This window comes from Camelus bactrianus, chromosome 14 (assembly GCF_048773025.1).
Source record: "Camelus bactrianus isolate YW-2024 breed Bactrian camel chromosome 14, ASM4877302v1, whole genome shotgun sequence".
Classification (NCBI taxonomy): domain Eukaryota; kingdom Metazoa; phylum Chordata; class Mammalia; order Artiodactyla; family Camelidae; genus Camelus; species Camelus bactrianus.
In genome coordinates this window covers 18,729,939-18,802,027 of record NC_133552.1, presented here as the reverse complement: position 1 = coordinate 18,802,027, position 72,089 = coordinate 18,729,939, and the positions used below count along the sequence as shown (strand labels likewise).

The 72,089-nt window shown below is 44.7% G+C and overlaps 1 protein-coding gene across 4 annotated transcripts; it reads left to right on the top strand.

Annotated features, from left to right (window-relative positions):
- The first annotated feature begins 48,490 nt into the window (after positions 1-48,490).
- On the top strand, positions 48,491-71,230 carry SERP2 (stress associated endoplasmic reticulum protein family member 2). 4 transcript variants are annotated; one of them, XR_012511713.1, is made up of 5 exons: positions 48,528-48,804; positions 53,524-53,596; positions 64,101-64,156; positions 64,267-64,420; positions 70,809-71,230. XR_012511713.1 is itself a non-coding variant. In XM_074378206.1 (4 exons), the coding sequence occupies exons 1-4, from the start codon at positions 48,721-48,723 to the stop codon at positions 70,903-70,905; spliced, it is 408 nt and encodes a 135-aa protein (XP_074234307.1). In that variant the 5' UTR covers positions 48,553-48,720; the 3' UTR covers positions 70,906-71,230. The 4 variants fall into 4 exon arrangements, 2 of the variants coding, with proteins under 2 accessions (XP_074234309.1, XP_074234307.1); XR_012511714.1 differs by lacking the exons at positions 64,267-64,420; positions 70,809-71,230 and adding an exon at positions 54,758-54,923 and having other exon boundaries at positions 48,491-48,804; positions 64,101-64,154; XM_074378206.1 differs by lacking the exon at positions 64,101-64,156 and having other exon boundaries at positions 48,553-48,804.
- The last annotated feature ends 859 nt before the right edge of the window (positions 71,231-72,089 follow it).

Sequence of the window (72,089 nt, the reverse complement as noted above, 5' to 3'; positions counted from 1 at the left end):
CCTAGCCTCAGTGCTATAAACAATCTTTCTTCTCCCAGTGGAGGAAACCCTGACTTCAGGATGTTAATCCTGCTTTAAGAAGGCTCTAGAATTGGGCTCCTGTCACTGGCATTTCTCCATGAGCATGGCCATGGAAACCTCCCGCTCTCTCCCTTTTCTTGTCCTCATTCTCCTGCTATTTTGATCCTACCTCGAACTTGGGCCAAGGCTGGAGTTTGCAGCCCGGGCTGGCCTGGCTCCAGAACCCCAGGGAGTTCACCGAAGGGCCCTGCGTGGGAGCAGCAGTCACTACGGGCATCAGGAGTGGTTCTCCTGTGACTGGCTAGCTGTGATGACCATTCCCAGGCTCTGAGCCAATGACACCATCGTCCCCTCTGCACCAGCTGCCTCATCCCATGGGGGACCCCAGTGGCTCCTCTGCCCTTCCTTGGCACCTCCCCGTGAGGCTCTGGACAATTCCAAATCGGTCCTTTGGAGTCCAAGTCAGTATAATGTTAACACTGGTCCCGTCTCCATGCACCCAGGATTTATCTATGCCACCAGACAGAGTGTACATGGTTACTGGTGATGAAAACTGAAGGAAAGGCGAACTAAAGTGCATGAGTGTGTGTGTACGTGTGTGCGAAACAGATGCAAACAGAAGGGTGAGCAGTTGCTGTCATTGATTCAACAATCACTTACTTCCTGAACTCCTTCTAGATGCCAAGGACTGCCTTGGGTTATAGAAACAAAAAGCAAACACCCCAGGAGGAGCCAGGCTTCCGTGGGTTTATAGGACATGCTCTCCAGGGCCAATTCCCACCCAACGGTCTCTAAATAGTTTCTTAGTGGCAAGAGGGCTTCCTTATAGCTCCTGAGCTAATGAATTCAGCCCCTACTAAAACAAAAGAATCATGTTTTGTTTGCTTGTTTGTTTATGTTTGGGCTCCCAGACTGAACCACTTGGCGCTTGCAGTGGGGGCGTCCGAAACGGGCACAGAGCCTCACCGCAACCCCTGGGGAGAGGCGAGTGGGGCAACGTCTACCACACTCGTAAACACTCATTAGGCACCTGTCTGCTCTGGGCAGGCTATGCTCTAAGTCAAAGAGGCACAGCCCCGCTGCCCACCCAGAAGCTTCTAGAAACCCTAGAGCTTTCCAAACAAAAAAGAAAAGGCAAACAAAAAACAAAGCAAACTCTAATAGAACGATGCTGTCAGACTGACAAAGGGAAAGCAAACGCAGAACTGGTGGAGGTGGAGATGGAGGGGAGAGGGGCTTACAGGCCACGGAACAGGATGGGGGAGTCACTAGCTGTATCTCACTGGCCCAGGGTCGCCAGGGTCTTTTGAATGATGGGGAAAGGAGATTTGAGAGAACTGAAATGGCGACCCTGTGCAAGGGCCCTGGATGACAGCTCCCCAAGGGCTCCGGGACATTAGTGTAAAGTCACAAAGTTGGGGTAAAACCTCTCCAGCTCTGCACTGTGACAATGACAGCCTCCTTCCACACTCCCTCCTGCACCTCTCCCCCAACCTCTACCATCTTACATAAGAGACTCCTATTGTGCTAATATCAGGGGAAAAAGTGACTAAGGGTGAGTGTGTGACTAAAGGAAAATAAAGCTAGGAAAGGAGTCTCAAATGCTGGCCCCCACCCCCAGGTTATCTTGGCTCATTCCCTGATTCCGTCAGTTCACAGGCTCTGACATAAAAGGCAGGAAGTTACATACACTAAACAAAGCTCCTTAGATGTCAGGAAATTAACCTGGGAAATCAGAGCCAAGAGCGATTAAAGGCGTTTGCACCCTGAGTTCAAAAACCACTATGGCGTTAGATCAAAAGCTGTTTGCTGGGCACCCCAGGCTGGGCTCTGCCAAACTGCACAACCCCGTTGCTGGAAACCCAGCCACAGGGCCTGAGAGCCCGTGTGCTGTGCTTTTTTTCCCCCCTGCCATGTGACTTAATCCTCACTCAGATCTCTAGCTTTTGACTCTTCTGGCCATAGGAGTTGGATGCCCGCCCTTGGCAAGTCAGCCCCCAGATGCACAGCTGGCCTGCCCAGGCTTCCTGATTAGGGAATAAGGTCACACGCCTTACCTCATGAGGGGTGTCCAACAAGTGGCCCCAGAGGACATACAAAAAGTCCTTAAAAGGGGAAGAAGGGGAGGCAAACTGGGGATCCCGACCCCTCCAGCTAAGGAAACAGATGTCTCATGGAGGGTCAGACCAGAACAAGCCATAGAATTGTGAGGGTCCTTATTTATGTTCTCAGCAACAATGACATCTCTTCACGCCTCAGTTTTATGCTCTTTCCAATTAAGGGTCTGCATGAAGTGTTCTTTATGGTACCTTCTAGCAAGGGTTCCCTGGAATTCTCAAACAGCCTTAACATTGTGCATCAGAATGCAGTTGTTAAGAGGTTTGGCACAACGGCTCCTCATTGTATCTCCAGCAATTGGTGTTAACCCCATTTTACAGAGGAGTAAACTGAGGCCCCATGAGGGGAGATGGCTTGCCTAATGTCACACAGCTAAGCCTGTCATAAATCTGCATCCAGCAGCTCCTGGTCCAATGCTCGAGAAGGGCCATGATGGACAATAGCCTTGTCCCCAAAATGAAAAAAGTACATTTGTAGTCACAGGTTCAAAGCGTTGCTATGCCTTTTTTTTTTTTTTTTTTTGTATTGGAAAACAAGAGAGGGTAAGAGGGGTACCATTTAGCATGCCAGCCTTCTCGGAAGTGGAATACTCAGAAATGTCAACCCCCTGATGGCCTCACAATAGTATTAAAAACCTCTTGGGTGTACAGAGGTTAGGGTAGTTGCATTCACTGCAGAGGAAGACTGTAAGAGAAATGTTATGCATTCAAGAATAACACAACCAAGAACCTGCCAGGTCCCTACTCTGAATGGGGTGGTTCCACAGCCCACACACTCCTCATCCAGAGCTGATTGGACCAGGGAGAGTCACCGCCAAGAGTAAGTCAGAAATGCCCTCCCAAAGGACTGGAGTTGACACCTAGAATGGACATTTAAAGCATCTGTGAGCCTGCAGCTGTACCATCACTGTATTAGTCAGGGTTCTCCAGGGAAGCAGAACCAATGGGATGTACACAGATACAGAACAAGATTTATTATAGGGAATTGACTCTACAGAGGCCAACAAGTCCAAGATCTGCAGGGTGAGTAGGCAAACTAGAGACACAAGAGAGTTGATGGTTTAGACCCAGACTGAATCTGGCTGTCTCAAGACCCAGGAAGAGCCAATGTCCCAATCCAAGGGCTGTCAGGCAGGAGGAATTCTCTCTTCCTCAGAGGAAGGTCAGGGTTTTGGTTCCATTCAGGCCTTCAACTGATTAGATGAGGCCCACCCACACTGGGGAAAGGGATCTGTTTTACTCAATCTACCAATTTAAATGTTAATCTCCTCCCAAAACCTCCTAACAAAAACACCTAGAAAAATATTTGACCAAATATCTGGGCTCCAGTCAAGTTGGGCTACAGGGTGCCCAGATATTCGGTCAAACATTATTCATAAAATTAAACCATTTTTTTAAGTCATAGAATTAACCATCACCATCACACAGAGAGGAGCCAGAACCCAGGCAAGACCAAATGATGAAACCAGGGTTGCAAGAGAAGAAAGTGGATGTTCTCAGCAGAATCAAGATGAAGGATGGAGAGGGTACTGCCCGAAGGCCTTCTGGAGCCCATGAGATTCCCCTGCGTCCTCCCAATCTCCCTCCTTCACTGAACTGGCCTGAGCAGGTTTCCCTTTCTGACAACCACCCCTCATTATAACAAACCCATTGTGGATGTTATCAGGTAGCCCCCTTCTCTAACTTTAGATCAGCCATTTGCCACGTGAGAAACCATGTTGGGTATCCAGTATGGCCATGTTACGTACCGTGTACACTTGGTCCTTAGATAATTGACTTTTATGGTTCTGACGGCTTACAAGCAACCGCGTGCAGCTGAAATAAAATATTTTCATGAGATTTGGGTTTGAATAAAGTACTTTGATCTCTAAGGCTTTGGTGCAAAAAAATGAGTTACTTGTTAGTGATCTCTTAAAACTGCCCAGCACCCACATTGTGATGCAGTTTTGCTGGTCTCAGTGCACTGTTCTGCGAATATTTTCAGAGGAAAATCGTATGTTAAGAGGTTTTCTTGAACTGGGGAATTTGTGACAGCCCAGGCTGAATCCCTTACAGATCTCATAAGCCTACTACTATACACTGCTATTAACATGCTTTTTATAAATCTCTGTCCCTTGTGCTATTAGCTCTTTGGAGAATAGGCTCCATGCCATACACAATTTTGTTACTCTTCTATCTAGAACACAGTACCTGGTACCTTGTAAGTGCACATATATTCTTGAGTTAATTCTCACAAGGAGCCCATCAGATAGATCATATTATTCTCAATCATTGATCAGCTTAAGCTAAGTTCTGCTGCAATAACATACAACCTGAAAAATCTCAGTGTTTACTGCGGCACAGATTTAATTCTCACCCATGTCACAATCACACATACACTAGGAGTCAGCTATAGCCCGCCTCCATGTCTTCTTCATTCTAGGCCCCAATGACAGAGAGAAAGATGGATGGCAGACCACACGATGGTCCTTAAGGCATGTCTACACAACAATGACACAATTGCTTATGCTGACTTTTACCCGCCAAAGCAAACCCCATAGCCAAGCCTGACGTCAATAGGGCGTGGATGCATAATCTTCCATAGGATGGATGGGTGCCTAAAATCGCATGGCCACGCCTGGCACCGTGGGACTAGGGTGCAAAATCCTCCGCCAGAGAGGGACAGCAACATTATGAACACTGCTTCTGTGTATCACATCTTTTCACAAAGAAACCGAGCTGAAGCAGTTTTCTGATCGGGTATCTTGTCAGCGGCAGACTCAGTACGTGAAGGAAGTCTTCAGACTCCAGGTGGGGCATGCCATCCACTACACCACAGCTGTTTCTGGGTCTTCTTCTGGGAGAGATGCAGCTCCAGGATCTGATCGGTACATTACACTCCCTAGTAATGTTCACATCAAGCTGTCACACTAAAACGTTTGGCCCTTGACTGTTTTATTCATCGGGATCACAAGTCTAGGGAAGTCCAAGGGAGCCAAGGTAGCAAAATTAACAAGTGCCTATCAAGAAACATAGACAGAACTGACACTTTGAATCTCAAAAATTGAGTCATTTAAAAATGTTCTTAGTTTAGCCAGACTGAAGATAGAAAGGAGTGGTGGCCCCTTAGAAGGACAAGAAGGTGTCACCCTCTGGGGTGCTGTCTGCTTTCATCACTTCCGGGTGGTGTCAGCTGGGCTCCTCTGGCCACTGGTTGATTGCATCCTGCAGTAGCTGGAATGAGAGGTCTGGGAGGCACAGGGCCTGGTGCTTGGGAAGAGCCTGGCCCTGATGATTTAGAATTATTGGCCTTACCCGTGACCTGGTCAGCATTTCCAGAGTTAATTATCCCCATGACCACAAACAGCACCCATCCCAAATGGGCACCCTGGCTGCTTATGGCTAATAATCTCTCTGGCTGGTGAGTAGTTTTGCTCAAACAAAGAATCTGACTGCATGCAGGTCCCCAAGTCTAGAAAACAAATCAGAATTTGCTGGGGTTTTCCCCCCTCTGGATTATTTCATTTCCCTTAAATTGTGTAACATGTTTGGTCTTCGGCTGGTGCAGGTTATAAAAAGTTCAGCGCTACCACACTTGGCAGCAAAGACTCTAGGGAAGACCTGTTTCCCATCTCTGCCAATAACATTTTTAAGGAGATTGGGCTTGATTAAAAAACACATGGTAAGTCATGAATCCAGCCTGCCCAGGATGTATCTGGTTGCACAGTGTTATGAAACACATACCTTCCTGGATGTTCTTCCAAAAGAATGTGCACAGAAAATGCTGCCCTTCTGCTGGAATAAGGACTCCTGTCCAGCCCTCAGTGCTCTCCACCCTCAGTCCAAATGCCCCACTAGCTGAAGCGTGCAGACAGCTGTGACTGGCCTCTGGGCGGCCTTGGGACGCCCCACACCAGCTCTCCTGTGTTCCTCTGCAGTGCGGGTGCAGATCAAACACCCACGGGCTTTGAAGGATGAAGGTGAGAGGGTTCCATGGGGCAACTTCCACAGCATCGCACTACTCGGTTCTGCTGGCAAGCAGTTAGCAGAACTTCCTATAGGGACTTCTCGAAAGAAAATCTGAAGGGAAGCTTAGAATCTTGTAATAGCCTATAATGAAAAAAAAAATATATATATATATATGTGTGTGTGTGTACAACTGAATCACTATGCCATATACCAGAAATTAACACATTGTCAACCAACTATACTTTAATAAAAAGAATTTTTTTAAAAAGATAATCTGAATAGTCCTATATCTATTAAAAAATAGAATTTAAAAAAAAAATTGCAGCCTGGCTTCAAGCCGCAGGTTGGCAGACGTTTGTATTCATAGGCATGTCAAATACAGCTCTTCCACAGTCAGTCCATAGGCCTGACTTGTGTCTGTGAAATTGGATGCTGGGTAGCTCAAAAGATGTCTCTGACAGCATCGCCTAAAGCACCCAAGGTTGCAGTTCCAAAGTTACTATAATCTCATTACTATGCTGGTCACGCTCATGGTGCACAGGCAAAAGGAGATTAAAAAGATTATATTAATGTTCAAGGGAGGAGGTGAGATTATAAAGGACTTCTCAGAAATATGGTCTGATGATAAACCAAAAGCATTTAGCGGCCAACCCAGAAAAAAAAAATTCACAGCCAAAATTCTTTCCCCATTTGGGCAATGGCAGCGTCCCCTGGACACTTGTTTTACACGTATTTGCTGTGAACCCCATGTGTCAGCCACCGTGCTGGTCAGTATAATACCTCAGGACGTGTGATGAGAGAGATTACTCTCCCACATCCAAGGGACCAAGGCTTTGTGGAGGACTGGCGTTAAGCTATGTCTTACAAAGAGGGAAGGATTCAGGTACATGGAGTTGGGGAGGGAGTGAATTCACAGGCTGCAACTGCGGATGTACCAGAGGGGTTGGGGTCTCGCCCAGATCCCCTTGGCGGGTGGGGCCGCTGGGGCTTTGGTTGTCCACGGCTCCCACCTGCTCCCCTTCTCTGAGGTTTGCCTTTGGCCCACCAGAGCATCCCACCAGAGAGCTGGCCACACCCTGCCTCTCAGCCTGGCTGACAGCCAGTGACTGACAGATACAGGGACACAAATGGCCAGCTCTCCTCCTCTCCACCCGCTACCCGCACCTGGACATGGGGGAAATTCTCCCCTCATGCCCCGGAGGGTCAGGCTGAGACTAACCTCTGCTAGGTTCGCTCCTTCTCCTATCTTGCTTCCTTACTCTCTGGGGTATTTTTCCTGAGAACACCTCTTCAGTCAGTCACTGGCATCCAAATCTCTGTCTTGGGCTTTGCTTCTAGGGAACCCCACATGTGAAGTAAGCCTCTGGTTTTCCCTCACGTGGCTGCACAGATGCATCAACAAAGACTGATGCACCAGCAAGGGATTCTAGGGGTCGCCTTCCAGCTCCCCGTGAGCCACTTGTTCCATCCCCCTTCCTTAACTTCCTCTGTTCCATCCACAGCTACCGCGACCTCACCATCTCCACACCGCACGTCTCACTTCTGTTCTTTTCCCTGCTAAGAGAGCTTCCAGCCCACTTCTCCATTTTTCATGACCTAGCTCAAGTTTTTCTTATTCCGCAGGTTCCTAATAGACTCTACCTAAATTCCTTATGTGTGTATTCTTTTTAGCACTTAAAAACCTGTTTGATGTGCCAAAGCAGGTACCTATTTTTTATTTTTTAGACAATTAGATCCAAACTTAATCAACCAAATAGATGTTGTCACTTTCAAAGTACTCATTTTGGGAGATTAATCACTTCCCCCAATACAGCCATCACCCGTCATAATTTGGGGATCCCTTTTTGGGGTTTGCCTTTAGAATGTGTATCATACACTACTGAACACAATAGCCTACAGCAGTTCTCTGTCTTTTGAAGTTTTAGGGACCATTCAGAACCATGACGGCTGACTGATGGCAGCTTAGTGAGAGTACATATACAGTTTGTAATTCCATAATTTACACATGTAAAGCAGTCCCTTGGAAGAAGAAACCCTTTCTCCCACAAGGCTGCTCTAAATTTAACCAATCCCAGTGATGGCAAATATTTGTCCTGTGAAAGTGATTTCCTTTCCTTTTTGAGACATTTGAATCCACACCTGATGAGCAATGGAAAGTATTGATTCATTCATTCAACAAATATTTGTTGAGTGCTTTCCACACGCCAAGTGTTAGACTACAAGTGAGGCTGTAAAATCAAATAAAACTGATTTTTATTCACATGGGGCTTAGAGTCTAATGGAGAAAAATTACAGGTAAATTGGCAACATAGAATAGGTTGATAAATGTTGTAGTGGAGACAGGCAAAGGGGGTCTGTGGGTGGGAGAGGAGGCAAGTTAGACTGGGGGGTCAGAGAAACTTCTGGGGCTGTTTTGAAGGATGATGGGAAATTTGCTAGATGAAGAAGATTGGTGAGGGCACGAGGGGAGGAACTGCTTGTAGGGAGGCATGGGTAGAATTGCAAAACAGGAAGACAAATTCCAGACACTTCCGGTGAAAGAATTGGGAAGAGGAACACAGCAATGAGAGGGACACTCAGGGGACTGCGAACCCCAGGAAGGCTCATGTGGACAGCAATGAGAAGCCACTGTGGACTCAAGCTGGGATAAAAACCAACCAGCAAACCAAAACCGTTATCATGTGACTGAAAATTCACGAAATGATTTTAATGTGTGTGCTCAGTACTTCTTCACATGGTCATCCTCTTAACAACTCTGTGAGAGACACAGTGATGTGCTCACCTTACAGATGAAGAAACAAAGATCAGGGAGGTTTTGTAACTTACCCAAGATCACACAGCTAGTAAGTGACCAGGTTGGAATTGACATTCTCTCTCCACATCTCTTAACTCCAAAGCCCAAAGGGATCCCCAACAAAGGATATGAACAAATATATCACTTAAAAGGAAACTTTGAATTCTAAACATACTTACAATGTTCAACCTGGATGCAAATCAAAGCATCAGAAAGGTAAACAATAATATCAAGCCATTTTGTACCCATTTAACTAGTAGAAAACATTTATTGTCATGCCTAATGCCATCTATTTTGCATCACTTAACAGACATTAGCACATTACAACAAAGAACAAACCTGACTCATACTGAATCTAGTCCTTTAGCTCTAACCCTGTGCTCTGTTTCCTGTGCTTAGTCATGCTAGCTCTGCACCTTTTGTAAAAGAACGTTGCCTATAGCCTGAAATATACAGGAACGTTGCCTATAGTCAATCTTAAGGCTCTGACCTTTATAAATGTATAACACTTTTCCCTTCATATAGAGATAAAAATTGCAGAACAGAGAATAACATTTGTCTCATTGGAGGATTATAGAAACATTGTGACCAGACTTACTTGGACAAATGCAACAAGAAAGGATTCCAGCATCAAGAAGTTTTCAACAACCAGCCACATCCCCTTCCCCTTTTGTATTAAAAAAAGCCTGAATTCTATTTTTTTTTTTGGTGTATATATACACATATATATTATGTATATTAAATATATATATTAAAATATATGTATTTTTAATTGAAGTATAGTCAGTTTACAACGCTGTGTCAATTTCTGGTGTACAGCATAATGCTTCAGTCATACATGAACATACATATATTCATTTGCATATTCTTTTTCACCATAAGCTACTACAAGAGATTGAATATAGTTCCCTGTGCTCTACAGTATGAACTTGTTTATTTTAATATATTAGTTAGTATCTGCAGATCTCGAACTCCCAATTTATCCTTTCCCACCCTCTTCCTCCTCATAACCATAAGTTTATTTTCTATGTCTGTGGGTCTGTTTCTGTTTTGTAAATACATTCGTTTGTCTTTTTTTCAGATTCCACATATAAGTGATATCATATGGTATTTTTCTTTCTCTTTCTGAAAAGCCTGAATTCTAACTTGTGTGAGTTGGTTCTTTGGGACAATAGCCCACCATCTTTCTCGGTCTGCTGGCACTCCCAATAAAGTCACTATTCCTTGCCCCAACAATTCGTCTCTCAATTTACTGGCCAGTTGTACCACGAGCAGTACAAGCTTGGACTCAGTGACACACAGATAATCATATTGTAAGTTTATATAGATCTTTGGGAAACAATGGAATAATTTATCCAAAGAAAATATTTCAAAAATAGAGTCAAAGTTTATCATTGCAACATTATCTTTGACAGTGCGAAACTGAGAACAAACCAAATGTGGATTGACAGGACGATGATTCGGTAAACAGTCATGCAACAAACAACTCAGTGGAATATTGTATAGTCATTTACCGTTATCTTTATGAGGATTACATAACACCATGGGAAATATTTATAGTAAGTACACTGTCACGTGGAAAGGTAGAATACACTACACTATTGACTTTCATGAGGAATAGAGCCTAATTTATTTGCAAATTCCCAGATAAGTGAAAACCACTGTAGCACACAAGTACCCCCTTTAAATGCAGTCATTAAAAACGTTAAGTCACCCCATGAGACTCTTAATGAATCTATGAGCTCAGGATTTGCTTATAAAGCTATAAAAATAAATTCTGCCCATAAAATAAATTCTAGATTGCATTATATCACATTGTTAGTGTACTTACCCAAATTTACCTAAATTGCAAAGAAACAACATCTTTATCTCTTTATGAGGATTCCTTGCAAGCTCCCTAGGCAAGCACAAAACCGTATTGAAATGCTACTCCCAGGAGTGGTGGGCGGACTTGTTCACCGACTGCAGATGCTTTTTGTCTTGTGCACCAGCTTTGAAACCCAGCCATTTCAAAGTCAAACCCTGGCAAAACCACAAATTATTGGAATCTTTGACATCCCAGGCAAATAACTGAAAATGAGAATGTCAAATTCAAGAATGCCAATGGTCTACTATTATTCACAATATATGATTATATCACATATATATAACATATGTATTATATATGATGTTACATGTGCATTATGATTACAACTTCATGAAAATATAAACATATGGCTAACACTACCTAGAAATACAAAATGAAGACAGTAGTGTTTGGGTGGCAGAGTTCTAAGTAATATTTTCCTTCTAAAATATGTATTGAGTGCTGTAACATCCTTTTATGATACACAAAGTTCACACAAATGATTTATGACCCGACAGTCACATTCTTGTAGGTTGAACTCAGTGGCCTTCAGCCCAGCCCACTGATTTTATCATTGCTGATATGTTTGCAGGGCTTTTGGATTGCAATAAATTGGTAAGATCTAGAGGATTAAGCAGAAACTGACTACAGAACTAACCATATCATACTTCTGATGGCGTTCAACTAGAGATGCCAAAATCAGTTTGTCTTTCAATCCACATACACTGTTAAACTATACCAGGACTTGGGCTTCAAAGCGGAGCTGACACTCAGACACTCAAATAGAGAAACATGCCTCTGATTCCTGAAACCCACTGATGGATTTGACAGGAACTGCAAGTTACATCCAGGGACACTCAATCCACGTGACACTGAGACAGAAGGAGGAAGGAAGGGAGGAAGGAAGGACAGAAAAAAGAGAGGAATCATTATGTATTCACGCTAACAAGCCTTGAAAACCAGTTCTCTTTTTTTTGTTTTTTATGACTTCTGTGTTGACCCCCTGGTATCATTCTATCTGTCACATGCATGTCCCCAGAGTTAGGGGAGCAGATAAGGCAGGTGAGAGCAGCTTGGCCTGTGCATTAACATGTGAGACAGTCAGAACGAGGGCCATGGTTCCTCCAGGGGATTCAGGTATCAAGGAACATTTAACCGAGAAAATGGATGCTCTGTTTTTGCAGGAGGGAACCAGGAAGGGAAGAGCCACAAATGTTTTGGTCTATAAATTTTGTAATTTGTAAAACTCACCGTCTTTTTATTTAGTATAAATAAAAACTGAGTAATAACGCAGAGAAAGAAATTCTGTTGTTAAGAGATAAAGTGAAACAGCCTAAGAGAAACATTAATAACAAGGACCAACAGGGGTGGGGAACAGCAGAAAATACAGTTTGGCTTGGATCTTGAAAATTGTGAATTTTGTATGAAATATAATTTCCACTTTTTAAATAACAGAACTTCGTAACATCTTAAAACTCTGGGTTTGTGCATGTTTCTTATCAATCATAGAAATTCAATTAAAAAGTGGGGTGAAGGCTCAGAGCAAGAAGAGAGGAGAAAATTCAGTTATGCAGGACGAGTAAGTTCTGGAGTCCTAATTTACGGCACGTGGTGACAGCTTACAGTACTGTATCGTATACTTGAAATTTGCTAAGAGGATACATTTTAAATTAAGTCTTCTCAACACATGCGTACACACACACACACGCACGCACACAGTTAACTATGTACAGGCGATAGATGTTAACTGTCTTGATTGTAGTGATCACTGTCCATTGTATATGATATATATCAAAACATTGCCTTAAATTTCATGTCAATGATGTCTCAATAAAGCTACTTTAAAAAAAAAAAGGAAAAATGAAAATTTGTTAACGTTTAGGGCTGTTAGCACCTCATTCTTTACCAGACCATCACTCTACCATTGATGGAGTGAAGGATGGTAAAGAGAAAGAATTAAGCTCACTCACCAAGACTCCATCTCCAGGAGCTCAAGCTTATACAACCAGTACAGCCCCCCTCCCTCCCCAAACTAACAAACTCAACTCCAAGTGCCCCATTGACCAGGCATATCCAACCCTCATCCCACTGAATCCTCAGCTCTGCCCTCTTGCAGAGAAATGGACATGCAAACAAGTTAGGTAACCAAGAGAAGAGTGCGATGAATCTCGGGGTTGACTCCGTGACGTCCATGCCACTGCACTAGCCTAAACCAATCAGGCAACACCATTCCCAGCCTGGAGCGAGTTCTGGAATGATCCTGGGGCTCTCTTCAGCTGGAATTCTTCTGAGGAAAGCTTCCCTCTCCTGAGACAGCATCCCAGATAGGGGAGCTCTCTCTTCTTTTTCTGACAAGACTATGATACATCCTTTTCCCAGCAAAGATCACCCCAAGGATGACAGAGGGGCCAGGCGGGAAGACAGCAGGGGTCCTGGATGGCGACACGGAGCTGCCAACCCCACCAACCCCACAGCCAGCGCAACCTCTGGACTCCACGTTACATGAGATAATAAATTTCCTAAGTGTCTTCACCAGCATGAGTCAGCGTCTATCTCCCTTTCATCAAAAGCATCCCTGCGGATGCAAAAAGTGGAATCCAAACTCAGGGCTGTCTGATGATCAAGCATGTACTCATTCCAAGAGTTTTCTAGTCTGAGAGGCTGTCTGGGTGTAGAGTCTGGGAGAGTTTCCACCTCAACAGCTGCAGGGGCCCTGGACTTGGACTTGGGTTAAATCCCAGCTCTGCCACTGAGTGTGATCTCGGGCAAATCACTTCTTTACACCCACCACCTCATCTGAAAAGTGGGAATAGTAACAGCGCTGGCCACAAAGGCTATTTGAGGACTAAAGGGCATTCCTACACGTAAGTGCTCAGTTTCCCTTAGCTCCCACAAGACAGTCACAGGACTTCTAGCTCCTAGATTCTTTTCAGGATTCATATGATGTTTTGAATAAAGTGATCTCATTTTCTCCTGATGTATCAAATCTATGTCAAAACTAAAATATGGTGTTTCTATCATGTTCGTCCTTACCTGAGCTTTTGGCTTCTTAACCGGTCACTGTCCTCACTCTTTTTTGAAAAAAACACAGCATCATTGAACAAACTATTGTAAATGTCACCCTCACTGTCACATTACCTAATTAAACTATTACATGCTGTTATCTCTTGCATGTATTATTTGCATAGCCAAAACTACAGAGAACATTCTACTTTGTCTACTGTTAATTTTTACTTAAATCTTAGCACATTCCTTCGTATTTCTACATGTTCTTTATAATTATTCATTTTAATAGTTTTACAATCTTGATATTGACTAAAAATTCTTGTAGCATTGATACTTTTTACATAAATTTGTCTTTATTTCTTATATTAAACATGATGTAACAGTGAACCTTTTTGCTTATATAGTTTTGGTTTCTGTGCACTATGTCCTTCAAACAATTTCCTAGGTGTAGAATTACTGGTCTAGAAGTTTGCATTATCTTTCTGTCTCCTACTGTACAACTCTTTCCCAAAGGAGTGTTCCCATTTGCAATTGAAAACTTTATCCTAACAAGTCAAGACTGAAATTGAGTTCCTCTAAACAGTTGCTTGGCTTGAAATACCACAAAAATCTTTTACTTTAGGGAAATCAGTATTTTGATTGCTTTGCCATGGGTTTCAAGCTTTATAAAGCCAAGTTTTGCTTTCTTGCTTTGAAAGCTCCCCCTCAGACCAGTCAGTCTTACCTTTCATAGGCTATGGACTTTTAAAAGCCTGTCTGCTTTCATCTCCCTGTCTCTCATCATGAATCTGATGGATTGACGTAGACCCCCAAGGATGTGTAAACGACTCAAGAACACCATTTTAATTGAATGATCAAGCCCAACTTTATACTTCCTGCAAGAGGCACATTTCCAGTCTGGGAGCAAAATGGTACAATCACTCTATCCAGATGAGTAACTCTGGTTTCCCCTGGCAGAAGCTCAAGTCCTTGGAGACCCCCCAACCACTACATGAACACCTGGGACATTAACTGCTAAAGTGACTAAGAAAATGCATCCCATGCAAAGCTTAGCATAGACCCCTGCTTACTCAACCCTATGGCAAAAGTAGCCACCCTCCTTTTCCCTTGGAGCAGGGGAAGCGTGTTGGCTATGCCAGGATGAGTCTGTTGTGGGTAGAGAAATCTTGTGTATTTTACTCTAGTTCGGAGTTTACCTGACTTGTGGGCAGATGCCACTAAGTCACAGACAAAGTGGTTAGCACAGCCCTGGATGTTTTCAAAAAGGACTTTGTCCAGCCTACTGTGAGGTCTTTCCACCTTCTCGTGTTTCTAACAACCATAAACCCAAATCTAAATGCAGGCACTAAAGCACAAGGCACTATGGCCAGGTTCTAGAGAAGCCAGACAGAAGACACAGAGTGTGCTTATGTCCGTTTCTAATTCCAGATTATCATGACATGAAACACGACATTTAAAAGCCCTGGTAGAATTCCGGAAATATGTCTAAGGGATCTTATTGGAGTCACAAAGCCCAGACGAAGAAATACATTGAGTTTAAGGGTCTAGAATCTGTCTTTTGTAAAATGCCAGATAGTAAAGATTTTAGGCTTTGTGGGGCATATGGTCCTTGTCACAACTATTAAACTCTACCAGCACCAAAGCAGCTGTAGACAATTTTTAAACAAATGGGCATGACCATGTTTCAATAAAACTTTATTAGTAAAAAGAAGTACTAGATTTGGCCCAAAGGCCAGAGTTTGCCAACTCCTGATCTAGTGTGTGAATAGTAACATTTTAAGATCTCCTCACTGTCAGCTCTGTACTCTCGCCATCTGCAATTTGTGTTTGCAAGTGCGTATGTTTATTTCATCAGTGTCTGGATTTATAATGTCAATGGGATAAATGTCGTGGAGAGTTGATTCATTCATTCTAACATAGAACATTTTGGGGTGCTTACCGTATGCTGGATACATGATGGGTCTGCCCTTAATTAGCTTTGTCTCTGTTAAATATGACTTATGACTTCATTATTTTGGTGATGTAGGTAGAATTGGTTAAGAAAATAAAAAGCTGGAAAGTAGCAGGCTGTATAAATCAATTTTCAAGAACTTCTTTTGAGTAAGGGGACCAAGCCCCTTCTTTGAGGTCAGACTGCTTTGAATGGCTTTCTTGGGGATCAGTGAAGAGTTGAAGACAGGGGAGCTGTCTGAGCACATTGAGCCTGGAGTTAATTACTGGCTTTGCAATTATTTAGCTCTCCTTGGGCAAGTCATTTAATTTCTCTAAGATTGGGTTTCCCCTTCTATAAAGCAAGAGATTTGGAGGAGATAAATTGGGTTAGATGAGTCCTAAATCTGCTCAGGTTTTGAATGTTTCAAGTTTAGTGTCAACCAATCTATGCTGAAGAGGTTTCCATTATGTCAGAAAGCAAGCGATTTAGAGAGAGTTCTGCTTCTCATTGGAGCTCAACTTGACATCCTCTGAAGGTCCCTCACTTTGGTTTCCGCCTAGGTTAGGCCATTTCATTCCTATTGGGGACCATGATGATTATGAAAATGTACCTGGCTGAAAAGTTTTCCACCCAGTGTGGAAACCAGACATGCAACGGCTAACTGTAACCCAAGGCAGCGTGAGAGCAGAGAGATAAACTGTGCAATCATGGGGAGAGGAGGTGCTAGCTGAGTGGAAGAGGAAGCATCTGAATTGGCCCTGTGAATTGGACAGATTTTAATATACAGTGAAGAGTGTTAGAACAGAGGGTAACTGAAATGGAGAAATACGGTGGGAAAGCAGAGGCCTCATCCCAGAAACACAGTTCAGAGTAACATCACTTTGTGAGTAAATGTTTTCAGTGGATTCTGTTTCCGTTTGTACCTCTCTCCAATGGTTCATCAACATATTACAGCAAATATGCAATGAGGACTTTCTCATTAAATACTGACTCTTTAAACTTTGAGTGTGGCATTTTCGTTTCCACCTTTCAATTGTTTAGTCCTTCACAATCATGGATCCAGGGTTTAAAATAAGGTCAGGTTAAAATGGGAGGATAGTGACTGTGATAAATACAATGACTCAAATACAAATGATTCAAACTAATGAAAAGAATCATGTTGACAAGCCAAGTATGAAAAATATGGATACATGGGTCTACAATTAAGCCCAATATTAGCAGTTTAGTTTCAGCAAATCACCTAACATATGAAACAAATATTATTGACTTGAAAGCTATTAATAGTTTTGTCTTGTTTACATTTAACTAGATTTTTAGTGGTTGTGTAATGTAGAAACACACAGAATATTTGTACATTTTTATGTAGCTCTATAGAAAAATAATTTGTTAACACTTAGAGTCTATGAGATCTTTTTATTTAAAGACATTCATTACATGACAGATGAATGGATAAAGAATATGTGGCATATATATACAATGGAATACTGCTCAGCTGTGAAAAAGAATGAAATAATGCCATTTGCAGCAACATGGATGGACCTGGAGGTTATCATATTTAGTGAAGAAAGTCAGACAGAAAAAGAAAAATACCATATGATATCATTGATATGTGGAATCTAAAAAAAAAAAAGGACACAAATGAACTTATATACAAAACAGAAACAGTCTCACAGACATAGAAAACAAACTTATGGTTACCAGGGGTGAAGAAAAGGTGGAGAGATAAATTGGGATTTCAGGATATGTAGACACTACTGCATATAAAATAAAAAACAAGGTCCTAGTGTACAGCACAGGGAACTATATTTAATACCTTGTAATAGCCTATAATGAAAAAAATATGAAAAGGAATATATATATATATATATATACACACACACACACACACACACGTATAAATAAATCACTATGCCGTACACCAGAAATTAACACAACATTGTAAACAGACTATACTTCAATTTTGAAAAAAGATATTCATTGTGCGATGAAGTTCATTTAAGTTCATTAAATGAACTTGAGGTTTATTTCTTCATTTATCAAACAGAGATGATTATTGTTTATTTTGTAGAGCTATTTAAGAGGGTGAAATGAGATAACAGAGGAGATCTGGAAAGCATAAAATGCTACATGAAATCAAGAAGATAAAACAGTGTTTATTATAAAACAGACACAAGTCAAAAAACAAAACAGCTGCCCAGTATCTACCTCTCAGCCTTCACACTCAGGGCTCTTGGCAGGACTATGTTTACGGGTAAAGAGCAATGAGTCAGAACTGAGATGTGTTCCTTGGGGATTCCAATACATGCAACAGAACCCTACCTGCCTGGCTGCATCATTATCTCTGTAAATATGTGCACACACAAGCTTACTCAGGGCTCCTCTCGGTTCTTTGCACTAAAACTCAGCCCACATCAAACACAGCTGCCAATTCACGAAGCTGAAGCTTCGCAGAACTGTTTGCAAGCAGCTGATGACAGAATGCATCTTGAAATCTAAGCTGGAATGCCTTCAAACTGAGGCAGATGGGCAGGATTTTCTATAGCAAGCTCTTTAGCATCAAGGGATCCAAATAGTCTGCATCTCATAAAACACTCCACCCAGCCTGGGTTGGGGGAGGTGGGTGCATGCAGGCCTCACAAGGCAGTTGTCTGTCCAGCTCAAAGCACGGAGGACAGTGATGAGGAATCAGGGTTTCTGCATGAAGCCTCTTATTAATACCCAAGCATTGGTATTTACCAAAGAGAGGATGGGTCATCTCCACCAATGAAAATTAAATTTGAATAAGCCAAGCGTCGACTAGTCATTGCAGGAGTTAAAAATTTGATCCCTAGCACCAATTTTGCAATTCCTTATTCAAAGTGACTCAATTTATATTTCTTGGGTGTCCAGAAGAGTCCTGGATACTGAAGTTCTTGACTTTCCATTGCATCATTTCAATGACAGTGACATTTTCCTGGCAGATCAAAGTTCTTCTAGCCTCCAAGAATTTTTTTTGAACTTGACAGTAAAGATTGTATTATGATTTCTAACTTGAGATAGATACCTCTGAACTATTATGCTGAGGATTTTTGCTCGAAGTCATTTTGCTTCCTCCATTCTTCTCAAAAGGCTGATAATTGCCCTGGTTGTTGCATTTTCTTCAGCCAATATGAGACAGGAGGGAAGAGGGCAGGGCACAGCCATTCAAGGAATGACAGCAATTAACACCAAAATGGTGGAAGATTCAACCCCTTTGAGGATTAAGATGGTGGGAGGTTTGACTTCTAGTAGACCCTGAGCTTCATTTTATGCTCATTGTAACATATTAGCATGATCAATAACATGCCTGCAGGCACCATGACAGTCCCACTGGCAACACAACACCTGGCTGCCCTTTTTCGCTCCCTCCTCTTCAGAGACAGCCCGCACTCTGTCTTTGGAGTGTGTACCTACTTTTACTTTAACCTGAGCACCCAATTCCCCACCTCTTCCCTTGCCTTTCTCTTGCCTTACACTCTATGCAGTATGCATCTCTCTAAATAAATCTACCTTTACTCAACTGTGGCTCGCACTTGAATTCTTTCCTGTGCGAAGCCAAGGACCCACACCTGGCAGGGCAGCTCCCAGTGGCTCCATTAAGACCTGGGACACGGCCCTCCTCACGCCCCACATCCATTTTCCTGCATCAGATAGACTCCCCCAATTCACCATGGATGAGAGTTTAAGCAGCTGGACCCCCACATTCTGTCAGGAGCTCTCTATACGCCACCTCCCACTAATGATGGAGTCCTCTTTGCCAGACAGATGGCAGGCAATAAAGCTTCAGCATCCCATCTTATTGCCTGCTTTCTTGGACCACTCCTGGCATCAACTGTTGCAGGTTGTAGTGATTCTAGGTTTGCTAGAAGCAGACTCCGAGGTGGAGTTTGGCATACAGGATGCTTATTAGGGATCAGCGACTATGAAGAACAAGGGGAGGGGATAGAATTGGCCCGAGAGAAGCAAGCAAAACCAACACAGGCACAGCAAAACCCTGGCCAATCCCACAAGGAACTCAGGAGTGTATGTGACCCCAAAAAATCCTGTTTAAAAAAAAATCTCTTAAGGCAGCATCCTTCCCCTGACACCCTTCAAATTCCTTTTGAAGTTCCATAGGCATGAGCCCTGGGCACTCGCCTCTAATTGTTTATTCCCTGGCAGCACAGCCCCTTTCTTGCCACCAAGGGGAAGGCAAAAGGAGACCCAGCAGGATATGAAAAGTACAGTTTTCACTCTGAAGAACTGAAGAAACAAAAAGCTACCTACAAAGAGGTAGACACACTCAAAAGAGGCGATAGAGAGGAAGCTCCCTTATCGTAAAGAACATCTCGTTTGTTTTAGCATTAAAATATTATCACATTAGAAAGATGCATGGGAACAGTTCTTTACTGTCTTTTCAATGCTTCCCAGAGCATCATTATCTCACAGAACCCTGTCAAACAGATCTTTGAGGTAGATGTTATTATTTTGCCTGTTTGTCAGAAAAAGAAACCGAAGTTCAGAGTGGTTCCATCACTTTTCCACCACCAGGGTGTAGAGGAAGTCTGAAACAGAAGTCTTAAAATCCTCAGGTGAAAGATAGTGCCTTAAAGGGAAATCTTTTGGAGTCTTCCCCAACATCCTTAACAAGGCTGGGGTCTCATCAGTGGCCTCGTCGAGGGAGGAGATGCCATCGTGCCTCTGTTACCTCCGTCCGTGCCCTCCTCTGGCAACCTCACTGTGTTACTTGAAAACTGGATTCGCCTCTTGGTGGTTGTCCAGCCAAAAGACACAACCAAGCCAAAGACTGAAAGAAGGAAGGATGTATTATTTGCAGCAAGTGAGGAGAATACAGGGGATCTTTCCCAAAGCAGTGTTTCTGCAACAGCAAAACTGGAGAAGTTTTAAGCTAAGGGAATATGCATATTCATGAGGGGGCTTGAGCAGAGAATTCAGCATAGAATTGGGGCCAAAGTCGACAGAGTCCAAGCTTCAGATGAATGAAGTCGCGAGGGTCAGGAAAGGGCAGATCATTCCATCCTCTACCCGGGTGGGGGCCTGCGTTCCTGCAGAACTCCAAGACGAGTGTCAGATTGATTTGGGTTTTTTTATACCTATATTTTCTTTATTGAAGTATAGTCAGTGTACAATGTTGTGTCAATTTCTGGTGTACAGCATAATAGTTCAGTCATACATGAACATACACATATTTGTTTCCATATTCTTTTTCACCATAAGTTACTATACGATATGGAATGCAGTTCCCTGTGCTCTACAGTATGAACTTGTTGTTTATCCATTTTATGTATATCAGTTAGTATCAGATTGATTTGTATATATATCCTTCGAGGAGGGACTAGGACTGTGTCATTGCTGAACTACTGTTTCTTGACTGCATTTCCTCTGGCCCTGCATTCCCTCACTTCCCTTAAGATCACTGATCACTGAGATCTGTTCAAGGGCAAGACTTGTGGCCAGGCTTAGATCACAAAATGGCTTCTCTTATGTTAAGAAAGCCATGCCTGGTTCTCCTTCTCTGAGGACCTCAACCCTGTCAGCTTACAACTGCAGGGGAATGGGTAAACTGAGGCCTTGACTATTGAATCGTTTGTCTAAGGTCTCGCAGCCAGTTAAATGGCTAAGCCAAGACTTGAGGTCAAGTCTGCCTCATTCAAATTCTACAGCATCTCCCCTGCCTCATGCCAGAATTGGGAGATTCGAATTCACCCGATCTGGTAGAAGGGAAAAGCGTTTTTTCAGTGAAGCTCATCCTCTCAAATTCAGAGGCTGTCCCTCACAGCCCCTCCCTCTGTCAGGGGCATTTGCCACCAGGAGACTAGCTGGCACTCAGCACACTGTCCTCTCTGGGGAAAATTCTCCCCACCACGCTGTCCCGGGTGGAGGTAGCAGCAGGGGAGAGATATGCTCAGGTTTCTGGGGGCTTCCTGCAACTCTGCAGAGCTGGACTCCTAGTTCCTCAGTTTTCTCATCCATTAAATGGGATAACATTTTGTCTCTCACAAAGTAGTTTGAAGAAGTGTTAAGGAAGTGTGAACATAAAACAGACGGCCCAGAGCAGGAATTCAACAAACGCTCTCTTCCTTCTTCCTCCTTCCACCCAGGGTTCTGAGTGTCCTGACCCATCACATCTCCAGCCTGGACCCCGGTGAGCCTCTCCACGGGGGTGGGGGTGGGCGTCTTTGTCCGACGACAGGAGGGAGACTGAGCCCACATCAGTGTCTCTGCAGCGGGGGAGGACTGGGAGCTTAGATCTGGGGCCAAATCAGGTGGACTGTGTGACAACCAGACACACACAGCCCAGCGGCCTGCTGGAAACACCGTGCCCCTGGCTGCCTCTGCACCTAAGCTGAAGGGACTTCATCCAAGGTCCATGGCTCTGTAGAGCTGACCGTGGGAAACTGACAGTGCGAAAGCAAAAAACAGAAGCAAGAAATGGCAAGAGACTTTTCCCATTTCAGCATTTCTAACAATTTAAACCAAAACAAACATTTATTTTTGTAATCCAGAAAATGTATTCTCTTCTAAATGCAAAGAAAGCAGGGCATCTTAGGAAGAATAAAAAAGGCATTCCCTTTCACATTTAATTTACAGGTTTAAAGTCTAAACATTAGCAAATACAGCAAATAAAACCTTGAATAAGCCCCTCAAAATCCTTTCCAAGTGGAACAGGGCTGGAGAGAAAATTATGTCCAAGACAATTTTTCTCTACTTGCCTTGTGTTTGAGAACATGGTGGTTGAACCCCAGCACTGGAACTGGACGAAATATTTCTAGCCCTGCAGTTTTTAACAGCCGTCCTGATTTCAAATATTCCATGCAGTTGCCCCACAAACAAATATTTGCCTGGGTTGTAAATTTGAATTTAGAAAATGCGGCCGGGCAGACATAGGTCCTCTGTGTTACAAGGCCCCGTCAGTCCTGGCTTTGACAGTGGGGCCTGAAAAGAGCCTTGTAGAACCTCATAGTGTGTCCTTGAGGCTCTAACAGGAAGCCAACATTTGCCTTTATTAAGGATGGATGTCACTTTCTTTGCAGAGCGCTAAGCCCAGGCCTTTTTAAAAATACACACATGCAGTCCCCAGGAATGCCAGGAGTGACGGGGTCCCTGGAGAAATTTTCCAAAAGAGTTAGTCTCTTGGAACATTTAGTAGCAGTTTCCCCCATGGTTCTGATGTTTCATTTTGTTTTTTTAATTCCCATACCAGCCTGCTGGGACCTGTCATGGGAATAAGAGAGGCAGTGAGGGTATCTTTGAGCCAAGTAGCAGCATGGAAACCCCTCTACACTCTGAGAAACCCAGGTTCAAATGTGCAAATCCCAGCAGGGCTGACAGGGCTCAGCCCCCTCAGTGTGGATGAGGATTAGCTGTTGGGGACATTCGACTGACTAAAGGGCTCCCTTACAAGGTTCAGTTACCTTAACGGCCAGACTGTTGCCCATTTCTTTGAGAAACTGGTCCTTTAGCAAAACTTCATGCACAAGTACCAATTAGTCAATTTTTAAACTCAAAAGTTCACTCAGTTCCCCTTCATTCAGAACCATTGACTTAACTCTTCTATTTTTCCCTTCTATAAATGACGTAGCTTTTTTCTGCAATATCATTTAGAATTTCTTTAAGTATTCGATGAGGATTCTGCCCTCAGGTGTGTTGACCGGCAGTAAGAACAGAAACCAAATAAAGTGAAGAGCAGTCCTCTGACTGGTGCCTAAAGCTCTCGCTTCTTCATCCTGGAAGCGTTCATGTAAAGCACTTTAGCATCCTGGCCGCAAGCGGCTTCTCAGTAAGCTTCCTTATCAGCGATGCAGGTTTTCTCCTGACCTCTCGGTAAGAAGAGAGCACCGTCGGTATCTTCTAGTTCTTCCCTTCCAGGTGTGATGAGAAACAATTTTGTAAAAGGTCACCCACAACAAATACGGCTTCATTTACAAGCAGAGCATCTCATCAACAGGCAACTAGGTTGGAAGATGTGTAATAATTAGTGTTGTGCTTCCAACAGTGGTTCTCAAAGTGCAGAGGTTCAAGCCTCCGCCTATTTCAAAGAGTTGGAGGCTCTTTCTTCTTCCCTAACGCACCAGTGTTGGAGAATCACATCCACTTGCTGTGGAACAACCAGAGCCCACAGGTCTTAGGTGTCCGCCTGCCGGGGCCAATCAAAATCAGATCAATGCCTGACCTTTCACGAGTGTGCTAAGGAGATTTCTCCACTGCTTAATTACAACCGCGAACCCATGCACAGACAGGCTCTTAGAATCTGCATCTGCTCCCGTGTTGGCGTGCTATGCACGCAGACGGGCTCAGAGATGATGTCTGGGTCGTAATCAGCAACCGCGGGGCCGTGAGACATTGAAATCCACTGCAAAACGGGCTGCATGGCATTCCTTCCCTGGAGGCTTGTGGAATTCGGACAGCCCTCTCTCTGGAGTAGTTTAAAGCATGAATTTGGCTGCACCCTATGTGACTTGAAATTCTATGATCTTCAGAGAGAATCAGGCTGCTTCCTGGAACGGCTGAGAATATTTTCTCCATCTAGAGCACTGGATACAACTGAAATGCAACTTCTCCAGACACAAGCATAAAGAAACAGAAAATGTGGAGAAAGACCACGAAGGCAGAAAACACTTGGGACCTCGACAGAATTTCTGCTCCCAGGTTAATCTTCCCCCTACCACCCCCAACACAAAGAGCAAACTGATAAAAAAAAAATTTTTTTTTTTTTGCTTTGAAAAGAAGGTTTACTAAACTACGGTTTTAAATGAAGCCCTTAGAAAACATGGGCCATCCTTCCTGCAGTTGGAAAGACCCGCAGAGCAGAAACTGGCCACAGGGCTCAAGTCCTCCGGAAAAGCATTTCTCAGCCTCACTGACATGTTCACAAAACACAGGAAACAGTTCTATAAACAAGAAAGGATGCTGGAGCTCCTGGCAAATCAGAGAAGACCTGCTCTCGACTTCACTTCCACACTTCCAGAAGCCCGTTGGCCACACACTCATCTTAAAGTCATAGTAAGAACACGGACTCTGGAGGTTTAAATTTTGCACGACAAAAATGAAGCTTTACAGTAAAGTCTAAAAGCGGTTACTTGTGCAAGTAACGCTTTTCTTAGCACTATGTGCTGTTTCACGGTTGAAGAAGAAAGGAAGGCTGCCCATCAAAGTGTGAGAAAGAATTGGCCCTGGGTTCACATGGAGCTGAGTTGGATTCCTGGCTCCACCACCTTCCTGCTGTGTGGCTGCAGGAGAAGTTGCTTCACCTCCCAGACCATAGTTTCCTCCTCTGTGAAAGCAAGAGAGTAAACGTATCTCCCTCACTGGGCGGCTGGGGGATTAAATCCAATGAAATAATGCTTGGAGCACAGCAGCCCAAAAAAGAAAGTGCTCAGGCGGGGTCAGCCGTCATTCTGGATCTGTAAGGAAACAAGATCACTTGACACTTCAAGCAAAATTCTCCAGTCACTGGAAAGTCGGTAAATGGTAGATTCAAGAAAGAAAATGGAGGCGTGGAAGGTGGTGGCGGCACCCTGCCTATTCTCTCTTCTAAAAATAAAATGCAAAGGGAACTTAATCAATTATTTATTGCACTACTTGCCTGGGAAGGTCCCGGGCATTATTGGGGGTATCAGAGGCGGCCCCTGCCCAAGAAGAGGCTACAGTCAAATTGCAGAGACAAACCATGCACTTGTCTAATAGGACAGACAAAGAAAAATTAAGTAGAAAGCCAAATGATAGCTTCAGTGAAGAAATTGAGAGGAATGAGATTAGTGCAACCTTGGGAAAGGCTTCTGGCAGATGGTGGGGTGGGGGGAGGGGTTCGAGTACTAATTAAGATGCCTCGTGTCTCTGTTTACTTCAGTCACCAAGAGGAACCAAGCCTCCCCCGACCGTGCCTGTCCCCTGAACAGCTCTGCCTCCCGCTACGCCAACTGGATCTCACCCTCTCCCTAACCTACCGTATCCTTCCTCGTGTCCTCTGATCTTATGGTGGAAAGAAACACTGAAATCTCCTAAACCTCTTCTCTGAGAGTCCTTGTCACCCTCCGGCCCTCACTACCTGCTCCACTGGAAGAAAGTTGACTCTCTGCCGCCCTCTCCCTCACCTCCCCCTACAGTAGCCCCGAGGCCAGGCTCCTCACTTCCTCCTCCAACCTCTTCTTCCAAACCGCCAGGGACTCTGACGCACATACTCGCAGACCAGAGCTCCTGGCGGGTGTCACCTACACATCCAGGGCCTGTCCCCACTCTTTGAAGATATTAGCGCTTAGATGACTGCTAGTGTCTAACATTTCTCCTGTGATAGACAGACTAGTCTCCCACCACCACCATCTACCCCCACAATCCTATCACATTCCCCTTTATTCACTCTCTCGTTCTCCTGGATGCATGCTTCATACCTGAACACTGGCCTTGAGCCAACACCTCTTACAGGAAGTCCTCCTGATCTCTTCCCTAGCCACCCCCAGGCTGGATGAGGTGATTCTTTTCAGGGCTCTTAAAATATTTTGTGCATGTTATTGCATTTACCATCTAGATCGCAATTATCCATACATCCACTGGATGATGAGATCCTAGAGAGCAGAGGCCGGGTGCTTTTCCATGCCCTACAGTAAGCCCAGTGTCCAGCACAGAGCAGGTACTCAGTACATGCTTGATAAGTGATTGAAGAAATGAATGAATGAACCAACAAATGAAGTGGAAGGAAAAAGCCATAAAAGCCAGATGACTCACAACATTATATGATGGGTTTTTTTTTTTAACCTCTGAATCACTTTTTCCTGAAAGAGTAGGAGCCAGAGTGGCTGAATGACCACCCAAGGTCATTAGAGCGCTGGGCAAACAGCCTGAGACAGCTGTTGGAAAGCGGGCTGGACATATTTGTTTAAATCAGGAGAGATTTCATTTGGAGATGTTCTCAACTGTGGAGTCATGGAATCTTAGAAGAGGATGGGGCTTGTGAGCTCATTTAATTTTCATGCTCTGAGTTCCTCCAGCCCAACCTGAGAAGTGACCTTGGCTTCAGAACAATATTGTTTGCTATTTTGGTGGATCTGTTACTACATTAATGATTATAACCTAAGTTGTTTTGAACATGAAAAAGACACTGGAGAAGAAAAATAGTCCCTTAAAAGAGGCCAATTAAAACTGGCCACCTTCATACATCTTTTTGGACTTGAAAAATTAAGACAGAATAGAGGGAAGGGAGAGATGCCTGAACTGAAGTCAGGAAATCAAGGTCTACAGGCTCCCACATGTACTTGAGTAAACCACCGGAACTTGCTGACTTGTATCGCAGACAACGGAGGTTATTGTATCTCCATTCCCCTCCCCAGACCCGACTGCATTAGGTAATGCCTGTAACCAAATCGTGTTCCTTCCCTGGAGAGCAGGTATGAGCAAAAATCATACTGTTGTAAATATTCCAGCCACAGAAAGAAACTAACGGTCCTTTTCCATAATTTTTTTTAAATCGTAAACCACATGATTTGACCCAGCCAAGTTGTGAGAAAAGTCCCTTATGATTTGACTCAGCCAAGTTGGGAGAAATGCAGCTGATCATCCTTCAACTTACAGGATAACAAATGGAAACTTGAGGATTTGGGCTGCTTTTTACTAGAAAGAAAATAAAAGGCAAAAATACAGCACTCTCGGTTTCTCTGAGCCACACAATTGAGCTTTCCATGGAGACCATATATTTGTTGAAAAAACCATTTATTCAGCACCTGCTATGTGCCAGGTATTTAACTGCCGGTGGGAGACTCGACAGAGTTTTCATCTCATATCTTGGTGATTGTGGAAATATGAGTTGACATTAAGGGCAACTCCAAGCAAACATGTGAAGTCAGCCAGCCAAGAGAGGCCCCCCAAGCCCACAGCAAGCTTTGCATCAACTAAAAATACATTGTCGTTGTTGTTCTAGATTTGTAAGATTTAGGGAGTGATTGTTATCCACCTCTCCTGACAGATTCAGGTGTCTAGTAAGTGCGTTGAGAGGAGTGTGGGAATTTGATGAAATGAAGGAAATATTCACAGTGGAGGTGGCATTTGAGTGAAAGGGTCTGGGCAATGGTATGCAGTCTGGTGTATGTGTACTTGTTTATCTGAAATCAAATTTACTTGTGGGTCCTATATTTTATTTGTCCCAGGCTTTGGAGGGCCTTACGTAACATAATAAAAGCATTTAACACAAACAAAGAAAAACAGTGTGAGTAAAGAAGCACACAGGCATCTCTGCCACTAGTTAAGCAGACGTGGTGTTCATTGGGGGCACAGTGTAACCTGTAACCATAAACATTCTCTCTGATAACTGAACCATTCTCATAGCAAACGCCATTCAGGCCCCAGGGAATCACTTGTCCACTCCTCTTGGTCTCCTCTCCTTGAAACAATAGGCAACTGCATTCAAATGCTGTGAAGGTTTGTGGGTTGGGCCATTGCCAGGGTCAGAGGCAAACACTGCTATAAAGTGCTGGCCATTTTTTGAGTGACAGAAGCATGAAAGTAAAAGACAAATTAATTAACTTGCCAAGACCTTCCTTTCAGATAGCATGGAGGACGTAGACTCTTGCAAAATTAAACATTGCTTCACAGTAGTGCCGGATAACTAATCTGTGGCCCAGTGCATGGTTCTGGAGGTACTTCCTCACAGCCAGGCATCACAACCCGGTGACACAGAAGCATTTTGCAACATTCAATGACTCATATTAATACACGTGACACACAATTATGTTGGCAACTAGAGAGACATTTAATGCTAGAAATACAAACAGATTTATTTTTATAGAATATTTAATGAGATACAAATATTCAAAAAATTAAAAATGCAGCTCTAAATCATTTTGATTTAAAAGCTTTATATTTATTAATTTAACCTGTAATTTGTCTGTTTAAAAGGTAATTTTGACTATTTTAGGAGCAAAATAACTATTTGGAAATGTATATAAAATAATTATAAATATTCACATTTAATTCACTTTATAAATAAAAATACATTTATACTTTGTTACCTTCAAGTAATTACTATGCAATTTTAATCCATGATATCCTTATTATCAAGTCAGCATAAATGATGATGTGGAAATCTTGATTATAACATTACTAGTAATTAAGACAAGAGAAATAAAATGTATGTAATAATTACATAATAATTTATTATTATTCAGGCCTTTATTATTTATTCATTGTCAGCTCATGAAAAGATCATCCAGACATGTACAATGACAATTAAATTTAATCTTCTTTAATATTTTGTCAACTGTTAGTCAAGTAAAAACTATACCCTTACACATATTTTTAAATTTTACTGCTGTTTCGCCTGGTAGACAAACCTAATGTATTTCATCGAGCAGTTTACTAGCCCATTGATGAGTTTCCAGTACACGAGTGTGTGAGCCTGGTTCTCCACCGGAACTCTCGCTCCTGCCTGAGCAGTCCAGATGTCCAAGGGGGCGAGGCGGTGGACATGGTGATGCGGTATTAGCCCTGAAGGAAAGAAAGCAGGACCAGTAGGCTCTTTCCGCAGTTTGTTGCTGGGGAAGCTTGGCTCCCAGCCCCTTAAGGAGACCAAAGACCTCTCCTCTCACGGTCGTGCCGAAGAGGCAGACCAGGCAAGCATCTGATTGGGAGGTCCCAGAATTGCAGGGACAAAGACAGCTGGGTCCTGGGATTCAAGGGGCAGGGCTTAGCTGGAGCCCGGAAACTCTCCGGGAATGAGGCGGAGGGAAACTTGCACACGGCACCCTGGAAATGAGGACCGTGACGTCCAGCACGTGCAGGGATCCTGGCTGAGGACAAGTCCATGGCTGGGCGAGGACAGGTGAGGTGAAGGACAGATGGACGGTGGCAAGAAATCACTTAAAATAGATACTTGACTGTATAAAAGAGCAGACTTCAGGGTGATCAAGGTCCAGAGGAGGTTTGCTCTACACAGTTGGCTGGGTAGACAGTGACTGGCTCCACAGTACCTGATGATGACAAACTGTGACAACCTCTATTGTCCCTTTCCTCTCCCTGCTAACATTTGCCAGTATCTCTTCCGCCAGTGTTGGCCCTTCGCCTCCAGCAGGAAGCCCAAGCCACTGACCGGCAGCGGGGGTCTGACTCTGCCTGGCTCTACACGCCCACCTCCCCAGCTTTCTCTCCCTGCCCCCAACCCTTGTCCAGTGTCCCATGTAACTCTGAGGGACACCAGAGGCCTTGCAGGTGCTATTTCCCTCCTTGTCATCCCCCTCTGTATCTGGGGGACCCCACACACCTTTAAGACCCAGTGTGGTGCTACCTCCCACTCATTGTCATCTCAGAGTGGGACCATGGCCTTCCTCGGGCTCCTGTCGCACAGAACAGACTTGTGCAACTGCGTGGGACAGGTCACTCCTTAAGGGTCTGTCCCTCAAAACTGGGAGCGCTTGAGGCTCAAGGACCCTTTCATCTTTTGTTCCCAGCATCTGGCATAGTGCCTTGCCCATAACTGACACTCAGTAAATGTTTATTGCCTAAGTTGAACATAATCTCACTTAAACTTCACAACACCGAGTAGAAATGGACGTATGATTAGCTCATTTATGTAGATGAAAACACAGGCTTAAAGAAATTTTAAGTTCCCTGACCAGGAATCTCAGTGTTAGATCTTCCAGCCTGTAAGGCCACACACCGGACTTTCTGCTAAATTGTGAATGTTACATTAAATGGCTTTTTTGTTTGTTTGTTTAATTTAAGGAGGTTCCTGTAACTGTGGATTCTGTTTGAAAAACAAGGGAACAAGTGGTTCTCTTCTCTGAGGCTGTGGAGCAATAGACCTTTGGGAAGAGTCCTTGGACAATGAGGATCGTTTTTGAACTTGACTTTACATAAAGTCGAGATGGTATCATTAGTTGGGAAATAATTACAGAGCACTCAGCTCCCAAGAGTATTTGTTTTGGTTTGTTTTGTTTTAATCAACCCTTTACCAGAAGCTGGTTTTCACCCAGGTAATTGCTGCAAAATATTTATCCACTAAAAAGAAACATTCCTCAGCCAATCAGAGGCATCTCTGTTGTGTGACTTCAACTGCTTCATTACCATTTACTACTTGGGCCCAGTAATTACCTTCAGTAAGGCACACATCCGGTTTCCACCAGCTCAAACTGACATTTTCTGACTTTCCAGAGCAGGGCTGGGAAGCCTCAGGCAGACAGGTAAAGAGGAGGCTTGACTTGTCAAGTTATCCCTGCCTCACAGCATGTTGGGGCACAGCCGAACTTAAAGCCTTCTCTGAAGACAGACGCACACCTCACCTGGGAAGGTCCCTTGATGCTGGAGGGAGATGGACGCGGAAGGAGGAGGCGGCTCCAATCAGAGCACAGTAAATAATGCCCCCGGGTTCACACATGAGCACATCCACCCACCTCTCCCCAAGAACAGACCTATAAACCAAAAACAACCACCACAACATTTACGTGGGGAGCCTTAACAGTGATGAGAGCCAAAAATCTCTGATAAACCAATTTTCCATCCTTCGGCGCCGCACAGCGAGCAGAAGTGGGTTAGGCGTTCTCCGGCGCCAGCGTGGCATCCCAGCGCTGCCTTTTTGTAGCGGTGTGACCTGGAGCGAGTTATTCAACTTTGCAAGCTTGCTTCACCATTTGTCATATGTTTTGTAATTTGTATTTGAGGATAATAGTATTTACCTCACAGCTACTGTGAAGATTAAATGATACCGGGGATGTAAAGTCGAGAGCACAAATTTCTGGTGCAGAACTGGCCGGTCACCAAACATTTACCTCCCCTCCTTCCTCCTCTGTCCTTGAAAGCTGTACACAGAGATTATAAGGGCCTGCTGAGAGAGTGATAGCTTAATCATCGTGAAGGAGCTGTGAAAACCGGCAACCACAGAAGCAGGAGCTGCAGATTCAGATTCCTACCAGGGCCAGGCAGAAGACGTAAATACGGACACCCAGTGTGTGGGCCGGGGGCTGTGACAAACAGAAGAAAGCATGCCCACTGGGAGAGCCTCTTGGGATTATCTTAAATATATGGGCACCTGGCTTATATTACCAGAGATTTAATTTTTTTTAAGAGAAGCCAGAAATCAAGATATTTATTTGAGAGTTCCCAGTTTTTGAAAGTTGAGTCAAATTAAAATAAAAAATAATATTTTGCACGTCAGCTAAAATACATTCCCACGGGCCATCAGTCTGCAATCTCTACACAAGGTAAAAATGCAAATGGCACAGTATATCCTGCGGTGCATTGAACCTGGAGACCAATGCATATCCTGGGACTCTCCTATCATGTACTGTGACCTGTAAGCTCAGACCTAAATCAGATAGTTATTACCACAAACAACTGGCATCTAATGAGCCCTTACTGTGTACTGGCGTTACCTCATCCCATCTTAACAATCCTATAGGGTAGGTGTTAAGTTCACCATTTGGCAGATGAGAAAAATGTGGCTTAGAGGTCACTTTCCCAAAATTATCTATTTGTTAAGAGGTAGAGCTGAGATCAGCTCACATGGACTCCAAATCCCAGTTTCCTTAACCCTGCACTAGGTCTAATGCTCAGGTGGACCTGAAGAGTTCAGGGTTAGAGGCCAGGGGAGCATCTTAACCAACAAGTTATTACCATTGTGTCTACTTGGCATAGTTTCTTAAGAAACATTGCTCATCCTGAAGCAGGACATATTCTGCCAGGGGCCTCTGGCCAGAGGCATTTTCTACTCCGCAAGCTCATCAGCTCTTAATGTCCCCAACCAATAAACAGAGAGAAACCTACACTTAAGAAAATTGGGGTCAATATTTATTATTGACTTGCAGTCCCGCAGACTAACAGGAAGTGGGAACAGAGGCAGTCATCAGCCTCAGAACATGACACATCTCCTACACACACACCGCTGGCCACACCCTGGCCGGCCCACTTCTTCTCTGCTTCCCACACTCAGGTGAGGATAGAGGGTGGATGGCGTGTTGCAACTTCTGGGAGGCAGAGACTTGTGGTGCTGTGGGCACAGGCCATTCCAGTGAGCCTTAATGCTTGTCAAAATAAAATATCACCAGTAAATTAAGGCTTAACCATTTCCCAGCCATCAGATTTACAAAATTTGGAAAGTTTGACAATATTAAACGTTATCAAAGATGTGGGGGGAATGAGAATTCTCATACATGGCTGGGAGGAGTGGAATTCAATTCAGACATTGGAGAACATTTGGTAGCACAGGAAGTTCACACAGCCTGTGATGCAGCTGTACCGTTCTCAGTGAATACCCCTAGAAGAAATGCCCCTTATGTGCAGAAGGAGCTTTGCATAAGAAGTTTGGCTAGAACATTCTGTATGATCGCCAACATAGGGGAATTAATAGATTTTGCAGTATATTCACACTCTGGGACATTACGCAGAAAATGAAATGAATGAACTGGATTTACATAAATCAACATGGTAACAGCTTAAAAACATAACATAAAGTGAACAAGGAAAGTCATAGGATGATGAATATAACATGCTTCCGTCTCTGCAAATGTTCTGAAAATATAATATTATGTTATATAGGGAAAGAAAAGAGACACTAAATTCATGGTGGTGGCAACTGACATCTAAGGAAGGAGGGATTGGTAAGGGGAACAGAAAGGACTTTGGCTTTCTCTAAAGATTCTATTACAAATGATAAACTGTATACGTATGTTCCATCTGGCTGGTAGGTGGGGGGTGTTTGTTATGTTCTCTGTTGTTTCTGACTTACAAACTTTTCATCCAAAATAAAAGGGGTATCATGAAAAATCCCTGTACTGGGAAGTAGTCTGCCTCCACCCCAGCCTCATCACCATCATGTCTCTGGCATGGCATTGATGAAGAGGTGTGGAGAAAAGGGAACCCTCCTACAATGTTAGAGGGAATGTAATTTGGTGCAGCCACTTTAGAGAACAGTATGGAGGTTCCTTAAAAAACTAAAAATAAGCTTACCATATGATCAGCAATACTACTCCTGGGCATATATCCAGAAAAGATGAAAACTCTAATTAGAAAAGATACATGCACCCCAATGTTCATAGCAGCATTAATTACAGCAGCCAAGACACGGAAACAACCTAAGTGTCCATTGATGGAGGAATGGATAAAGAAGTTGTAATACACACACACACACACACACACACACACATACAGATACACACAATGGAATATTACTCAGCCATTAAAAAGAATGAAGTAATGCCATTTGCTGCAACATGGATGGAACTAAGGATGATCAAACTAAGTGAAGTAAGTCAAACAGATAAAGATAAATATATGATATCACTTATTTGTGGAACCTAAAGAAAATGATACAAATGAATTTATTTACAAAACTGAAATAGACTCACATAGAAAACAATCTTATGATTACCAAAGGGGAAAGCAGGGGAGGGATATATTACAAGCTTGAGATTTACAGACACAAACTACTATATATAAAATTAACAACAAGAACCTACTGTATAGCACAGAAAACTATATTAAATATCTTGTAATAACCTATAATGGAAAAGAATCTGAAAAACTATATATATATATATACACACACACTTTATATATGTAGCTGAATCACTTTGCTGTACATCTGAAACTAACTCAACATTGTAAACAACTATAGTTCAATTAAAATTCTTTTTCTTTCAAAAGAACTTACCTCATTCTAATCCATCATCTCGGCCTCCTTAGAAAAAAATGGGGTTCCCTCTTGGGCCTAGGAGGATTTATCCCTAAAATCAATCAGTGCACCTTCAATGTGTTTAATGGTTCTCCTGCAGGGTTGCTGGGAGGAGAGATGGGTGCCTCAGAAGAAACTGTTAAGTGCCCAGTAACAGCCATAAACAAGCTCCAAGCTCACCTTCTTAAAAAGCAACAGAAGTATTTGCTGAGCATTTTTGAGAGAGAAGGAGAAATAAGGAGATTTTGAAACATGAAAAAAAAATGTGACAGGGAAATAAGGTATAAATCCCGGGAAAATGTATAAAACAATAACACATATTATAGCTTATATTTTTCAAACATTTTTCACCTATTTATTTAAGGTGATCATCAAAACCATGTCACGCATTAAGAGAATAAATATTATATTATTCTTGTTTTACAAATCAGACAAATGAGGCCATGAACTAAGTGGTGTGTTAAGATTACATAAACTAATAGAGATAAGAGAAGAACCCAGATATTCAAATTCTCAGTCAAACTTTCTTTTCAGTTACTCTAAGAGCGACCCGGAAGAAAGCACTTTATTTTATTCTGTGGTCTGTTACAATGAGCTCACATGCCAGATAATTTATTAGATTTCTTGCTCTTTTGATCACTCTTTCAATCTATTTCATAAACAACAGCAACTGAATTACTATCATTTTCTTTCTTTCCAACTTATAAATCCATACAATCTTTTTTTTTTTTAATTTGACAGTTTGCCATGACAGCAAAAGCCAATGTATTCACTATCATCATATCCCAGCCTGGCAATTTGCCTGGGTCTCCTGGCATATTCTGATGAAATTACTGCTCAGTTTATAGCGTAATTCCTCACAGCCCTGCGTGAACTCCCCTCCGCCATTAATCTGTAGTTGCATCTATCCAAGATGTCAACTTGATATCTTATTTTCCACTTTGCCTAACTCACTAATAACAGAATCTGTGAAACAACACAGCAAAAAGGAAATTGCTCCTAGCAAATGCAATCATAAACATATGCGAAGTTTATCATATGGTAGATTTTTTTCTTAACTCATTTCAGATAGGATTAGGATATACTTAGTCAAAAATGCATCTTTGTTTTTATTCTCAAACCAGGCAAGCAAGATCCCAGAGTTCTTCAAAGCAGTGATTTTGATGTTCAGAAAAGTTTGTTGTTATGTCAGTCATCCACTATTTTCACGTGTTGGAGTGACCCAAGAAGATTCATTTGTATTCTATGGAAACTTCAGCCAAAACAGTTGGTTAATAATCGTAGTGTTTTCTCAGAGTAGAGGACATTGTCTCCAGCTCTTCTGGCTGAACCTAAGTACACTTGAAATTGCACATCCTGCTGATGACTTGGACCTAGAGGATGGTGGGGGATCAGAGCGGAGGATGACTGTGAGAATGCAGACACGGGTAACTAACAACAGAGCTCTTCACCAGCCGTGGTAGAGTTGAATAGCAGCCAATGTTTGGGGGATACTGGGATTGTGATTCTATACCACATTTTAGGCACAGAAATTGAAGTGATGGTAAAATACCCAAGCAGAAACACCTTGAAGACTCAGGGGAAAAAAAAGATAATAACAAACTACAAAACTGGGGCTAAGACTGGAATTTATCTGCATTCAGTAATAACAACTCTTTATATCACATGATAATTATCGTCATTCAGACAGTGCTTACCACGTGTCTACACACACATTAACTGTTGAAGTCTTAGGACAAGCCTGGAAGGTGGGTATTATAATCAGGATCAGATCAGATCAGGAATCTGAGACAGAGAGTTTAGTGATGTGGCCAAGGTGATAATGCTGAACCAGGTTCAAATTCAGGCAAGCTGGTCCCTAAGGCCACATTCCTAACCATCCTAACATCTCCTGACATAGCATTACCGATCAGAATGCCCTTAGACATCCTGGCCCATGTTTAATCCCCACATTAACCCTGCAGAGGAAGTACTGTTATGCTTATTGTTACAGATGAGAGCACGAAGGCCTGCCCAGGTCCTGGAGTTCCAGGACTCAACCCCTTGTCCCCTGGCCCCTGAAGGCTCGTGAGCCCCTGTTCTGTAGGGTAGAGTGGACCACAGACAAAAGAAGGAAAATTCTCATAGGTGTTGAGAAGAAAAGAGGGGGAGGTGACGGTAAAGAATGAGAAGTCAGAAAAACAAAAACAAAAAAAGTCCAGAGAGCCACAACCAGATATTTTCCCTTCTAGAAACAGTCTCACCAAATTATGATTAACCGTCTTCTGGGGGCAAAGTGTTAAATTTGATGTTTAAGAAAAGCTAGCCCAAGGGCAGATGCAATGGCAAACACCTCAGGGAAGACCTGATTCTTGTCCTTGATGCGCTTACAGTCTTACTGGGGAGAAAGTCCAGCCTCAAACACAGGCAATGTATGGTCTCCATCAGATGAATGACTCAGAAAACAGCAGGAGGACCGCAGAGGAGGCAAAAGTCCCAGGTCAAATGGTCAGAAAATGCTGAGGGAAGATGGAATCATGCGAGGAATCATGTTGTGTTCTTGTTCTTTTTTTTATTTATTTATTGTTAAGCACCTCTGCACATTTATCTTGACCCTGTTGGACCAAGATGGGAGAAAACAAATTCAAATCCTTTCCTCCTTCCTACCTCTCACTCTCCAAAAACATGAAAACTAGTGACAGCTTCTCTAACCGTAACACTGAGACAGTTTACTTGAGTGTCCTGTTCCGTTCCGGGAGCTAGCCTTCCCGTGCCTCGAGAATATATCTAATTTACACTCCCGTCCCAAAGGCGTTTGAAAGTGTTCTGAATCACCCAAGGGCTCACCTTCCACCTGTTAACTAAGTCAACAGTGCCTCAAGGAAACAATCTCATTCTCAGAAATCAGCACGCCCCACCTATGGTTAAAGAAACACGGCCCATGCAATTTCTGTTTCCTAAGAAGCAACCAACCCAATACGGGCACTTGTTAAAGTCGTTTCCTTATCACCATAAAGGAATTTCAAAACTCTGATCTATAACCAGGAAGCCGGAGTTGTAAATCTCTCCCAGTCCAGCCGTGTCAAAATAGAATCCTGAACTAAACTCTAGAAGTTTAACAGGTCCCTTTCCTCTTGATGTGGCGTCCCGTTTCAGCCATTGCATGGGATTTATAGACACTGAGTCGATTAAAGATTACATGAGGCACACTGAGTAGGCAAATTTATAAAGACAGAAAGTGGGCTGGTGCTTCCCAGAGGCTGAGGGAGGGGCAAATGGGGAGTTTGTGTTTAATGGGTACCGATTTCCATTTGGGATGATAGAAGTGTCCTGGCGATGGATGGTGGTGATGGTCACACAACAGTGTGGACGTACTTACTGCCACGGAACTGTGCGCTGAAAAATGGTTAAAACGGTAAATTTTATGTTATGTGTATTTTGTCGCCATTAAAAAAAAAAGGAACATAGGGAACCTGTTTCAAAACCCATGATTAGAATCATCTAGGTGGGAAGGATATAGCTCAGGGGTAGAGCATGTGCTTAGCATGCACGAGGTCCTGGGTTCAATCCCCAGTACCTCTATTTTAAATATATATAAAACCTAATTATCTACCCTCCCCCCAAAAGAAGTCAGAAAAATAGAACCATCTAGGGGCAGTGACCAGGGTAATTGCTATCTTTTAATGACAAACCAGTTTTTGGTAAACTATTTGAAAAATACCATAAATGAAGGGAAAGGAGAAAACAAGGGTTTCAGAGAGCATTAAATGAAGAAAAGTCAAACTGTCTCCTGGGGACCATAGTATGAGAAATTCAGGTGAACCGTGGTTGTTTTCTGGATTATTTAAGGAACAACTCAGTCAACCAGATGGCCATTCAACAATCTGCTAGAAGCACACTGGGGCTTTGAGCCAACTGTTATCCGTTTAAGGAAGCTAAGACTTCAAAACTGTATTTCAGTACCTAGAATAGGCAAATTTATAGAGACAGAAATAGAACAGAGGTTACCAAGGGCTGGGGGAAAGGCGGGAGTGGCTTAGTGGGTGTAGAGTTTCTGTTTAGGATGCTGAGAAAATTCTGGAAATAGTGGTGATGGTTAATGCCACTGAATCATACACTTTAAAATGGTTAAATTTTATGTTACGTGTTTTTGACCACACACATACAAAAGGCAGAAGGTTGAAAGCCACTTGAAATAATAATAAAGAATGTTTCCAAAAAAAAAAATCCTAAGTAAATACACTAATACTTGGTGATACTGGAAGTGGGGGAGGAGGGGAAGGAAACTGTATGTCACCAAAAAGGCTGTTATGGTCTCGAAGCAGCATTTAGCCTGTCTACTCTGCAGAATCTATCCTGGGTCTTTGGCTGGCAAGGCCCTGTTAAGCCAGAAGTTTTCCAAATAGCCAGGTCCGTCTTTCTCTGGCCTCCTGCCCCCTTTCTCCCCCTCCTCCTAAACTATTCAGAGCCCTAGCCCGTCATTTTCTTTCTTTTATGTTGGCAACCTCCCACACTGGATACACAAAATACACAGGATGGAGGGGGTTGGCAAGGCGGAAGCACATTTGAGAGTTAAGAAAACAAATAGCCAAGGAAGCAGGAGAGACCACAATCTGACGGCGACAAGTTCAGCCCTGGAAAGACGTGTCAGACGACACAATTGTTTCCAGATCTCAGCAGGCTGGGATGGAGAAAGCAGCCCACACCATTTACGGGAGTGAGTTCACACGGGGTGCAGTCAGAGTCAAGGGAATGGAGGGAGAGAAACAAGAAGGAGAGTTAAGGGTCCCTTTTCATTCAGTTGTCACTGAGAGAGCCAAGTCTGTAATAAAGCTTGTTGGGTACTGACTAGGCTCTGTGGGGTTGGGCAGGAGGGGAAAAAGGATAGAACACCAATCATGACATGACGCCTTCTCCCTGTCTCTCAAGAGGAGCAGAACAGAAAGAGGCGGGCCAAACGAAGCGCAGAGGCCACGGAGCCGCCCGGTTCCCACGGGCTGCCCAGGTCTGAGCACCGCAGGAAGGATGAAGGAAGCAGGAGGAGACAGGGATCCTGGGAAGGTGAACAGGCCCCTCTCTGGCACTTCTTGGCCGTTGGAAGAGAGAGACCCAGAATAACCTGGTCTTTCCGTGAGCTCTTCGCAGAACTGTTTAAGCACAAAGGCAAAGAGAGCCTAAAAAAATAAATAAATAAAATAAAATAATCAGTTGTTTGCTGCGGGTGGAGTTCATTTAAGGCCTTGTTTTCTCAGTCAGATTCGTAGAACTGCAGAACGAGCCGAATGAATTGTCTGTGAGTCGAGGCTCCCCTTTTGGGAGGCACTAGTATAAATATTCGGGTGCCCCCCTATCACATGGAATCAAGACGTTGAATGTGCATTCGGGCAATACCATTTTTAATAGAGGACAATTTTGCCCGCCCCAAGTCCCTGTGCCTAACGTCAGTGCCGCTGGAAGCTCTCCTGTGCAGTAGAACACTGCGGAAAGCACTACAGGGGAGGTCACCAGAGAAGGAGAAAACAGATCATGCAAACATGAACCAAATGAACACACTCATGGAACAGCAATTATGACAAAGAATTGATGCAGAAAAGGAGCCCTGCGCCACGAGAAGACCAGGTTAAACAGCACCTGGATGGAATTGATCTGGGGAGCTTCCCAGGGAACCTGGCTGCCAGTACAGTGGGGAACTTTTGTTATTAAAACAGCCATGCTGACATTAACCAGGACGAATCTGAAAGAAACATATTTCTGTTCCTTCAGAGCAAAGAAACAAAAATCAGTCGAACCTGTCATATTTTCTTCCTTTGAGACTTTGTTCCTTTTATTGCCAAACTCTGTTTATGACTTTTACTCACAAATGATAATTAGCTGTGTTAAAATGAAGAAATGTATTTTAACCACATGCCCTAGACATTACCAAAATGATGGAGAAGGCAAAAAAAAATGACATCCCCCCCACTTACACACACTCAAATTCATCGAGTACGGTTTTTGCATATGAAAATTATCACTCTTGGTTACCAAGCAACCGTCGTGATGAATTTTTCTCTCTGGACATTTGTTTTGCATCACCTTAAAATAAGGAGTTGGACTGAGTAAGTTCCAAGGTCCTTTTCAACCCCAAAGTCCCCTGAGTCTGTGCAGGAGGTAGGCTCAGGGATGGTTACATGGGGACCCTGACGAAGAGCTGAGGGACCAGCAACCTGAACCCTCACCGGATGCCACTACTGGTATATATGCGATAACCCCCGGCTAAGCCACATCCAGCACTATGGGCCTTGCTGGTGCGGAGGAGACAGCGCCGGGGATAGAGGCTGGACATGTCTGTGGTTTTCTCAGTTTTATCTAGAATGATAGGCAAACATCAAGACTTCAAGGTCCACTCCACCCCTCTTCTAACCAGATTGTTGCCTCTCAGGTTCTCCTTTTTGGGAGTTCTGTCCAGGTCCCCATCTGTGTGCTGTTTTCTCAGCTGTAAACCCGGGGTAGTAGCATTGACCTATCTCCCAGTAGCATGGTGGCTAACGAGCCAAGGCCTGTGAAACGCCTCGGAAAATGGACAAAAGAACACTCTGCCTGCTTCTCCAAAGAAATTCTCAACATTCCTGCAGGCCTGCGCCTCGGCCCATGCTGCATCGCTTGTCACTCTAGTCCGGTATCTTTGTCACACTTGGACAAAGGGCTCTGGAGTAAAAGGGCAGCTTAAACCACACAGTCAGCTGATTTCAAGCTCAGAGGAGTTCCTGGGAATCAGTTCAGTGCCAACGAATACTGATTACCAACCTCACTGAATCACTTCCTCGCTTCCCATAGATTGGCTTTTTGCTGATTTCTGCCCCTAGATGAAATGGGTGTGCACATGGGTGTGGGACAGGGATCGTGGCTCTGGTCCCAGGCTTATGCTTCAAGGTGACATGGTGGGGGAGGGAGGCTGGGGGTCTAATGCTTCTTCAGTGACCAGAAGGGACTCCCTTCAAAGCTTCCTTTTTCTATTCCCTCACCTGTTCTCCCTCACGCCGGTTCAGATTTCATTCTGATATTTAACAATCTGAGGGCAGCCCCTGCCCAGTACACAATTCCACGCAGAGGAAGCTGGAAAACCAGAGAGGCCCCAGGCTCGCCGCATGCAAAGTCACGCAGGGATGTTGTATGATTAAAAAGCTGCTGTGGTTTTGGTGGAAACAGTTCCGTGCAAACGTCTGGGCTCTCTGCAGATGGTTTACTAATCCATACATATCACTGCCAATAAGCGCTTTACAAAAGCCTTTTAAAGTCTATTAGATGTGACAGGTTTCCAGAAGCTGGGATCCTCGGTTTAATGTGCTGACATTCAGAAAGGCCAATAGCATCCCCGATCATCCACAAAGCTCCTTGCAAGCAACTTTGTGATGACGTTATGGAAAGGACTGGAATTTTTTTTTTTTTCAGTCTGACGTGACAGAGATAAAAATAACAACCATAATGAGGAATAAGTGAATTGGCTCAGAAATAATGTGCATGTTATTTTAAATGGTAATATAACGTTCAATTTAGAGCAAAGGAAACTAACAGGCAGTTAAGTTAGGGCTTACACTGTTATCGATTTTAGATGCCTGGCTTACAACTTGGAGTAGGAGCCTGCTCTGCGTACTTAACACACGTTGACGTGTCCTCTGAATGAATGAAATACAAACTACATAAAACACTAAATAGATATTTGTTATAAATATACAAATCCCTCAGATCCTTTCATTATTCTTTCATTCAATATTTACTTTATCTAATACATGTCATCAGTTAGGCTGAAGAACATTCAAGGACTATAACTTGAAGGAGCTAACTTGTCTACTAAAAGCAATTTCTGTACAATAAGGATTGCTCACAAATAGAAGTCCTCTTTCTTTAAATAGTTCAGTGCTCTGTACTTGATATGAGTATGTCTTGCTACAGTGAAGCTGAAAAAACAATATTAGTTTTAAAGATCTAAATTTTTTGATAATTTGTTATTATTTTAAAAAGTAATCTAAGTAAATCCAGAAATATAGCCTATCTGTCCATTTTCTCCTCTGCTTCCTATTGTGACTCACAGACTAAGGAAAGAACTAAGGAGACAGCAAAGCTAATTGACTTAGAGGATAAATTCATGACTCGGCCTCATTATAGCACTCAGCCTCACAAGGAAACAAAATAAAGAAACAAAAAGAAGTAATGCTATTGACCCAGGACTACCTGTCCAGTGCCATATAACTAAGCAAACAGTAGCCTGAACCCACTCATATACTTTATAGAGGAAGTATTAAAAATTGATACAGCCTCTCTGGGGAATAATTTGGCAATTTTCATACACTTTTACACACAAAACTTTTGGCTCTGTAATTACACTTCTAGGAAGTCCTCCAATAAATAGAAGCATACGTGTTTACAAAACACATATCAAATATTCATTGATTTTTGCAGCCATAAACTGGAAACAATCTTAATATCCATCAATAGGGTATTGGTTAAATCAATTATGGTATCTCTATACACGAAATACCATGCAGCCATTACATTTTTTTTTTTTAATGGAGCTACTGGGAATTGAACCCAGGACCTCCTACATGCTAAGCATGTGGTCTACCAGTGAGGTATACCCACCCCCCTACCATGCAGGCATTTTAAAAGAATGAAATAGATCTAGATGTAATGACACAGATCAATCTCCATGATATGGTATCAAGTGAAAAAAACAAAAATAAGGTCCAGATCGTACTGAATAATAGGATACTGTTTGAGAGTTTTAAAGAGGAATTAAAAGGGATTTTCTAAAGCGCTTGTTTAAATATATTATACATAATTAAACAGGTTTAATATATGTACAAATATAAAAATTATTATGCTAAAAAATGTATTATGCATACATGCTTGAATATACATAGAAAGACAGGTCATGGTGGTTGCTTTGAATTTAGGGTCAGGGATGAGAAAGAACTGACTTTTCTCTACATCCCTTTGGTACGGTAATGCTTGAATTTTTTTTCAGATGTTTTAACTAATTTAAAAGACAAAAATGAACTGGAAAAATGGTCCACACATTCTGTCTGTCAATTCAGTGGCTCTTTGGGCTCATCTGGGCTTCCAGAGTTCAGCAGTATTTGTTTAGGTACCTCAAGTAAACTCCAAACAACTTGAGGGCAATGACCATGGCTCATTGTCTTGACCATCCTTAGGCAAGTTCCTTAACTTCTGCAAACCAGTTTCCTCAGTGGTGTACAGAGTAATGACACTGGGGGCTGACATTTACTAACTGATGACCATGGGTCCATGCTCTGTGTTCAGTGTTTTCAACATGAATAATTTCATCTACTCCCAAAACAACTCTAATAAGCATTACTGCCATATCCCCACTTTATAGATGAGAGACTTAGATCACCAAACTATTAAGTAGAGGGGCTGGGATTTGTCTGTTCCCAGAATCCATGTGTTTAGAGGGTTGTGTAAGAAGTGAGAAAGTGCAGGTGAAGTATTTAGCTGCGCCTGGCCCTCAGGAAGTGCTTAGGAAATGTTAGGTATTATTACTGATGTTATTTCTTCCCTACCAGGAAACTCTCCCAGCCATTAAAAACACACACCCGGCTGAACAGAAAACAAGGTGGCTTTGTCCTGAAAGCACCGTTGGAATTGCAGGGTCAGGAGTGTGGTACACAGCCACAGCTGGAGTTCAAACATGTGGAAGCATCTCACCTCTATTCAGCCGTGAGTGGACTGCCATGGGACATCATTAAGGAAAGTACTGTGGCAGAGGATGATTCTTCCCCCGCCCTGGGATATGAGGGTTTTTACTGCTATTAATAACAGCTGTGGCCAGGCAATTGCAAACTGGAGATGGGTAATCACATCTTGCATTTTAAAGCTTAATCTGATCACCTCTAGGGTCAGGGAATGACATAGTTATCGTAATGGTTAAAGTCCGTCTTGTGCCACCATTTACGGACCAAAGTTCAAGACTGAGAGGTCTAGAACATCGTTTATCTTTGTTCTGCAGGATACATGCGGGTGTGCAGGCTTGTGTGTGTGTGTGATTTATTTTTTGTGCATGTAGAGGTTGTTCCAGATCTCCCAAAGCTGCACCCTGGCTCCCATTCAAGTTTACCTAGTGAATGTTTCTTTTGAGGAAATGGGAAGCCAAGAGGCCTCAATTCTGCTTTCAGCTCTGCTACAACTCCCTTTGCAAATCCGAGACTTCTGCTCATTTGAGAAACTAAGGCAGTCTCCCAATGTTTACTTCCTTGTCTCCCCCATACAAGTGAGAGCTTTCTAAAGGTACAAACTCTTGTATCAATCATTGAATTCTCAGGGTTGAAAATAGTGTCTGGCAAATAGTAGATACTCAATAAACACCAAACAAATGACTGAGTTTCCTTCCAGTTACAATGTGACATGATTCTATAAAATCATAACTGAGTGCATTGAGTTGATTCTATCGCATGCAGCAGATAACGCTGGCTGTCAGCTCTCTTACTTGTCTCTGCCTACTGTTGAGACATCATCGTGAACATTTCCACTGGAACATAAGTCCTATGTGCAGAGGGAGATGATGCTGAGATCTGCCAAATTTGCCTCTTCTCGAGCAGTGCTCAGAATGGCTTGGATGAGGAAGAAACTGAAAATATGAATTTGAAAAGTCAGTGATCCGCTGGTTTTATTTATGCATGGTGTACCTGTCAATCACTCTCATTCGTAATCAAGAACTGGTCACCCCCAGCACCTGTCACCAAGGCCTCTACACTCAGGCTCTCTTGATGAGTTAAGTCGAAGAGAGGACACTGGCTGACAACATCTGAAAACTTCAAGTGAGATGACTGTCACTCTAGATCTAGAAAGGGGGATGACCAAGGAGGACATTCTGGATTTTTGGTTTTATCATGGACATTCATCAGAGTTCTTGGCTGTGAACCACATATACAAACTCTGGCCAGTGGAAGCAGGAGAAGAATGTATTGTAAGGAATGCAGATACTATCAAATAAGTGGAATACTGCCACTGGTTCCAACACCACCACCACCACCACCACCACCACCACCACCACCACTGTTAGACCCTGCCTGTGTCTTGGAGACCCCACCCCTGGGGTGAAGTTTAACTCCATCCCTCTGTCTGTGCACTGCCTGCTCAAGATTCAAAGTTCCAAACAGGAGTATTTGATTGGCCAAGCTGGGTCACACACTCCCGCCCTACCTGCCAGTGGTTGGGAGACCAAGTGCCCACTGGGCTCCCATAGTGGGAAAGGAAGTCCTAAGATTCACACAGTGGGGGAGTCCCCCCAGAAAGAAACCAGGTTTGCAGGCTGGTCAGTCACAGAAAAATGACAGTGTCTACTACATCACAGCTCAAGAGTGTCACATCAGTGAGCTTCAATCATCCATCATTTATAAAGATGGGTAAAACCTAGTCTCTATAGTCATAAAGGCAGTGCCCTAAATGGGGCAGACTCATGATTGATGTACATGGGCTTGTTATGAATTCTTGCTCTGAAGTTGAAAAAATTACCGGCCCAAATTAAATTTTAATCAGTTAGCAGTTTCCTGATTGGTTACCCAAGGCAATTTCAGAAGTTGTGGTTGAGAATAGCATGCTACTGGTAGGTCATAAAATTCCTACTGCCAGCACAGTTGACTCCAAGGAACTTCCTACTCTTGATGGAGTTCCCATTCCCCTCTTCAATACTGCCCCCCTCAAAAAAGCAAGATGACTCCAGGCCTTGCTCCCCTATAGCCCAGCGGTTACTCCAGGACTCCAGGGACACAGCTTCCGACCTTGGCCCCAGCTCCCCTGCAAAAGGGCTTCTGGGATGAGCCGGCTCAGCTTCTGGTTTAGGGTGGACTAGGGGGCTAAGGAAAGGAAGGGACAAGATCCACACTGGAAGGGCAAACTCTTCGTACTTAATATTGGTGATGATCTAGGCAATAAACAGGCCTGAGACTTGCAGCGGGCAAAGGGGGCTATGGACGCATGAAGTGGAGGTCACAGCAGATTGCCTCACCAAAACGGAAGAAGTAATTCCACCAAAGTCATGAAAAGGTGGACATATACATTTGCAGAAGTGTGTAAAGATCTACAGACAAGGATGTTCACTAAAGCATTGTCAGCAACCACACACACACAAATCATACAGTGGGATATTACGTACCTATTAAAAAAAGTGAGTAGATGCTATTATATTGTAATAAATGAGAAACACAAGTGGCAGAACAGTGTGTGTAGTACAGTTCTGCTTGCTTTTAAAAAGGGAATATACAAGTTGGCTTATATATGAGTGAAAAATACCAGAAGGGTCACCGAGAAACAGTGGGAATTAGGGAGGGAGGGCAAGGAAATGGAATCTTTGCTTTTCACTTTATATCCTATTTCTTTGAATGTCTCCTGGGAGTACGCCGTCCATAATTAAAACAAACTAACTTAAAATGTTGTAAAAGTGAAGCATGGCAAGAAAAAGGAGAAAAATTAGGCAGTATCAAGCAGGAGTCAGCGGTCAAAAAATAATTTTTTCCTAAACAAGGCAGCTCACCTGAACCTCTGGGAAGGCAGGCTTCTGTTCATGGTAACACTTTTCTGCTTGCAGGCCTGAAGGGAAACCCTTCTCAGTATCTTTTCCCTAATATTCCTCAGAGCCAGGTCTGCACTCAGCTCAGGCTGGACCTACCTTCAGCCTCCTCTCCAGGTATTTGGACCAGATCTGAGTGAGGGGAGTTACGGAGAGGCACCTTCTGGGTCTCACACCACAGCCAGGCTCAGCAATGTCACTGGGGGAGGGACAGCCCTCTCTTCCCTCCCCACCAAGAAGTCAGCTGTTACTAACAGCACGGCCTAGAGGTGGGTGGGCCTGCTGGTTTGCGGTCCTGTAATAATGGTGGGGGTGTTGGTAATTTTTAAACGGATGGAAACTAGTTTGGAAACGCAACTGAACTTTAGAAAAGAAAAAGAAATGACCGGACTTTCCTAATGATGCCAGGTAGCTTCTGACTTCTCCTGGGTAACCAAAAGCAGCCCCCAAACAGTCTATATTGCAGTTTGAATGACAAGAAATGGGGAGCAGCATAAGATGAGCTTGGCAAAGTGTCCCCAAAAGAGAGAAGGCGCTCTCCCTAACCTCCCACCGACACAGGGGAATTTCACCCCATAAAACCCTGTAGAAACCCAGCCACAGATGCCCGCAAGGGGAGGACTGGAGTGCATTAGCCAAAGCTGGTCTAACTCGCAGCTCTTTTCCCCACCATATCCCACTGTCCCAGATCTTCCAGGCTGAAGTTTCCCCTCTTCTTCTCAACTCTCCTGGTCTTCTAAGAGCTGATTCCAGTCCATTCAGCACACAGAAACGTGAGGGACTAAACCCTTCTTTCCCCTGCTCCCTCACTGGGCAATGTGTAGGGCCCCAGTACCAACGCTTGTGAGTCAGAGAAACTTCCATTTTTATCCCTGTACTGCAGGGAAACTCCCAGTTCAGACTCCTGGGGACAAGGGTGGCTGGAGGAGATTCTAGCTGCCCTAGGTGGGTGGGGAGCCAAACCTGGTCAAAACTACCCACCTCTGGGCAGTGACCACCAGATCCTACCTGGGCAGCAGGCCTGAGGCCTTCCTCCTCTTTTCACTCTCAAGTGATGCCAGCCTGTCTTCCCTGTAAGCCCCACAATCAGCAAAGCAGGAAGGCCTATCCCCAATCCATCCTCACCTCCCCACCTCCATCCCTGGGGAGATCTAGCCCTTCCTGCAGCATCTGAGACAGCTCCTGCCGTGAGTGGGCTTTCCTCGCACAGGCCCTTCCCTAGACCCTCGAAGGGGAGGCTCCTTCGGACTGTCCCCCAACAAGCGTGGGCCCAGCCCTGTCTGATTTGACTTGTCTTTTGAGGATCCTGGGCCACCGCTTTCAGCCCAGTCCTCGGCCAGAGAACAGCGTGGCGGGGGAGACTGGGCCTCGATGGGTCCTGGGCCCAGGAGCCCCCGCCTGCTATGCGCGCGCAAAGCCCGCGGGCGCCCGAACCCTCGGCCCCACCGCGTTTGGTCGCTGGATGCTGACATTCCGGGGGTCCGAGGGCCCGGGGGGCCCGGGCCCGAGCGGCTCGGCGCGCTGCGCTCCGGCCGCCGGTTGCGGGGAGGCAGCGCCGCAGCGCCCGCCTCGCGGCCGCGCTGGTTAGGCATCTGGGGGGGACCGGAAGGATGGCGAGGAAGTAGGAGAGGGTTTCCTGAGATGAAAGATTACTTCCGTCCGGGCTCTGGCCTCTCTCTGGAGCCGGCTCGTTGGGGGCTGGGGAGCGGGGTGTGCGGGGCTCGGGGGCCGCGCCTTGCCACCTGCAGCGCCCGGGGCGGGCGGGACGCGCTCGGCCCGGTCGGGGGCTCACGCGGGGGCATCCTTGCAGGTGGGAGCCGAGAGCATTTCCTAGCGCCCAAGCCATGGTGGCCAAACAGCGGATCCGGATGGCGAACGAGAAGCACAGCAAGAACATCACCCAGAGGGGGAACGTAGCCAAAACCCTGGTAAGGCGGGGACGGCGCGCTGACCCGGCGGCCAGGGGCCGGGGCGGGGAGGGGCGGGGCGGGCGCAGGGCCGCGGGCGCTGGGCCGGCCTCCCCTCCCCCCGGCCCAGGGCCGCCCCTCCCGCGGGGTCCCGCGCGGTGGGCGCTGAGGACCGGGCTCCCGGGGACGCGGACTTGTGCTCTCGTGGGTGGAGAGGGCACTGGTTGGCCGTGGACCCTCTGGGAGTGGCGGCTGGGGCTCCCACGGAGGGGCAGAAAGGCCTCCCCAGGAGTGAAATGGGCCTTTGCCCCTGGTAAAGACGGAAAGTCACATCCTTAAGGGAACAGTTAAACCAACTGCTTGCCCAGGGGCTTGGAACCGAACCGAGTAGGTGCCAGAATGTTTGTTGAATGAATGAATGAATGAGTGAATGAATAATGGGAGGCCATTTGCCATCTCTTCCTCCCAGGCTTCACCCCCTGCCCTCCATTACCAACAAACACCTTGATAAGCATTTCTTTCCCGCCCCTTTATACTGGTCTTCTTGTACGAACTGGAAGTGCGGGATGAGATTCAGACCTGTCTGCCCCTCCGTCCTCCTATTTTTGTCTCTTCTCCAGTAAGGCCTCTCACCACTGGGCTAGTTTAAAAGCAACATTCCTCTTGTTCATCCTGTGAATTGAGGCTCATCCTGATGGTGTGATCCAGAGCTTTAGAGACTTAATTTATTGCCAGGCATTCTGTACCTCCAAAACTGTAGATCAAAGCTTTATAACAATTTGTAAAATCTACCTTATGCACAGGGTTTCGTGTGTTTTGTTTGTTTTTAGTAAAGCAAATGATCTTCAACAGAAAATGCCAGGCCCCGTGATTCTGGATATTCAGAGGCAGACCTCGGATGAGTTGTTGGGCAGTGTTGGTCTCCAAGTATATGAACAAAGGCACTTGGAATCTACTATCCCAGACCTTCAGTGGAAGTCCGGCTGAAATTTGGGGTTTGGCTGGAAAAGCTTGCAGAATTGATGAGGCAATTGCTCTTAGCTAAAGGCACGATGCTTGTTTGATTAACTGAGCAAAATGCTGTATCTGCTTTGATTACATCAGAATTCATGCAGAACCAAGCAGTACAAGTAGAGAAACCTTAGGATCAGGTTTGGAACTTTGTATGTACTACAAGCTTAAGTTGTGCTTGACATTCTCTCATTTGGGAGTTAGAGCATTTAGTTGTGTTTGGGTAGCCAAATGCCAATATGCCATTGAACTGGAACCATTTTTCACATAAATTTGCGTTTTCCCTATTTTTACTCAGAAAAACAACTTTCTGTCCAAATTGACATTGAAAAACAATTTTTAATGGATATTAAAACATTCAGGGTTTATATCTCTAGGAGATCAGTTCTTCCCAGGATGTCATACAGACAAGCTGACTTACTGAAAAATTCTAGTCATGTGATTCTTTTTAATGAACTAAAAAAAAAAAAACAGAGTTCAGAACTCAGTTGACAACTTATCTGACTGCAAAAGTAACAGCAAAACAGAAACTAATTTGCACAGCTGTTTTATCCACTGGGCGTGGTAGTCAGCGTCTGCCACCTCTAGCTTTTCAAGACCACTGGAAAATGTTTAGGACCTGAAACAATAATTATTGGCTCCAAAACAAGAAAAGAAAATGGAAAAATGGAAGGAAAAGCTGTTCAAATATCTAGAAAATGTAGTCAACTCCACTGCAGTTCAACTCCACTTAACTTTCAGAGAAACTTTCAAATTATGTTGAATGTATGAAATGAGTGGATTTTAATACATTCTAATATACCATGCTTTGGGCCCTTCAAAAGTGCTTGGCTCCTATCAGGGGTTTAAATGGTCCTACCAGCTTTGTAATGAAAGTTTTTCAAACCAAACCACAATGTCTGTTTATTTTCCCTTGGTTAGAAGGGCTTTGGGGTTAACCTTATTGTAAATAGATCAGCATCCAAAAAGAAAAATGAAATTATCTTTCAAAAAGAAACACTGTAAATCCTAAATCTCATTTTCCTAATTACAAATCAAACATGATTATCTTTTGGAAGAAGTAACTTAACAAGGGATAACTTGTTCAGAATGCAGTTCAAGAAATGCAGACACGTGAACAGATTTTAACTGAAGATTCAGACTAATCGTTCAGAAATAAACTCCCTTAATTGTATGCAGATGCTTTGGTATTTCATTATTAGCTTACAGCTGTGGAGTGAATCAATGCTGTTCTCCCAGATAACAGATAAATCTAAGACCTAGAGAAAGGGAATAATCATTTCATGATTATAGAGTGGTAATTTCTCCAGAGTGAATGGGCAATTTAAATTTCAGAGTTCCGAGTTGCCCTGTTGGTATCTTATCGCAGGGAAAACTATCTAACATTTTGGAGCCTCCAGGAGTGGCAGACTCTTACTAGAAATGAACCATGTCATTTGCAGGATCTTACTGCTTTTCTTACCTTTCCCAGCAATAAATGCAGGCTTCGGTGAATTGTTCCAACAGATTTGTGCTGGGCACCACTTCCAAAAAAGAGTAACTCAAAGCTCTCAAAGAAAAAAAAAAAAAGAGGATATATTTGTATTATGATCAGCCAAGGTGTTCTTGACTGCTGAAAGTCCCCAGATAATACTGGTTCACTGTGAAATGTCATCAGAAAGGGTTTTGTGTTATATGCTCCAAGCTATGCATCCTGATAATTTGTGTTTTTCTGCAAAGGGAAAATAAAGGACACCATTTGGTATTTGCAGTAGACCAATAATCCATTTACAAACTCCTGAATTCACTTGTTGACTTTGCTAGATATAGAACTAAGTGAATTTTTCATGTAGCATTGGTGAGATGACAGCAACAGAACTGGTTTCTGGTCAACTAAGACAAATTATTAGGAAGTTGGTGAAGGGGAGTGGAGAGGGGTAAATGTCACATTCTGTTCAGGTAACTTGATTTAACACCTCTATTATTTACTTGCTCTGACCTTGACCTGGTCTTAAGTGCCAAAGAATAACACAATAAAGGCACTGGTTAAAGTTGTCATATGCAATTATTTAAGACTGATTTTGTCCTTGTCTAGTCAAAAGAAACCACCTCTTCCCTTTCAGTGTGATTTGCCACCATGTAAGATTCGTGTTGGATGCAAGCTTGTCAAGGACAGAGAAGTGAATGGTTTTAATCCTGAATCAGAGCCGACCTGCCGCTGAAACTTTCATCCATACTTCTCTAGTAAGAAGAATGCAGGACTGGCCCTATCACCAATTAGGAAGTATTAATAAAAGAGACAATATCCTTTCTAGGTCGTGTCTTTGCTCTCGCTGAATGAAGCCATCATTTTTAGTGACACCTGTATTCTTATTTATTCTTTGATGAACAGTTATTAAGCATATAGTGTGTTTAAGTTCCGGGCCAGGCATTGCTATATATTGATACATGAAAGAGAGACAGTGCTTGCCCTTGGGGGGCTTACAGTCTAGTGGACAGACAGATATTAAACACATTATCACACGGATAAACAGTGAGATACAAACGGAGATAAATGCTATCTAGAAGCACATAGTGATACAGGTGCCAAGTGAACTCATTTGAGGTAGAAGAGAGAAGGTTTTCTAAGAACAGAACAGGTAAGCTGAGAACCAAAAAACTGTTGCCTTGTCGATGGTAAAGTGAGTTCTTTAACCTATATTAGCTACAACCTATTTTTGGCTCATGCCAATGGGGAAATATTTAGTGAGTTCTTTACTTTTTTAACTCTGCCTGCTTCCTTTTCATTTGAGAAGTTCCCCACTTTTTAGATGCCTCTCTCAGAAAATACTGCTTCTCCATTGACTAATTTTGATTTTAAGGACCAAACCCTACCTGCACACAGACCCAGAGGGGTTGCAGAGGGACGTTCCTATTACGTCTGTGTTTTGTTTGGGTTTGGGAAGGGCAGAAGGGATGCAGGGCTGGTCCATGTGGGGACCACAGACCCCCGGTGCCTCCCAGGGATGTGGAGATTTCTCCAAACTTTATTACAAAATGCTGTTTCTCTCGCTTCCATGCACAGTTGCTGTGGTCCGTCTGCCATTCTCAGGATTTCCATTGCATGGACTTCCCAATTTTGGGGGCACTTAGAAGGTTTTGAGAAAAATGGCTATACTCTGTGACCCTACCTTGGAATCCACAGATAGAGGAATTCAAGATGAATTTCTTGGAGGAAAATCCCCAGGCCCTGTAATGAGGCAGACCTAAATTTGAATCAAGTTAGCAAACTTTGAGCCTCAGTTTCTCAACTGCAGGATGGAGATTGCCTTGCGTGGAGTTGTGAATGCTGGAAACAGTAGATGCAGGCTGCTTCCTAGCGCACCAGGCATGAAGTGTGCTTTCAGCAAGTGGAAACAATTATTAGTATTATAGTATAGTCATTAACTAGTATTATGGTATAATCATTTTGGGCTCCAAAATCACTATATCGCTTTATGTATTTATACATTATCCGTCCCTAGAACGTTTAAGGACCACCAAGTTCACTGAGTTACAGGGTGTAAATGAGGTTATTGATGAATTTTTCCAAACCTATCTTGATCCTTTAAAATTGACTTTATTTGCCTCCATCTGCCCATGGGCATTGACACTGGCTCTGTCTCCTTCACAGAGGTGTCCCAGCCCCCAGTACAGTGACTAGTGGTGCTTAGTACAAGTTCCTTCAACGAATGAGCCTAATCCTGCTTTCTCCCTCCCATTCCCTTTTAGAGGCCGCAAGAAGAGAAATATCCTGTGGGACCGTGGCTGCTGGCCCTCTTTGTTTTTGTTGTCTGTGGCTCAGGTATGGTTTTTTCGCTGACCTTGTATCCCATGGTCTCCTCTGTCCTGTAAAAGCATGTTTTATTCACAAGGCAAATAGAGAAAAAATACACCGATCTGGGATTCAAGTCAATCATTGCCCGAAGGCTTCATCGTAATGGATTTTGATTTAGTTTCCATCCCAGCAAACCAAATATGAGTCCAGACAGTACTGATATACTATCAAATCATAATCATAAAATGATTGCGCTGAGCAATTAAATTGGCTAGCGACACTTTAGAGTTAAAGCTTTCTCTGAAGACCTGGCCTAAAAAGGGCATTTGAACAGAAAGTGGAGCACCTGTCTGCCTGAGATAAATCCACGTTCCAGAGAGAGGGAGAGGCCTTGTGCCTTTAGAGAAGCTGTGCAGAGCTGCTCGATAGAACAGAGCCTGAGACCTGCGCCTCAAGGTTCAGTCACCTGATGCTGGAAGGTGGCAGGTTTGGAGAGCTTTACTTACACTCAGGTTCGAACACGCACACGCACACGCACACGCACACGCACACGCACACACGGTGGAGACTTGACCAAACGGATCATGCAGTTGTTTCTTGTTGATTTGTAACTGGGAGCCTTGACATAATTCCTGGTCCCCATGAGTTGAGTCTCTGAAGGACCAGTGATGGAGGTCCCTTCTAGTAACGAGGTCGGCCTTCAGCCGCTCCCATCCCCCATCACTTCACTGTAGCTGAGGGCAGGGAAGGCAAAGAGTCCACATCTTCCTGCAAAGACCTAGGCCTCCCAGGAAGATGTCATTCTGCCCCAGTGACAAGAGACACCTGTGACTAAAGGTAGATCAGTGCCACTGACCTTTGGGAGACCACTCTTCTGACGAAGCAACAGATCTTAGGAGGAAGGAGGGGCCTGAATGTCTTGGTGCTGCAGTTGCTTGATTCCAAGATAAAAAGATCTTCTACTCAGAGAAATAAGAGTGTTCCTCATTCCCAAAGATGTGCCCTCCAAGGGAATCTTCTGCCCCATATGGGAATTCCCATGTCTGTAACAGAATTTACCCAGCCACTGCTGGGATACTTCAGGAGTGCTCACTCCTTTGAAAAGCCTGTCCCATTTCTGTGTAGCTCTGATTCAATTAGAAACTCTCCTCTCTTTTGAACTACAACATTGTGCTGTCTTCTTAATAGATCAGCATGGACTGTTTTTCTTCGGAATGTCTTGAATCTTTGGATATTTTCAAGACTGCCTAGCAGTTCCTTCTGAAGACTCAACTCCCCTAGTTCTCTCAACCTCGTCCTCATCAGATGTGGTTTCTAGACCCTTCTTCTGATTCCACGCCATGACTCTCTTAAGGTATAGCATTTGCAACTGCAGAAGTTGGTCTAAAAGTGGTGCGACTGCCACAGAGGCAGTAGGGCTGTCACTGCCCTTGATCTCATCACCTGGCTTCTATTAATACGCCCCAGGCTTGCAGTTTGTTTTTAACAGTCATGGCACATCTGAGACTCACATCGGGCTATTGGTCAGCCAGTCCCTACCAAGCTCTTCTTTACATAAACTTCTTGCAAGCTTCAAAGATGCCTCTACCCGCCCCTGCCCCTGCCCCTGCCATCTACAGTTGTCCCTTAGCTGCATCACACATGGTTTTATTTTACTCATGGCCCTCATCAACATTTGAAATGATTTAATATGTTTACTATTATCCATTTCCCTCTACTAGGATATGAGCTCAAGGAAGGCAGTGTTTATCTTCCACTAAATTTTTAGATCCTAGCACAGTATTTAGCACATGGTGAGTGCTTAATCTGGTTGGATGGATGGATGGATGGATGGATAAAGCCAGATATTTCCCATGCTGTAGATATTATGTTGACTTTTTTTTAAACCTAGTATAAAGCTTCATGGACATTTCTGTTATTGATTTCATTGTTGGTTGTCGACTGTTTTTCTGCAGAGCAGCCATAAAGTCTGGAAAACATAGAACATACATGATAAATGGTTACCGATATTCCTTTATAATGTGCAGTATGGTTAGTGACATTACATGGTATATTCAGTGTATTGCCTTGCATTAGTGATGCATAGTTCAGAGCATTGTGAAAAATTGCAATGATTGCAGCACATTAATGCAGCATCTCCTGCATATTCATCCATGATGCTTAGCCTCGGACAGTCTGTCTCTGATTTTCTTCCAAACACAAACCAAACCAAAAAAAAAAAATCCATGCCTTTATCATGCCACAGAAAAATCAAGAAAAAGCCATCTATATAAAAAAAAGTTATCAATGTTTTCAGGCTTTATGGCCAACCTGTAGATTGTTAGATCTTGAACCTTGAGCCTTTTATCTAATTATCTTTCTCTTCTCCTTTATGGTTTCTTGAAATTTATTATTTTTCCAAGTCACTGATTAAAGTCTAGACTTGGAGAAGCCCACAGGACACAATTAGCAACAGCTCCCCTCAGGTCGACTTTGAACCTCTCAGCTAAACTCCTGCAAGCAGTCCTCATGTCTTAAGGGTCCCGGGTGCACCCCGGCACTGTGTGGGCTTTGGAAATACTAACTCCTCCGGGGGCAGCGGGCCCTGGGGAGGCAGATAAGGAAGCTGACCGTTGTAACCCAGGGAAAGAGCGCTACGATAGCAGAGCCACCAGAGTGCTTGGCAAGCACGGATAAGGGGTGGTCTGAGTCTGTTTGGGCTGCTATAACAAAACCCCACAGACTGGGTGGCTTCTAAACAGAAGAAATTTACTCCTCCTTGTTCTGGCGGCTGGATGTCAGATGAGGGTGCAGGCATGGTCAGGTGAGGGCCCCCTTCCCAATCACAGACTTCTCCTTGGGTCTCCACCTGGCAGAAGGGGCTGGGGAGCTCTGTGGGGTCTCTTGCATAAGAGCACTCAACCCATTCATGAGGCCTCCACCCTTAGGATCTAATCACCTCCCAAAGGAACTATCTTCTACCACCATCACACTGGGTGTTAGGAGTCCAACGTCTGCATCTGGGAGAACACAGACTATCACGGGGACTTCAAAACCATGCTCAGCAGAAGAGAAAGTTTCCCAGAGGAGGTGCCAGTTGAGCTGAGTTTGAAGGACAAACAGCCAGACAAAGGGAAGGTTATTCCACATGAAGGGACACTGTGTGACAAAGACTCAGAGGCCTGAGATAGTACCCCGGGCTCAAGCATAGCCAAAGCCCAGTCACAGGAATCTGTGAACCCAGTCATCATGCAGCCCATGTTATCAGGGACTAAACAGATACAGAGCTGATTTTTTTTTTTCTTTTTTGGCTTCAAGATACACAGTAATGGGGCCCTCCTGGCTCTGTGCCCTGAGGTAGCATCAGCGGGGGGGTGGGGGGAGCCAGTGAGTTACTTAGTCTGGTTTATTCTTCTCAAACTAGCTCCCAGTATCCATCCCTTACAAAGAGATGAAAAACCTCCTCTAAATTACATTTTAATTAAAATTTTGCCAGGCGTATTGGTTCACAGAGTAGGAACTGTATCTTCCCCCTACGCTCCCTTGGGTAAATTGGGACATTTGCTGACAGCAATCTTTGGGAACCCTCCCAGTCTCCATTCGTTTTTTCTGGGATCAAGAACATTGTCTCTGTTGGCCTCTCTGTAGATTTGTCCAGGGGCCTGGCCTGGGAGCCTGCAGGGCCTGGGGATTTGGACTTTAACTGACTAAAAGAACACACCACATCCCCTGCCTTCGTGTCCAGCGTTGTTCTGATGATGCTTCTTTAAATCTTTCTAGTTAAGACCACTTGGCTTCTGTGGAGAGGCTACACACCGAACGGGAGTTGGGTCATCTTAACCGTCTCTACCCTCTGTTAACATGCTCCATGATCCCCAAGCAATGGGCCCCATCCCTTTTTTAATCATAAATAAAAATAATCCACTACTACCCCACCTTTTTGTTTTCTTTTTTTCTCTCTCTTTTTTTTTTTTTTTGTCAGCTTTGACATTTTTCCACCCAATCTTCAGCTCAAGTCGAGTACTGTTCTTACAGAAATGTGTCCCTCTTCTCAGTTTGCCCTTGGTACTGTGCCCTTCCTTCTGTCTTTGTACATGTCCTTTTCTAAACCAAACATGCCTTGAAAAACACAATAGCTCCTTTAGATCCGTCCCGTTCCCACCTCTCTGGGATCAGCTTATCTCACAGCTCCCACTGTTCCTCCCGAGTTTCTCCCTTTTCAGAGTCTAGGGCCATAAACTCCTATCTCTCTATTCTCTATGTTTAAAAAAAGGTGATTCCCTCAAGCCTAGCCATCCTCTTTATCAGTTCCTCTGCTTCATGCCATGAGCCTTGCAGGTGCCCGGAGGATGGAGGCCCCTTCTCGCTGTCCTCCCTCTGGCTCTGTTCCGGTTCTCTAACACAGAGCAGGAGAGACCCCCTCACCTCACACCCGGCCGTCCGCCTGGGCTGGGCACAGCAGCCCCTCCCTCCTGCTCTTGCCCGCCAGGCTCACACAGAAGCCCCCGGACTTTCTGCTGGGATTTCCCACCTCTGCAGACACACGCCTTCCTGTCCCCGTCCAGTATGTCTCTCTTCCTTTGTCTGGGGTCTACCAGACACCAGGCTTGCATTCCATGTCACCGAGTCCCAGGGACACCTCGGCGGTCGCTCGCCCTCTCTGCGGTCACGTGGTTGGTTATTTATGTTTGGTAGATCGTTACACAGGCAGGAAAAATATGAAGTCTTCTAATATTAGTAAAGGCGCTGACCGTGGATCTGATTCTCCTCACTCTGTTAACCCAGTCTCGTAATTCACGGCTGCTTGGGCGAGCTGGTCTTTTTAGAACTAGGGTCAGTGTCCCGAGGGTAAATAACTATTCCGGTCAGGCAAGTCATAAGGAATGCATGTTTTATCTCTCGTCCTAGGATCTTCTGGAAAAGAATGAAAGCTGCTGAAATGTTGACATTTTAAGTATATGCTCACTTATGGGTCACCCTTACTCCATTTTATGTGGGAAAACAAGTTAATAAGCCTCCAAGAGGTTATGGGACCCCTTTATTATGGGGAGTGACGTGTTCAGCAAACTCTTGACCCCGTCCCCCTCGGCTGCTCTCCGGTGGCCTCCCTCGTTCTCCACACGCCTTTCATGCCAGCAGCGCTGGTGCTGATGAGAGCCAGATGATGGAAAGGAGGGAAGAGAACCCAGGGGAGCAGTGAAGGTGCAGCACACAGACACCCCGAGACCCCAGGGAATGGCCACCCCTCACCAGGAAGTCACCAGCGGCCCCCAGGGTCCCAGTCCAGCCCAGGTCCATGGGTGTGAGCTCTCACACGTGACCCCATGGAGAGGCAGTCAGAGGATGTCATCTCAATCCTAAATACATCCCTCCTCAGAGGAAGTCAATTTCCACTTTCCAGAATTGCAAAAGTTCTCTAAGGCAAGACACTTCTTTGAAAACTGACCAGTGGGCAGTAAAAGGATAAGAGGCTTCAGAGGGGAGGATAGTTTTGGACTCTGCCAGATGTGGGTTCAAAGCCTGGATTTGCTCGGGATCAGCGGAAAAACCTGGGGACACGTTCATGACTCTCCCTCTGTACTGATTTCCTTATTGATCAAACGGGGAGAGTAGGACCCCCACCCCCCACCCCCTGCCCCAAAGGTTGTCCTGGCACTGAGCGGTTCCAGGGACGTCTTAGGTGCTGGCCGACAGCGAGCTTGAAGCCTGCAGCTTCAGTCACCACCTCCTAGATCCCCATCGCCCTCGTGGAAAGTAGTGGCACCAAAAATGGGACTGGTGAGCTGTGGGCTGTTTAGGCTCTCATCCTCCCAGGCTGTGCCGTACTGGGCACGCTCAGCCACGCACCGTGGTCTTGATCTTCCAAAGAGTTTAAGCCCCACCTCTCCACTCCAGGGAGGAGTATGAGCAAATGAAGTGATAACACTCCAGGCATGTGAGACTATGTTCCCACGAGAAAGCATCGGGATCATGCAGACCAACCCACGCGGGAGAAAGGAAGCACCCACAGGCAGACTAAAATCAGTGAATAGGGGTTTGTACTTCAAGTTGAATGTGAGAAATAAAGTGTCAATTTCATGCCCTTAAAGCAACCCAAAGGCACCACTGTTTTGCTATTAAAAAAAAAAAAAAGAAAGTTTCCTTTGTGAGATACAAAAGCCTTGGGAACAGGGTGTTCTTTTGAGACACAGAATTGTGCATATAGGACCTCTCAGGGCCTTATCTTGCTTTGTCTGATTTAGTTTGGAAGCTAGCCTTTGTGTCGTTAATATTATATACATTCCGGCAGAAATCAAAAACCTGTTTCTCAGTCAAATACCTGTCCTGGGTCCCCTTGGATGATTATTCCAAACAGACCAGAAACTTCTCTTGTTCAGGTCTTGGCCCGGGACTTTGTTTGGCTTGAGCCTTTTTAACTGGTTACGTTTATTTGTCTTTATTTGATCTCCTAGGACCCCAGATTCACACTGAAGCCCCAAGGATTTAAGCACCCCACCCCCAACCTTCTTAGAGACCTGGCCAGTTTTTTTCCCTCCTGTTTTTATAGAAACATTATCTTCCGTTCCTGCAGGCAGTGGGGCTCTTTCCAGATAAGCAGCTCATCCTGGCTCTCTGAGTCCCCAGTTTTGAAACCTGCCTCTTTAGAGAGCTTTTGATAGCTTCTGAAGAGTACTTGCTTTTATCTTGAGACTCAGAGACAAGCGTGACCTGGAATGTCCATCTGAGGTGGCAGAGATGCTGTGACACAGATATGACAAATGCTATCTGCACGGGACACTTGCTGTCTGCGTGCGTGTCCCCAGACCATGGAGGAAGCCCGTCCCACTGCGCCTGGAGCCCTCGCCCCTGATGTTTTCCTCTCCCTTCTGTCCTCAGTTTGTTCGTTCGTTCGTACTTACTTATGTTCATTCGTTCGTACTTACTTCATTCGTTCTTTCTTTCCTTCTTTCTTTCTCTTTCTTTCTTCTTTCCTTCCTTCCTTCCTTTTTCTTTCTTTCTTTTCTTTCTTTCTTTTTAAATTGAAGTAGTCAGTTCACAGTGTTGTATTAACTTATGGTGTACAGCATAGTGATTCAGTATTTCATATATATATATTCCTTTTCATATTATTTTTCATTATAGGCTATTACAAGGTATTGAATATAGTTCCCTGTGCTATACAGTAGGACCTTGTTGTTTATCTATTTTATATATTGTAGTATCTGCAAATCCTGAACTCCCAATTTATCCCTCCCCACCCACTCCATTCCCCTCTGGTAACCACAAGTTTGTTTTCTATGTCTGTGAGTCTGTTTCTGTTTTGTAAATAAATTTGTCTCATTTTTTTTAGATTCCATATATAAGTGATATCATATGGTATTTTCTTTTTCTGTCTGACCTACTTCATTTAGTATGATAATCTCCAGGTCCAACCATGTTGCTGCAAATGGCATTATTTCATTCTTTTTAGTGTTCCATTGTATAAATATACCACATCTTCTCTATCCAATCATCTGTCAATAGACATTTGGGTTGCTTCTTGGGCATATATGTGGAGGAAACTCTAATTTGAAAAGAAACACGTACCCCAGTGTTCACAGAAGCACTTTTTACAATAGCCAAGACATGAAAGCATCCTCAGCTCTTCCAAGAGCCTTGTGGGGAAGGACTCTGAGAACTCCAAAGCTCCGTGGGAAGCCTCCTGCTGTTGATCAGGACTCTCTGCCATGGGGGGAGGGGATAGCTCAGTGGTAGAGCACGTACTTAGCATGAGTGAGGTCCTGGGTTCAATTCCCAGTACCTCCATCAAAAGTGTTTTTAAAAATAAAAATAAAAAATTTTTAAAAAGTAAGAAATGTCTGTCATGAGCATGGTAGTGACAGCAGGGTCACCAGGGACATCCCTGGCCTACCCTCTTAACAGTGTCAGTGCCACAGTGTTCCTAGGGCGACTGTCTTCAGCATTTTCAGCTTTCCTCTTGGACTAGAACTTTCACCTGGACTCTGAGACGAGGTCTTTTTCTTCACATGCTAGTGCATCACACAGTTGGGTTGTTTAATGCGTGCATCCAAGTTTTTCTGATCCTGTGGTACCGCTGACCTCTTCCGAGCCCTGGTGTGATCCCGTACGTGGACAGGGAAGCAGTGATCTGAGAGAATCTCCTCCATCTTCATCCCTCACTGAGGCTCCAGCTGGGATCAGTGGAGCCACCATTTAACACCATCATGTTTGATTCTCAAAGGGAAACTGACACACCAGCCACACCCCACTTCCCTCCCTCAGACTGTTTCTCCCTCATCCATCCCCAACTTTCAGTTTGACTTCTCTCTCTCTGGCCAGGCCGGATACTCCTGTCCTAATTAGAGATGGTGCCAGTCCTAGTGGTTCCTGAAGCCTGGGTGGTCCTGACACTGATGAGCTTATAGCCCCCATCAAAGGGAACCTCCAGGGTGACAGGATCAACAGTGACTGCTACTTCCTTCATAGTTTTCTACATTTTCTAGTTTTGTCAATGAGCATATTTTACTTGCATAATCAGAAAAAATAAGCATATTTTAAGAACAAAGCATCTAGACTAGTGGTTTTAGCCCTTTCCTTTTTTTTTTTAAAGCAGCAGAACTCTTTGTTCAGATCTCCAAGGGAAACAAACGAAAGAGCAGCTGTTCTGGTTGAAGTGGGATCTGCCATGTGTGTGTGTTTGTGTCTGTGTGTGCATACATGTGTTTATGTGTCTGTGTGCACGTTTGTGTGTGTGTTTTGTGTTTGTGTGTACTGCCTGTGTGTTTTTGTCTGTATGTGTGTGCATATCTGTTTGCGTGTCTGAGTGCATCTTGTGTGTGTGTATCTCTGTGTTTGTGTGTGTGTGTGTCTTGTGTCTGTATGTGCGTACATATGTGTGTGTCTGTGAGTACATCTTTGTGTGTGTGTTTGTGTATCCGTGTGTTGTGTGTTTTGTGTATGTGTGGGTTTAGGGGGTTCCTCCTGTGTTGCCGGATATTCTGATATTTTTCACCCCCAGAAGGGAATACACATCTGAACCCCCTTTGTCCAGCAAATAGGAAATTGTGTCCGGCCCAGAGCTGGCCTCTGTGATTAGAGTGAATGCCTTTCCCGAAGAGCCTGCGAGGTCGTCCAGCACCATCAGCTGGGAGTAGCTGCCCTGTTGCTGGGCAAGGATGTTCCCTTTGTCTGTTGGTTAACAATCTGTCCTCTTCTGTACCCCATGGGCACTCTGCCTGGGGGAGGGGGTGGGGGCGGGACAGATGACGTGTCCCAGACAGGACCGGTTTTCAGGAGAACCTATTCCGCACAGATAGGAAGAAGCGATTCCCCGAGATGTTCGTGGCTGGCCCGAACTCCTCCCCGCCTCCCAGCTTCCTGTTTCGGATGGTCCATCCAGCCCTCGCCCTTCCTTACCACGCTGGAGGCCTCTCCATTTCTGGAAGGGCCCGGGCCCCTGCCCTCCTTGGGCCTGGCTGCTTTGTTAAGGACGGTGCGGAGGAGGGAGAGGGCTGAGTCACGTGTGTACCAGCTCCAGGGCCAGCCCCCTTGGGTTCAAAACACAGCTGTGCCACCTCCAAGCTGTGCCGCCTTGTCCAGGTGACCCACGCCCACCCTAAGTCTCAGCTCTCCCTTCTCAAAAGGGATCATACTGGCTGCTGACTTCCAGCACCCCCAGGGAAATCCATCCGCGGGTTAAACGAGACGATGCGTGCCACATGCTTAGTGGAGTCCTGGAAACGGTCTTACAGATTGTTGTTGTTGTCATCATCGTGTTGCTGGCCCTTAGTCAGCATTTCCCAACCCCCCTGGCAGGGTTCTGACCAAGATTCTGAATGCTTCCCTGGAAAGAAGGCTAACCCTTTGACCTTTGTGATGGCGAGAAAAACGCGTAGAGCATGGCTCTGAGATCAAGGAAGCTGCTGGAGCCCCACCCAGGAGCTCCCGTCCCACCTGGACAGGCAGAGGGCAGGGTTTACCAGCCAGAGGGCAGCTTGTCACCTCTGCAGGGGCATCTGGAGCTGGGACCTCCTCTCTACTTCTAGAAAGAACTCTAAAAACCAGCCTGTGAGGATGAACAGGGTCTATTCACCTGACTGTTTTGGCTACCGTTTCTTTACTACTTATTATTTTTGTTTATTTATTTTTTGGGGGGGGGAGGGAGGTAATTAGGTTTTTATTTATCTATTTTTAGTGGAAGTACTGGGGATTGAACCCAGGACTTTGTGCATGCTAAGCACACGCTCTACCACTGAGCTGTGCCTTCCCCCTCTGAGTACTTATTATAATGCCAGGCCCTACAATTATATTTTCTCTTCTCATCACACGTTACGGTGCTCATTTTTCCAGATCACAAAATGGAGGTTTATAGAGGAAATCAGAGAAGAGAGCTAGGACCAAAACCTACACGCCAAAGCCCAAAAGGCTCTTTCTTACCCTGCAACCTTTCTTTTACCATTTCACCCACAATGCTATGGAGCAGAAGGTTTCCACCAACTTTAGGCCTGTAGCATACGACTATGTATTGAAAAGAAGCCGTGTTAAAACATCTCCCTCCTACTTCCCCTGCCAGGAAAGGTGCATTGTCCAGAGGTTCCAGAGGTCCGGCCATCCTGGGCCTGCTCCCAGGTGGGTAAAGCCATGGTCCGCCTCTTGACTGGGCCACCGGGGTGCTCCGTCACCTTGCTCTTTTCCTGGACACTTGCTCCAGGGCAGATTTGAATTCATCGTGTTTGCAGGTCGACCGCATAAACACTGGCCTTTCCTGGAGAAACCCTTCTGTTTCACCACGAAGGAAAGACTGAGGACATGCCTCTGCTCTGGAACTCCTGCCTCAGGATCTGAGATGGACAATCTGGAAAAGATGTCTCATCAGCCATTGGCTCCCTCAAGGTGACCAGCAGCCTCCCTTGTCACGTGCTTCCCTCTGCCCTGTGCCCCTTGGACCATTCGGGTTTGCGTATGGTTCCTTTCTCGGAAGAGTGCTTCTGCTGTCTGCCATGTTAATGTGGAGAGAGAGCATCCCATTCTTTGCGAATAATATCCCTCCTTTTAACAGTGTTCTCCTGCCCTCGCCTGACCCTGGCTCCTGCTCTTTCCTCTCCTTCCATCTCTGCAGAAGCTGCAGGATATGGCATCTTGCCTTTGACTTTCTTTGTGCTGATTCTTACGGAGACATTAACCACCCGCCTTGGCGATGTCTTGTCTCCTAATGTTTCTGCTTGTCTCTTGCAGGGCCCATACTTTTCTTACCAGTGCTTTCACTTTTTAAAAAAGTTTTTAAATGAAAAAGAATCAAAGGGATGTGATTTCTAGAGTTGCCTTATTCTCCTACAGAGTCTGCCTCTGGCCTCTGTCTTGATCTCTCCTCTCAGCAGCTTCCTTGAGCTCTCTTATCATCAACCCTCTACTTTCAATAAATGCTGTTTCCAGAAGCCCCCGTTGTCTGGCTGGAGTCCAGTTTTCTGACGGTCTCCTAGGGGACCCACTTGGGACATCCCTGCATCCTTCTGGCACTCCCAGTTAGCGGAGGTGGGTCCGGCCCCAGGGAAAGAGTGGAGGGGGCTGACAACCTTAAGGAGTTTATGTTGTCATGACTTTGCTTCTCCTCAAGGACTGAGCTCTTGGGACAACTGAGTCTCAAGGTTGCCATTTGCTGCTGAATCTTTTGGTTTGCAAAAATGATCCATTGAGGTTTTTAAAATGTATTTTCCTCCATGCTCTTTGCAATTTTTCACCTCCAGTCCTTTAATAAGTATTGACTGAGGACCTACTACGTGCCAGATGCTGAGCTAGGCCTAGGGGTGGAGCTGCGGGCAGAATCGTCCATGGTCCCTGCTCTCCTGGAGCTTGTGGTCTAGTGGGGAGGAAAGATGAGTCAATCAAGTAATTCTGCTAAAACATGTCCAATTTCAGCCATGAAAATGTTGGAAGGAGAGGCACGGAGGGCTGTGAGAGCAGGTGCAGGCAGACCTCGGAGATACTGCTGGTTCAGCTCCAGATCACTGCAATAAACCCAGTTTCACAACAAAGCAGGTCATATAAATTTTTCAGTGTCCCAGTGCATACAGCGGTTATGTTTAGATTGTACTGTAGTCTATTAAGTGTGAAATAGCATTATGTCTAAAAAAAGTGCAATACTCAATTAGAAAATACTTTATTGCTAAAAAATGCTAACCATCACCTGAGCCTTCAGCAAGTCGTAATCTCTTTGCAAGAGTAACATCAGCGATCACTGATCACAGGTCACCGTAACAAATATAATAATAAAGTTTGAAATATTGTGAGACTTACCAAAATGGGACACAAAGGCACGAAGTGAGCAAATGCTGTTGGAAAAATGGTGCCAAGAGACTTGCTCAATGCAATGTTGCCACAGACTCTCAATTTGTAAAACAAACAAACAAACAAACAAAAAATGCAATATCTGCAAAGCGCAATAAAGCCCAGCGCAATAAAATGAGGTGTGCCTGTAACACAAAGGGCTGCCGTGCTCCAGGTCAGTGACCAGCACCTCAGCATCACCTATGAACTCGTTAGAAATACACATTGTCAGTTCCCAGCCCAGATCCACTGGATTAGAAACTCTGGGGGTGGAGCCCAGCATCCATTTTCACATATCCTCAGGGGACTGTGATACACAGGTTTGAGAATGCCTGCTCCAGATGGTCAAAGAAGGCTTCTCTGAAGAAATAACTTCTGAATTACAGAGAAAAACTAGTCAGTAGAGTAGGGTGGGGAAGTATTTTAGATACAAAGAATGGCATGTATGGAAACCCAGTAGTAAGAGCAGGGAGCTTTTGAAACATGAGGGAGTCGTGGAAGAGAGAAGAGTGGAGAAGGTGGGTCTGGGCCAGTTGCTGGGGCCAGGAGATGCAGGTCATGGGGGCGTCATCAAGGATTGGGCAATAGAAAGCTTCTGGTGTGCTGTAAACACAGGGATGTTTTGCAATCTCACTTGCTTTTATTTAAAGAATAATTCTAGCCACAGTACGGAGAAAGAATTGAAGAGGAGCAAAGTAGACCAGTTGGAGGTCATCGTGGGAGCTGGGGAAAGATGGTGATAACTTGGACTGAGGTAGCTTCTGGAGGGATGGAGAGAAAAATGCATGATCAAAAGCTTATTCGGTAATGTCCACACATCTTGGTCATCCATTGGAGGTGACGATGATGACTCTGGCAATTTTGGTTTGCATGTGAGACGGAGGAGGATGATGCCAGGTCTGGCAGTGGGAAGAGATCGTGAGAAGATCCTGTTCTGTTTGATGTACCTTTGAGCCACCTGTGTGTAGGTATCAGTTACACGGGGGAAGGTGTGCGTCTAGCGCTCTGGGGAGAGGTCAAGCCTGGCAGTATGCATTGGTGAGTCATCAAAAGCTGAGTGGCAACTGAAATTGTGGGCCAGATGAGATCACCTGGGAGAAGGAATGTGATGAAGGGAAGAAAATCAGAATGCTCACTGAGGAACTTCAACATTCTTGTTTACTGGGCAGGTGGAGTTGGGATGACTCCCATAAAATGAGTTGAGCTGTAAAGAACCGAAGAGAAGGAAGAAAACTAGAAACCAGGGGGATAGTGTGTCACAGAGGGCAAGGGAAGAGAGAGTTTCAAGGAGGCAGCACTCGGCGATGGTGAGTAGGGATGTATAGTAAGAGGCAGCTGAGGATGCTTGCTGGATTAAGTGACATGGAAGGTCATTTGTAGCTTTGGCAAGAGCTATTTCAGTGGAGTGAAGAGAACAGAAGCTAGAATGCAGTGGAGCGAGGTGGAAGTGGAAGGTAAGGACGTGGAGAAAGTGAATACCATAGACAGCTTCCGGGAAACGGTTGTAAAGAGGAAGAGAGGGCACCTGTTGATGGGAGATGTGGAGTCAAGAGGATTGTTCTGGTTTGATGTTTGAGTTGCAAGGGCTTCTTGCACGTAAAAGCCTAAGAATCTCATTGAAGGAGGATGGTTGGATAAAAGAGAGAGGTGACTATCCAGGGTTACCGAGGACTAGCACCCTCAGCACAGGTGGGAGAGGGCAGAGGCTCTGGGGTTCTGTGTGTGTGAGCCTGGATTTTTCTGGACCTCTGTGACCTGCTGATCTTGAATGCCCACCATCCCTCTTTTCTCCCCATCCCCCTTCCCTGCTGACTCGCCTGCCCGCAGCCCCTTCCCTGCCGCTGCTCAGCTGTTTTCTCTGCTTTGTTCACCCACTGTTAAGCTATTAACTTGTCAGGGTCTAGACTCCCCACCTTCTTTCCCACTTTGAACCCACTCCTGGCTCCTTCCCCATTCACCGCCTAGGAAAGTCAGCAATGGGGAGGCCCGGGTTGCTCTGTGCGTCATTCCTGGCAGGCACACAGAAGTACAGTTAATATAATTGGTATAGGAATTTGAAGGCTTCTTAAAGACATTGATACAACTGAATAAGGGATAATAAAACCCAGCCTTCTCTCCATTATCTTAGATGTGGAGACAAATGGTGAACTTAAAATCGGCTATATTCAAAGTAATTTCTCCAAGAGGGTTCAATTTTAAAGGGTCACCTACAAACTTGTTAAGGACCGTTAGATTTTTACGTGTTAATTCATGGATTCAATTAGGGGCAGGAATGATCTTTAATGAGTTTTTTAAGCAGACTTGCAAATAGGTAAGTTGTTTCAATAGAAGTGTTGCTACTCTGAGACAGGCAAATTGTGTCTAAGATTCTTAAGAGAAATTTGCAGCAGTTCCTTAAAAAGAATTGAGTGGCTTTATCCTTACCCAGCGCTTTTGAAGTCATGACTTAACTTAATGAGGTATGATGGACCAAAGCACAGACTCTTTCCCATTCATTGACCTGCATCTTGCTGATCAGGATTTCTTGTCTAGAAATAAAACTCAGGGAAAAATGACATTTTTGAGCATCTGTGATGGGCAGATCTTTTACTTGTGTTATCATATTTATTCCTTGCAATCCTTTGAGATACAGATGACCTACAGTTTTATAAATAAAGGAATCAGGGCTCAGAACTATTTAGTGAATTCTCCAAATTCACACCTCTAGAGGGTGGCAGTTAGAGCTTGAGCTCTTGTCATCATGCTCATACCTCATACGTGGAGAGGCAGCAGCCATTGTTGTAGTGGTAGCAACGGTAGTCATAGCAATAGCTCCCAGGCATCCGATCTTCTGTGAGTGAGGAGCCTCCTGTATTGTCATCTCGTTTAAGTCCTATATTAACGCTGCAAGCATCATGGTCCTCAGTTCACAGAAGAGGAAACAGGCTTGAAGAGGTTAAATTATTCATGCAGTCACACAGCCCTTCAGGGAACATGGGGGGCGGGGAATCAAACCCAATTCCCTCTGGCCCACAACGTTCCCCTCTAAAGTAAGCTTGTTTGTCAAGATTAGGGATGTTTTCCTGATCCCAAGAACAAAGCCCGAGGCATGGTAGATGTAAATATTTTTTTCCTAATGTAGTTGAATACACAGCTGCCTCCCAGCACTTCTGTGGAGCCAGAACACAGAATGTTTATTTAATTTTTATTCCTTGTCAGCTTTGGTAGAGGAGGGCAGAAACTTCCGGCAGGCGTCTACATTTTGGTGAGGTACTTTCTCATCTGTCTAGCAAACTCTCCTGTCAACAGCCAGCCCAGAATCCAGAATAAGCCAAGAAAAACTCTAAGCACAACCAGAGTTAACTATCACAGCATGTTGGGTTAACTCCTTTACTGTATCGAGAGAGGAGTCCTTCCGACCCTCACACAGAACTGGTTGACTTTAATTGTACACGTAGTTCCAACAGTCTTTGTTTTCAACTGAGTCTACAGAAACATAAAAACAGAAGAGGGCTCACTGCAGATTGGTGTAGTAACACCAGAGATGTGACCAGAGATAAGAATGATTGACACACACACACACACACAAAATGGTGAGAAGCAGAATGAGAACCTAAGTAGAGCCGACCAGAGCCATTTTGGTATCAGATCAAACACTGTGCGTCCTCAGTAGTAACATTACAACAGAGCCGCACCAGTTATAATTTTTTATTATAGTCACCCTGGACATTCATAAAAACATAATATTAAATCATGTTTGGTATATGTCCAATTTAGGAAAGTAGTGATGATACATACAGTGAGTTTTTTAGTTAAAAAAAATGCACTAGTGCTTTACCCTTCAAATCTAGCTATTCGAGGAAGATGCCCTGGGACCCTCTGTGTGATTTATTTTTGTACCCCCGAAGCACAGTGCCTGGCACACAGTGTGTTCTCACTAACATTAGATGAAATATCAAACAGTTTGGTTTTTGAGGGTTCTGGGGAGTCTGCTTCACTATGGTCACTTAGGAAGCAGCGTTCCTGGGTGTATTCCAGGATGACTTCATGAAAGAGAGAAGGGGTAAGACCCCCCGAATGCTCCGTTTGTTGTTTTTACACATGATTACATGCAATGATACCCAGCCTCCCCTGAAAAACAAAATCATTCTGTACATGTTCGTTGTGATTGTCATCATGACTGTCTTTATCATGATCGACCAATTTGTATATTTCACTTCCGGGGAGGATGTGGAAAAGGAGCTGGGACTCTACTCCGCTGGAACACATTGAAACCCCAAAGATCAAATCAGGCTGGGAGCTATCTAAGCAGGTCTCACCAAAATAAGCGGGGGCGGGGGACGGGCATCCCAGGAATTACCTGTGGGCTACAGGCTACCCACCTCTCCGATCAGGAAGGAGTTCCACTTAGTGAAGATGGAGCCCTGAATAAGTCGGTGTTACTCTCAGTGCATGTTAACCTGCATTTCAGAAAGTTCCAGGCCGCCTGAAGATGCACTCGTATCAAAGGTCATCGGCAGCCGGGGGGGCCCAGCTCCGCGTGTCTGCTCCCAGCACCTGGCCTGCCGTCCAGTTCAAGGGCAGCTTCTTTTCCAGGTCACAGCCATTCTGAAGAGGCAACATCACTGACCTGTTAAATGGAAGCCCCGCCCCACGCTCCAGCCCCAGCGGACGGTTCTGGGGAAGGGGGCCAATGCTCTCAGCGCCCGAGGGCTTGCTGGCCCTCACTCCTGGTGGAATTAGCAGGAGTTATCCATAAATCCCCGAGGCATCCATCAGCAGACAGGGCAAGGCTGCCTTTTTAAAGAAGTTCACTGACCTCTTGTTAACTTAACTCCTTGTTAGGAAATATCTAATCAGCTATGTGCTAACACGCCAGGGGCCCGGGGGGCAGCAGAAGCAGAGCTTGTGGTGGGATTGGGTTTCCAGCTGTGTGCTGTCTGGTGTCTGAGCCGTCTGTTTTGTTTTCCTTGTTCAGCTATCTTCCAGATCATTCAGAGCATAAGGATGGGCATGTGAGCAGGTTTGACACCGCCCCCTCCCGCTGGAGGGTGGAGGACCACTTCAGCTCTTAGCCGGGTATCTGTGGGAAGCCAACAAGCCACCCAGAAAAGAAAAAAAAGGCTCCCTCAATTGTCCCCTGATCACTTCATCGTGGATGTCAGACCAAATTGCCTTCTCACAGGACATCTCGGTACATCCATGTTCTCGAGCGGAAAGGACCTTGTGCTTTGCAGTTGGCAGGGTTGGTGGCTCCCCGAGTGTCTGCAGTGGTTTCGCCTTGGGTTTCACTGATGTGTGCATGGGGGCCTCTGAATGATCACTGCTTTACTTTCTATGGATACAATCTCTCCTCCACTGGGAATTGCTTTTACAAATAAATGTCTTTGTTCAACTGTGTACCACGCATGGGTTCCAGTGAGAAAAGCGAAGTGAAGGTGATGTCAGGCTAGCTCCAGGGGGTGGGAGGGTGGGGGCACTAGATTCTGTCACTGGGGAAGGGCAGGGAACCAGGGCTAGATTTACCCAGATGGGCTGGACACCCTCAGGGTCTTCGCCTGAATTGCAGCCCTTGGGTGGCTCTCAGGACCTTGAGTTTTCCACATGCTTGACTTTTTTTTTTTTTTTTTTTTTGTCTTTTGGGGTTTTTTGTCATTTTTTTCAATCCAGAAAAGGCATCTACAATGTGTGTTAAAGTGTGATTAGCCCTTATCTTCTTTGTGGGCTGCCTCGGGGCTTGATGAGCCACTGATGTCTGAGGCCTTTTCGGGAAAACCATCCAACCTCAGGCCCAGCCCTGCCCTGATGTAGAGCATGGGGCAGGCAGGAGTCCCGCTTCACTCTGGGTGGTCGGCTGGGAGGACAGCAGGGCGAGGCCCAGGGCTGATGGATGAAACCCTCCTCTCCCTAGCCAGCCTTCCCCACAGCCTCTCAAAGTGTGGGCAGCCTGCGGCCCGTCTCTGTGCGTGTGTGAAGGGGGTGTGTCTTAAAATGCAGGCTCCTGGGTTCCACCTCAAGCCTGCTAAATCCAAATCCCCACCGCTGGTGGCTGCAGCAGGTGGAGGATGCTAAGAAGAATATTTGGTACCAGCTCCCTTGGAGAGGCTCGTGTCCTCTACACCACGATCCCGAGAAAGCCCAGCTGAAGAGGGAGTGAGGTTCTGTCCCCTTCCAAGTAGTGCAGGCGGCTGAGCTTGCTCTTAAGAGCAAAGCCTCTCCTGGCAGGGATCGGGCAACGTTCGGCCTGCCCCTTGGTGGG

Bases quoted from the DNA above. Each gene is read 5' to 3' on its own strand.
- SERP2 (XM_074378206.1), top strand. From the start codon at position 48,721: ATGGTGGCCAAACAGCGGATCCGGATGGCGAACGAGAAGCACAGCAAG. The intron at 53,597-64,266 runs GTATGGTTTTTT...TCGTGTTTGCAG, and splicing joins TTTTGTTGTCTGTGGCTCAG to GTCGACCGCATAAACACTGG. The intron at 64,421-70,808 runs GTGACCAGCAGC...TTCCTTGTTCAG, and splicing joins CAGCCATTGGCTCCCTCAAG to CTATCTTCCAGATCATTCAG.